Source organism: Lygodium microphyllum, chromosome 27 (genome assembly GCF_053477565.2).
Source record: "Lygodium microphyllum isolate KBCC chromosome 27, Lygodium_microphyllum_v1.1.10, whole genome shotgun sequence".
Classification (NCBI taxonomy): domain Eukaryota; kingdom Viridiplantae; phylum Streptophyta; class Polypodiopsida; order Schizaeales; family Lygodiaceae; genus Lygodium; species Lygodium microphyllum.
In genome coordinates, this window is record NC_141161.1 from 114,189,490 (window position 1) to 114,261,578 (window position 72,089).

Here is a 72,089-nt window from a genome sequence, read left to right on the forward strand (position 1 = left end):
ATTCCCTTATCTGGTAACTTTATAACAAGATGACTACTTATCCTCTTGCGAGTTAAACTAGTGCAAGAATTTGTCAATCTCATTCCGAGGAATGGGCCATTCTCTTGTGACCAAACCACAAGATCATGCGACATTGCAACTTGTTGCATAAGTGTCACATCTAATCCATGGGACTATTTCACCCATCGAACGACGTCTTCTAATCACGAAATCATGATTAGATAAGAAACATGGTTTAGGGTATCTTCATATCCAATCCATTCTCAATTGCACTAGGTCGACATCGTCGGTCCTAGGGGTTCCAACTCAATCCGAGTTTCATCTTTTTAATGAGTGATCTTTAGGGAAGAAACCCTAATTCGTTTCTTGCAAGTACGTCCAATTGTCCCTACATTCCATGAATGTGGGCAGGACTTTAGGGTATGAGAGTTTCGACTTTGCAATAATTGCGGCTAGGTCAAGTCCTTAACGTGCTAAACCCTAGTTAGCACTTGGAGTTTATTGTATCCATTTAACCATCCTAAATGAATCCTTTGCAGTTTAGGTGTTTTGGGTAAACCAATTTACTTGTCTTACGACAAGGACGAACTAATCCTAAAGACGTTGACTTGATCTAAAGGGGAAAAACTAATTGCATTACGATACAATTCTCGTAAGCACACAATTCATTGCCTCTACGTACGATTAGATTTACAAGCCCTAACTTTTCTTGTTAAGATCAAAGCACATGTTAAGTTACGGCATAATTTCCATTGATCCTACTAGGACATGCATTCATGATTCATGCCACTAAGATTTTTGGGTTTTATGTTAAAACGAGCCATGTAGCCTTTCCCTAACTACGTTTTTGAAATGAATTTATTCGACGATGAATGGGCACTACGCAGTTAAATGATATTTATGCCAATTGACTAGAGTTAACCTACTTCATGCAACTTTAGAATCTTTCCATGCTTTGCAGTTTCATATGGTTGATAATAAATTTTTAATGAATCATTACGAAGAAGATTTGTCTAAAATATGCGACATGCGATTTAATCTTTCCATGCATAATCAATGGTGTACTACAGTAATTTTGACTTTGTTATGGTAGTCATTAGTTGTTCTAGATTTGTTACTTTGCAATGCACAAAGGTAACTTGCTAACAATGCATAGACATCTTATGTTCTTTTTCATTCATTCCATTGAAAAATACAAATGACTAATCTTCAATCGTGAGTTACCTCTTTAAAATAGCCAATAAGTTTCAATTGCATTCAAACTATGTGGATTTGACAAGCATAAGTGCATCCTAATTCTATGAATTAAGCATGCATAATTGCAATACTTCGACATAAATCAAAAATAGGAATAAAACCTGGACTTGTGGGTTCGGTGAAATATCCACATGAATATTAGGAGATGATCCTCCTGCGGTTGTGCCTTGTGACTTTTTGGGCCATCATGAATTCAACTTCTGGTTAGCCTTCGTGGATTTTGAACTTCTTGCCTTGGCTCGGAGTATTATGATCTTGGCCCATATCCCTCGTACGCGCAAATCCCTTTGAGGTACAGCTTCTTGACAAAAGTACCGACTTGCGAAATTTGGCTTTGGAAGGCCTTAGGGTTCGGAGCTTGGGCCTTCTTACTTTCGGAAAAGAGGGATTCGTGAGAGGGTTCTTGCGAAAGCCTTGCAGAAACGGAGGCTTGAGAGATTCTTCACCTTGAACATCCGGGCTAGGAATGATTTTATGGGGCCTTGCGGAAAAGGGAACTCCAAATCCCAAGCCTAGGGGCTTGTGGGTGATTGGTGGAAAGGCTTTATACCTATTTTCTTCAAAATCCCGGGGCAAAGATCTTGTGGAAAGGGGGTTTAAGGAAATCCTCCTCTTCTCTAAAATAACTGAGGGAAAAAAAATAAGGATGGCTTATGGGGAAAATCGAGTGGGAAGGGGCTTAGAGAAACCCCTCTTCTTCACTACAACAAACCGGGCCTAGGGGCTTGAGGGATATTTGGTAGGAAGGCCTTATAGGCTTCCTCTTCGAAGCCCAGGGGTGAGAATGGCCTTTTCGAGGATTCAATGGGAAGGGGGGGCTTAAATCCCGTGGCAAATGGACTTTGGTGGGGGATCCAACGGTAAATGGACTTTGTGGGGGGATTCAACGGGAAGGGGGCTTTAAAGCTCGGGGGTAAAAATTGCTTGTGGTGGGTGAGAAAGGGAGCTTAGAGAAGCACCCTTAGAAGATTCCAAGAAGCTTTTGAGATGGGTGCAGCTACGTAGTGGCGTGGAGACGGCGACTTGGAGGGCTCGATGGCAGCTTCTCAGTTGGCAGAGCTGGCAGCCGCTAAACGAGCTACAGGTGGCAGCGTGTAAATTGGCGTCTCCCTCTCCTCCACGGCATAGCACGGCGTCTCGTCCTCCACTCCTCCTTCCTCCACAACATCTATAATGGCAGCCTATCATAGCTCTCTTTCTTTTTTTTCCCACCTTCCCCCTTAGAGGGTATATTTATAAGACAAGGGGGGAGACGGGACCTCCCCCCTAGGTGGCCCCTCGCATGGCTTCTTCCCTTCCACCTCCTCAAGTTGCCCTTAATAGCCCATCCCCTTCCCTCAGCCATGCATCGGCTAGGGAAGGTAAATAAAAAAATTTGCAATAATTCCATCAGTATCCTCTTAACCTCCTCCCAAGAGGATGTTTCCCCGTAGGTGATGCGGTTTTTGATCCTTGGTCCCGGTTGACCAATGCAGAGTACTCCATTTCTCGCATACGGTTATAGATCAACTGTAGGCATTGGAGATAATCTTTTCACAAATTTATGGTGCGCGGGAGGTTGGTCTAGTAATATTTTTACTCAAACGGAAATATTACATTCTCTCCCCCTTGGAGGAATTGAGATGCCCTCATCTCGAGATGAACTGGGGATATTGTTGGTTGAGAGTGCTTTCATCCAGCTAAGTGACATCCTCCTCGGGAAAATCTTTTCATTGGACGAGGCATTTTCTCAAGGTTCTGGATCTCTATTGTCTCTCCCAAACATCTAGGATCTTGTCAGGCCATAGCTCAAGGACTCCTTGGCTAGGCATTACAACTTGTTGGTCATCAAGTACATGGCTAGGATTAGGTACATACTTCTTTAGTAGGGTGATATGGAATACATTATGAACCTTTAGGTTCTCAGGGAGTTGTAGTCTATAAGCATTGGGTCCTAGGCATTTGAGGATCTTGTATAGTCCACAATACCTTGGACTTAGCTTCTTGCAATCTCCTAAGGATAGAGAACTTTTCTTTGGCCGTACGCAAATGAAGACCATGTCTCCTTCTTTGAAGATTCTATCTTGACGCTTCAAATCCGCGTATGCCTTCTGTCTATCCTTAGCGGCTTGGATGTCTTGTCTTCCATCATCTGCCTTGAAGCTTCAATCCTCAAGGTTGGATCTGAGAAGTTTAGGGGACTTCGACAGTCATGACCATACAATGCTTGAAAAGGGGTCATCTGAATGCTTTGTTGGTAAGAAGCATTGTAGGCAAACTCAACCAAGGGCAAGTATTGAATCCACCTTTTTGGTTCACGGCAACAATGTGCCCTAAGCATATCCTTGATGACTTGATTGACTTGCTCCGTTTGGCCATCATTTTGGGGATGGCAGGTTGTACTAAAACAGAGTTGAGTCCCAATGGCTTCAAAGATAGCTCTCCAGAAGTGTGATGTGAAGAGAGAATCACGATCACTAATGATTCTTCTGGGTAACCCATGTAGCTTGAATATATCCTTGATAAACAACCTAGCTATGTCTGAGGCTTTATAGTTTGTCTTAACTAGAATAAGGTGTGCAACCTTAGTAAGCATGTCAACCACAACCATGATGGAATTGTATCCTCCCTGGACTTGGGGTAGGCCAACAAAAAAGTCCATATTGATGAATTCCCATTTCATTTGGAGAATGTCAAGTGGTTGCAACTTTCCATGCATTTTGACATGTTCGGCTTTGATACGTTGACAAGACAAACACTCAGTGACAGTACACGACTTCGGTCAAATTGTCTTTTGAAATGTGTACTATGGCTATTCCTAATATTTTTGCACAAGCTGGTGAGATAAAGGAATGTGTACTGCCACAATCAATCAAGGTTTTGAAACCTTTATCTTGATAGTACAATGGTATCTGAATCACCGAAAACTGGCGATTCGGGCCTTTCTTGTGGAGAGCGGCATGGACTGTTGCCCTTTCAAACTCTGCTTCCATGGTAAGATCTTCTTCTTCGCGTATTTCCCTATTGGCAACACAGACGGTTCTTCCTCTGCCTCGGGTAGCAGCTCCCTGGCCATGACCAGTTCCTTGGAAAGATGCTTGTCGATGTCCTCTGCTACGCTTGGGACATTGCCTTTTGAAATGACCGGGCTCGTTGCAGTGAAAACAACGGAGATTTTGGCCATTGCTTTGGGTAGGGACAAAGTTGTTGACATTATTGGTCCTTTCTTTCTTTCTTTGTCCCTGGTTTTGACCTCAAACTTCTCATTTGAGGCCTATATGCTCCTCTGTTCGGGTCATTATAAGACCAAGTTTTGTTACTTCTTCGCCTAGCCTGCACCTCCTGAATTATGGGTGCAGCTCGAATGAGTGCATCCTATAGATCTGTTGGGCGCATAGATTTGAGGTGGGTATTCACTGGTGGGTTTAAACCAGCACAAAATTTTGACACCTGCTGTGTCATATCCATCTGTGGTGCATACTTAAGAAGTGAGATGAATTTTGAGTAGTATTCGTCAAGAGTGAGTCCTAGTTGTTTCAGCTCATAGAACTCATTCATTTTCTGCGTGTGATACGCAGGTGGTAAGTATCTTCCTTGCACAGTTTTCTTTAGCTTTTCCCGGGTAACGGATCCCTCCGAGATCCCTTGATCTCTGCACCATTGCTTCCACCAAAACCTGGCTTCGTCAGTGAGCTTAAGCTTGGAGAGCATAGCCTGATTGGCGGATACCGAATGCTTCAAAGTAATCTTCCATGGACTCTATCCAAATCTCAGCATCCGCTTGGACAATCCTACCTTTCCCGTCAAATTCTGGCGGCTTGATCTGCTTGAGAAGAAACTTATTCTCTTGGATCACGACAGTCCTTGATGTAGGAGGCTAACTGGGAATCTATACCTGAGGTTGTGCCTTGATAGAGGATTCTTAACGTTATAAATCGATAATTGTTATGATTTATATTTCATACCCAATTCAGCTATCAATCGAGAATCCTAGCCACTTAACTTTTTATCAATTCCCATAGACAAGACAAACATTGATAAAAAGAAGCCTTATTCCATTTATATGGGCATAACCCTTTTGGATTACAATATTTCCTAGGATGATAGAGCAACTGTTATATTTAGTTCGGGGAGAATAATATTGTATTACATCTAGCTACGGGAACTGGATAATAGTATGGTTTCAGGTCATGGATCTTCAGGAATCGGTAAGTCATCGGAAGATTAGGGTATCCTTTCCTTTGGAACCCATTTTTCTCATAGCATCCCAACACCTTGATTCTATTGGCGGGGATTAGGTAGGTCACTTTCTCGTATACATATGAGTTCAGCTCAACCCTCCGACCTTCGATATGTAAAATTGAATTTACATGAGCCTCCACAAAAATGAACAGCTTCACGATCGTCAGGTCCTGATCCTCTTTAGGTTGGTTCAAAGGTACGCAAAGCGGTGGGCAGCTATATAGTAGATTCCTGAGTCACCCGTCCACCTCCATTCCACGTACAAAGGCGATGGATTATAAATATGATCTAGGATGTTCATCATATCGATCCTTTGTCGATAATCTGGGGAATGCATCGTGGTCATAAACATGACTCAGAACACTAAGAACCTGTTCCATGCTTCATAATTCTGCAAGACAGCATCAAAAGTAAGGAAATGTTATGAACAACAACATTTGCTTTACTCCTTATTAAGAATTCTTTTTTAAAAAAATGCTTCGTTGGTTGGCTCTGATACCAACTGTAACGTGTCCACTTGTTCCCTTCAGGACACGTCTTAGTAGTCCATCGGAAAGGAGGTCTAGAAAGCTCTGCCTGGCACTCCCATGGAATGTTATGGGGTTTGCGATCTAGGACTTTCCGCGTCTGCCATGTAGCGGAAGTATTCTGGCCATTCCCACTTAGGACCGACCTGAATCAGGGTTTTCCCTAATGGTCAATTCCTAAATGGCAACTAGTGCCGTACCCCGAGCAGATTACTTTACACAGAAACATCAAGGCCGAAGCGGATTCATGCTACACTTGGTTCAAGGAGAATGGGAAACGAGAGGGATGCAAGGCTCAACCTCTCTGCCATAAGTCATAGTCCTATTTTGTTCCCCTTAAATAGCATAAAGCGGGATTAAATATAGCCTAGACTCTAGGTAAACGCCCTTGCTATTCATTTCCTTTGAGAAGATCTCCTTGTTGTCCTTTATGATTGAGAAAAGTTCTCGACCAACCGGGACCACCCATCCGTAGGACGGACCCATGGCCACATCCGCGGCACTTTCCTCAGGTTGTTTTAGTTGTCTAATTACCTACCACATCTAGTTAGACATGCATCAAGTAGCTTCCTTAATTAGCCCATTAGGCACCGGTTCCTTCACATAATCTTAGCACTTGATATAGAAAAATAGTCTCAAACAAGTTCATTTTCAACAGGTTATCGCATTTATCTTTGGAATAAATTCATAAAGTCCAGCCCGCAGGCTTATCCATCATCCACCCGAAGGCTATCCAACAATCCACAGGGATTACTAATCCAAGATTCCGCCCCCCATGTACTAGTATGCGGCCCTCGAGATCCAATCCCGAGTCACGTTGGCCTCTTGTGCAGGGCCTAGAAGGCAAGGGATTTATGGCCAAAGCCCCCCTGGCACCCAAGCATCCTCTTGCTCCAATTAACGCTCAACGGAGAGACCTCACGCGGTGGGTTGGTCCACATTCTCGGCGCGGCTAACAACCCCCTTAGTTAGGGTCAGGCAGACAGTCGGGGGTAGCTGAGGCTGCCTCTTTCTTGAGGCCTTCAACCTAAAGCATTAGATATCCTTTCATTCTTTAGTTCCTTGAGCAAACAAAGCAAACAATGCTCTCTAAACTCTTACAAGCACAATCATTTCCAGTGGTCGTTATTTGGCCAACTGCTAAGGAGTGAATCCTTCTCTCCGAATGCCTCCAGCATTTGATTCGGGATCAATTGCAACTTGGCAAGATCCCCAAGGGTTTGCTTGTTAATCCCTTATGTCCTTGGGTTAGGTTCGTACCCTATTAACCTAACTTGACCAATACCTTAAGTTCTATTAAGAGTAAATCATGGTGAATACGTTGCCCCAAATTATTGATTGGTCATTTGCTTCCAAGCAAATACCTAATTCCCTTATCTGGTAACTTTATAACGAGATGACTACTCATCCTCTTGCAAGTTAAACTAGCCCAAGAATTTGCCAATCTCATTCTGAGGAATGGGCCATTCTCTTGTGACCAAACCACAAGATCATGCGATGTTGCAACTTGTTGCACAAGTGTCGCTTCTAATCCATGGGACTATTTCACCCATCGAACGACGTCTTCTAATCATGGAATCATGATTAGATAAGAAATAGGGTTTAGGATTTCTTCATATCCAATCCATTCCCGATTGCACTAGGTTGACATCATCAGTCCTAGGGGTTCCAACTCAATCCAAGTTTATCTTTTTAACGAGTGATCTTTAGGGCAGAAACCCTAATTCGTTTCTTGCAAGTACGTCCAATTGTCCCTACATTCCGTGATTGTGGGCAGGACTTTAGGGTATGAGAGTTTCAACTTGGCAATAATTGCGGCTAGATCAAGTCCTTAATGTGCTAAACCCTAGTTAGCACTTGGAGTGTATTGTATCCATTTAACCATCCTAAATGAATCCTTTGTAGTTTAGGTGTTTTGGATAAACCAATTTACTTGTCTTACGACAAGGACGAACCAATCCTAAAGACATTGACTTGATCTAAAGGGGAAAAACTAATTGCATTACGATACAATTCTCGTAAGCACACGATTCATTGCCTCTATGTATGATTAGATTTACAAGCCCTAACTTTTCTTGTTAAGATCAAAGCGCATGTTAAGTTACGGCATAATTTCCATTGATCCTATTAGGACATGCATTCATGATTCATGCCACTAAGCTTTTTGGGTTTTATGTTAAAACAAACCATGCAGCCTTTCCCTAACTACATTTCTGAATGAATTTATTCGTACAACGAATGGGCATTATGCAACCTTTCCTAACTACTATGCAGTTAAATGATATTTATGCCAATTGACTAGAGTTAACCTACTTCATGCAACTTTAGAATCTTTCCATGCTTTGCAGTTTCCTATGGTTGATAATGAATTTTTAATGAATCATTACGAAGAAGATTTGTCTAAAATATGTGACATGCGATTTAATCTTTCCATGCATAATCAATGGTGTGCTACAATAATTTTGACTTTGTTATGGTAGTCATTAGTTGTTCTAGATTTGTTACTTTGCAATGCACAAAGGTAACTTGCTAACAATGCATAGACATCTTATGTTCTTTTTCATTCATTCCATTGAAAAATAAAAATGACTAATCTTCAATCATGAGTTACCTCTTTAAAATAGCCTATGAATTTCAATCACATTCAAACTACGTGGATTTGATAAGCATAAGTGCATCCTAATTCCATGAATTAACCATGCATAATTGCAATATTTCGACGTAAATCAAAAATAGGAAGAAAACCTGGACTTTTGGGTTCAACACAATATTAGTGAGTTTGGGAATCTCCCAAATCCCATTTTTTGAATACTAAAAAGGTGGCACCTGGATAACATACCCATAAGTTTTTCAAAACCATATGATGCGACCTATCATTGAAAAGCGCTTGAAAAATGGAATCTATTGAGCTATAGAGCACTCGATTTGGAGTTATAGTGTTCAAGTTATGACAAATCCAAAGATTTGACCATGTGTCCCAAACTTATGAAAAGTTCCTATATTCCCCAATATGGTGTTGTTCGGTGAAATATCCACATGAATATTAGGAGATGATCCTCATGCGGTTGTGCCTTGTGATTTTTTAGGGGCCATCGTGAATTCGACTTCTGGTTAGGCTTCGTGGATTTCAAACTTCTTGCCTTGGCTTGCAGTCTTATGATCTTGGGCCGTCTCGTTTGTACGCGCAAATCCCTTTGATGTACGACTCCTTGATAGAAGTACCGACTTGTGGAATTTGGCTTTGGAAGGCCTTATGGTTCGGAGCTTGGGTCTTCTTTCTTTCGGAAAAGAGGGATTCGTGAGAGGGTTCTTGCGAAAGCCTTGCGGAAACAGAGGCTTGAGAGATTCTTCTCCTTGAAATTCCAGGCTAGAAATGATTTTATGGGGCCTTGCGGAAAAGGAAACTCCAAATCCCAAGCCTAGGGGCTTGTGGGTGATTGGTGGAAAGACATTATACCTATTTTCTTCAAAATCCCGGCACAAAGATCTTGTGGAAAGGGGTTTAAGGAAATCCTCCTCTTCTCTAAAAGACCCGAGGGGAAAAAATAGGGATGGCTTATGGGGAAAATGGAGTAGGAAGGGGCTTAGAGAAACCCCTGTTCTTCACTACAAGGAACCGGGCCTAGGGGCTTGAGGGATATTTGGTAGGAAGGCCTTATAGGCTTTGTGGTTAGCCTTCGTGGATTTTGAACTTCTTGCCTTGGCTCGCAGTCTTATGATCTTGGTCCATCTCCCTCATACGTGCAAATCCCTTTGAGGTACAACTTCTTGACAGAAGTACCGACTTGCATAATTTGTCTTTGAAAAGGCCTTAGGGTTCGGAGCTTGGGCCTTCTTACTTTCGAAAAAGAGGGATTTGTGACAGGGTTCTTGCAAAATCCTTGCAAAAACGGAGGCTTGAGAGATTCTTCACCTTGAATGTCCGGGCTAGGAATGATTTTATGGGGCCTTGCGGAAAAGGGAACTCCAAATCCCAAGCCTAGGGGCTTGTGGGTGATTGGTGGAAAGGCTTTATACCTATTTTCTTCAAAATCCCAGGGCAAAGATCTTGTGGAAAGGGGGTTTAAAGAAATCCTCCTCTTCTCTAAAAGACCTGAGGGAAAAAAATAGGGATGGCTTATGGGGAAAATCGAGTGGGAAGGGGCTTAGAGAAACCCCTCTTCTTCATTACAACGAACCGGGCCTAGGGGCTTGAGGGATATTTGGTAAGAAGGCCTTATAGGCTTCCTCTTCGAAGCCCGGGGGTGAGAATGGCCTTTTTGAGGATTCAATGGGAAGGGGGGGCTTAAATCCCGCGGTAAATGGACTTTTTGGGGGGATCCAATGGGAAGGGGGCTTTCAAACCCGGGGGTCAAAATTGCTTATGGTGGATGCAATGGGAAAGGGGGCTTAGAGAAGGCCGCTTAGAAGCTTCCAAGAAGCTTCTAAGAAGCTTTTGAGATGGGTGCAGCTACGTGGCAGCATGGAGACGGAAACTTGGAGGGCTGGATGGCAGCTTCTCAGTTGGCGGCTGGTGGAAACAGGGCACTTGGCGGCGGCTAAATGAGCAGGCAGCAGCGTGCCGACTGGCGTCTCCCTCTCCTCCACGGCGCAGCATGGCGTCTCGTCCTCCACTCCTCCTTCCTCCACAACGTCTACAATGGTAGCCTATCATAGCTCTCTTTCTTTTTTTTTTCCCACCTTCCCCCTTAGAGAGTGTATTTATAGGACAAGGGGGGAGGGGGGACCTCCCCCCTACGTGGCCCCTCGCATGGCTTCTTCCCTTCCACCTCCTCAAGTTGCCCATAATAGCCCATCACCTTCCCTCAGCCATGCATCGACTGGGGAAGGTAAATAAATTTTTTTGCAATAATTCCATCATTATCCTCTTAACCTCCTCCCAAGAGGATGTTTCCCTGTAGGTGATGCGATTTTTGATCCTCGGTCCCGGTTGATCAATGAGGAGTATTCCATTTCTCGAGTACAGTTATGGATTCAACTGTCGGCATTGGAGATAAAATTTTCACGAATTTATTGTGTGCGGGAGGTTGGTCTAGTAATATTTTTACTCAAACAAAAATATTACAGCCTGTGTCATTGTTGTCCATACACAAGATTGTGTTTATGAGTTCAAGTCTCAATCTTGAAACCTAATTCACTTGTGTAACAGTTGTCTACATTGTCATGTCAACATGAGGTGTGTCTTTATCTTCCATCCTCCATAACTTCTGCCTTTGCCATGCTCTAGATCCCGCATCTTTGTCATGGTATTAGAGCCTAGTCGGGTATGGCATAACTCCCTTCTCTGCTCTCTCAGTCCCTCTTAACCTTAGGTCAGCTCAAGTTCAGCTCATGGTTTCATTTCTCACCTCCATCTCTACTTGACCTTCCTTGTCAGCCAGAGCTAGCAGCACCCAGTCAACTTGAAGCTCCTGGATCTCTCTCCACAGGTCATATCTAAACTTGCTCTCTTTTGGACATTTGTTCCTTGACTTCCAAGGCTTCTTTGTATCGCTTAAGAGCCTAACATTGGCCACTCCATAGCTTAGCATTGTGAGTCTACACAGTTGCTGCCCTCTGTGTCTGCCATAGCCAGATAGACCCCACCAACTTTGAGGAGTTGGATCTTGCAATAGAGGGCATAATTCTCCCTAATGTTTTCTACAAACTTTTTCCCCAAATTCAGTGAATCATCGTGGCACAACATAGCTCGACATTGGCCACTGTATGCAATGGCATTGCTGAAATTCGTCACTGTTGTCAAGACTGCGCCTACTGACGTTGGAGCTGCTGCCGCCATCACTACAGGCCGCGATTTGGATAAGGATCATAGGGCTTTGATAGGTCTTGAAAAGAGCTACATTGACATTAATTTTTTTTTGAAAATGATCAACCATATCTCCTGCAATTAGCAAAAAACCAGGCCCCTATTATGAAACCCTAAAAATCCACCATAGCCAATTTTCCACTCAAGCTAAAAAATCTCATTATTTTCTCTCTCCTGCCACCTGGAGCAACACACAGCCACTCTGATCTATTGTTCCAGCATCAAATCAAGGAGGGAAGTACTTGGAAAGATTGAAGAAGGATCGACGACCCCGAACAAAGAAGATTCAAGCTCAATATCAACACAGACATAGTCTTCGCATTGTGTGTTCTCACACTGTCATTACTTGTGTCTTTTGACACATTGTAATCTTCTCTTCCACTAATAAATCTCAAATTTCTAAAGTTGATTTGCTACTATTTCCATAAGTCTAACATGGGCAAAGACTCTCCAACTACTCGTTTCAAAGGAATCAGGTTTCACACCTTGCAGACCCGCATCAAACTCATCCTGATGAAGAAGGGCCTCTAGGTCATTACCACTGGAAAAGAAAAGAAGCCTCGTGATGTGGATCTTGCTGTAACTTGGCAAAATAACGATGATAAGGCCCAGGACATTATCAAACCGGAGCTAGACGACAGCTATATCCACCATGTGGATAACTCTGAGACCTCACAAGATACATGGAAGAGACTTGACACCTTGTTCGGTGCACAATCTAAATCATCAAAGTATGGTCTCCTGATTGAGTTTTTCAGGCTTGAAATGAAGTGTAGCACATCACTTGCCACACATCTAAATTACATGGAAGGACTTCTAACCCAACTTGCAGGAATCAACATTAAAATGGAAGAAGATGTTTGCATCGGTGTTCTACTTAAGAGTTTACCTCCTGAATATAATAATGTATGAACAACCTTAATCAAGATGCCAAATCCTAAACTTGTTGATACCCAAGCATCATTGTTAGAAGAGGAAAATAAGCTAAAATCTAAGGAAGAACCAAGTACCTATAGAGATGAGCATGCATTATATGTTGGCAACAGGACAAAGGCAAGAAGGATCAGCTCTCCTGTGACTTCTGCAAAAGGACTGGACACATCAAGAAGTTCTGCCATGCAAGGAAGAGGTCCCAAAAGGCCTATCTAGTTGCAGTCCAAGAAGAAGAAGAAAATGGAGCAAAGGAAGAAGAAGAAGAAGACCACCAGGAGAAGGACAAACCTCATCAGTCCTTCTATTCAGATAGACTTTTTTGGTTTTGTGTTTTCTAGCCCTAATATCTCAAACATAAACTTGTAAAACTTCTCAGTTATCCTTGTACTACAGCCTCTGTACACTTTGTAAGGCCCCTGCAACAGCCTTTGGATGTCCATCCCCAAAGTGATCCCCCTCATTGAAAACTCTGAAAGAGCAAACATGTTGCTATATATTTATTGATGGGTACATTGATAGCGTGTATATGGAGATTAAATAGCCTCTAGTATATGATGCATACCCAAGGCCTTATGACCCTAGAGGGGGTTCTACATATGGCTCAAGAGTTGTGTCAATGCTAGTCATTTTGATCTATGATCCAGGGGGTTGCCTTTTTATATGCATGATCAGTGACAAGTTGGCGTTGTGGGTGTTTGACCCGTGTGGTCAATTGATGGCACATAACAGAGGATAGGCAGGTTCAGAGGGGTCAGATGTCATGTTGCTACACAAACATAGTCTCAAAAACTCTAGAGTGCATTGTCATCCGATTTTCTTATTAATCTAGAGAGTCAATGTCATCATAGTCATTAGTGCTAGTGTCTATAGTACGGTTAGTTTCCAAATTACAAGATTTTTAGATAAGTTTAGCCTATTTTTGATATTTTTGATATTATTCCTTGTAAATATGCTAAAAATCTCTAAAAAAATTCTACAATAGGGTGACATATAAATAGCAAGTTTCTTTTTCAACTAGCTTGGGGGAGAATTCGTGCAAAAAGAGGGGCTTCAGAAATTGTGCGTTGTGCGATTGCAATTTATAGGCAACAAACAACACTTTGAAACTATGTAAGGAGCGGGGAACATGGGAACATGGCATGGGAACACACCAATCATACTGACAGTATATAAGGTGTAAGAGGGTATTGTGAGGCATCACAAAATTATCAAGAATCTCTCTTTTTCACCTTCACAAACTTTCATGGCTTCTTCTTCCCTTTTCTCCCTTTCTCTCTCTTCTCCCTATCTTTGTCTCTCCTCTTCTTCTTCTCCTGCTGTCCTTCTCTCTCTTCTCTTCCTTAGTTAGGCTAGTTAGGTCTCTTTCATTACAAGTGGTATCAGAGCTTTTTCTTTGATCCTTTTCTTTTCCCATAGATTTAGGGTTGTCACAGTTTCTCATAGCTAGAAAACCTCAGTTACATCTCTCTCACAGGTACACACGGAGTACTCAAGCAAGATGTCAGCCCTATTGAAGACTATGGCAACCTTTCTTGAAGCCTTCCCAAGAACCATTGACACATTTGGAGGTGGGAAGATAAATTTGGCAGGTCATCACTAATCTCCATGCAAGTTTCTTGAGGGTTTTTGGCAAAAGGAGTGTAGCAGAGTTAGAGAAGTCCAAAATCACAGTTACTTTTTCAAGAGAACCTTCTCTCCTTCTTCCTTCAAGCTGCCATGGAACCTTTAGCCCTAAGAAGTGCAAAAATCTTGATTCCCCCTCTTCCTTAGCCTGAATGGCTTGTCCCAGAGCCTTCCTCCCATCCTGCTCAGCATCTAGAGCACCCATGAGCCCCATCTGACATGCTTGGAGCCTCTTGAGGATAGCCCAGAAATCACGGTGCATTTTGCGCTAAGTGGCCTGCTCACTCCTCCTACTCCAGCTCAGATCCATCCTTTCCTACTTCATTCTCCATCCTTTGGCACACTTCGGGGCAAGCTTTAGCACGGGTATTGAGGTCCCCCACCAGTTCTTGACAATATCTCAAACCCTATTGTGGGCAGCAGCCATGGCAGCCATGAAACCTTCAACCAAGCTCATGGCACATTGAAGCCCCTTCAATTTTCTTACCCTGGGAGCCTTGGGAGCAGCCACAAGCTTCAACAAGTGAAGATATATGACATTGAAGGCCCCCAATACAACCACATGCTGCTGCAAGAAGAAGGGAAACCACAAATTTCTTGGAGAAGGGCAACCATTAACTCTTTCCCAAGCTTAAATAAGGTATGTCAATTGGTTCTTGCTCTCTATTTTACATCCAATTTTTGAGCTCAGGCCACGATGAGAGAGATGGAAGAATTGCATGCCTTCTTCGAGTTTGAGAGTGCCAATTGGATTCCCATCCCCATTCCACACCCCTGAAATGCATGCATGGCTGGATGCTCTTTAAATTTATTTCCCCATTGATCAAGATTTTACTCTAATCCTTAACCATACTCTTATTTTGATTCCGATTGATAAGAAAGAATTTGCGAGTCACTAATTTGCAAAGGTAACCCCTTTTTCCATCCCATTTTCCTTATTGATCATGCATATCATGAAAGGCCCAATCCTCAATTTGTAAATGCATATCATGCTGGTTGCTTAATAATAAATGTGTGCCATGTATATTTCGGGTGTGGAAAAGCCGGATGCCAAGCAAGGTGGCAAGACAAAAGAGGGGTGACCCCCCTTACCATCAAAGACCTTGAAGGGGTGCACAACCCGGCCCGGGGGGAACTTTGCCCACCTCCCGGTGATCTAAAGCCCAAAGGTTCTTGCAGGTGCAAGTACAGTTGAATGAATAGCTGCAGCCCTGATCATTTATGTCCACAACCTTGTACATGTATTGGTAATGGCATGTATCACTTGGGAATGTATGGTGGATGCATGCAAGAAAGGCAGGGTATGCAGCCATGAAAATGGTCTCAGCAAGAGAACTATGGATGCAAATTATATATGGCTCTATGTGACATTGAGAACCACTATTGAGGCCTTGGATGTCTTGAAATAAGCACCTCAGCATTAGGGTAATGTATGCTCATTGAAGGAGTCCTTGCAGAGTATTGCAGACAACCAGTCCCACACAGTTAGCCTGCAAAAGTCAATTATAGCAAAGCCTTCTTGTGTGACTGAGTGTGGGCCCCATAGCTTGATTCAAAGAGGGAACCCCCCCTTTGATCTAAACCAAAAACCTCCCCATTCCGCCCTACGGTTTGGGAGATACACCCAATTTTGTGCTCAGAGGTACTATGGGATAGTAGGTAGCAATCCTACATAGTCAGCCCACAAAAGTCAATTACAGCAAAGCCTTGATCATTTATTGTCAGAGATATTTTTACATACCCCTGTAGAGAGGATTGAGAGCTTTAATTTGAATAAAAAATTGTGGCTATTGGAGCTTCTAGCTCAAGATATTGCCATTTCTGTAACAAGGGGTCTCGTGGATTGCACTTTGGATGGCAGGCCACAAGGGTAAAGCAAAGGCCCAAGAGGACTTCCACTGTGAAATAAGGGACTCCCATGCCTCAATGACTGATCCTAGCTTAGCCCAAGAGGATTGTGAAGACATGTTTGAAGAGGGTGCCCCCGAGATGGACCGCTTCTCTATGCTTAACTATACTCTATGCCAACATGAGACTCGTCATGCGGAATGACATTGAGAGTTGGAACAACACCATAGGGAGATGGAAACCCGCCAAGATCATCATCATTCCGAGATGATGGCCAAGATGTACTTACTCATCGAGCACATGGGTACCCTCATCCCCGCCATTGCACCCCCCTTGGATCGGCCCAAGGAGCATGTCCCCCCCGTGAGGCCGACCACCCTCCCCCCTTGGAAACCGGGCGTAGGCCACAAGGTTTTGGTGGCACCCATGGCGTTCTCCATAGCACTTATGATACAGGTGAGCCCTCCACTTGAAATGATGAACCCATACTTCCCTCCCCCATTACAAATCCGTCAAGCCCATCCTTGGGAGCACAACTCCCCCGTCATGGAAGCTATATGCACACTCATGGGAATGGCCGGTAAGGGCCTAATGCAAATTTTGGGTAGCATGGACATGACGGCACCATGCATATGGAAATTTTGGGCAGCTAGGCCCTAATGCTCAACCCGGTTCGCATTTAATGCATGGGCAGCATGGTCATTTTGGACAACAAGGTCCTAATGTGCAATTTGGTCCTCATGTAATGCATGGGCAGCATGGCCCACATGGAAATTTTGGACAACCAGGGTTTGGACAGCAAGGCATGTATGGGAAGCACAACATACATGGGCAGCATGTAGCACATGGCATACATGGAGAGCAAGGCTCAAACGAGCTGCATGACAAGATTGTGTTTGCTAAGTTTAATGGGCAATCCTCATCCTCGATTGAATTAGAGAAATGGACCTCTAAATTGGAAGCCTATTTTCTCATTTATCCCCGTACCGATGAGGCAAAGATTATTTTTGCCTCCCTTCATCTATTAGGTTTTGCCCACACATGGTGGAGATTTATTCAAATAGAAAATCAGCAATTTCATGATTGGGAAGATTTCAAGATGCATATGATCCAAGTTTTTGTCTCCCCGGTAGAGAACGAATGTTTGGCTAGGCAATGATATCAGTTTGATCAGCAAAATCTCACCGTGAGGGAGTATACCAACCAGTTTATGAACCTATCCATGTATGTTGAGGCCATCAATGATGAGGCCAAATTGCATAAATACATTTATGGGCTAGATGCGCATCGTTCACCTGATGTAATGGCTCAAAAGCCAACCACCTTGTTTGTAGCCATAGAATTGGCTGAATGATATGGTCGAAAATACCGTCGCAATGAGGGCATGCATCCCATTGCAGGACAACAAAGATACCCTACTAGGAAACCCCCATATGCCAGTAATTATCACAGCAACAATGCAGGGAATGGCAGCCCTAAAATCCCCACCTACCCCACTTTTAATGCTGAAAGGAAAAATGGCAGTTTTGGGAAAGTACCCCCTTTCAAAAGTGACCTAAAGTATGCTGAAAATAAGACACGTAATGGTTTCAAACGTAATGGTAAAAAATTCATTCCTCCTGAGGTTGTCAAGGATCGCAAGGCTAAGGGCTTGTGCTTTAAATGTGGCGATAAGTACACGACTGATCATGCATCCAAATGCCCCTTTAAGAATGCCATTGCCAAGTTTAACAGTGTGTATGTGCTAGAAGATAGTGACAAGTTGGAAGAGGACTCACATGACAACTCTCCCATGATGACACTTGCTGAAAATATTGAATATGAAGAGGATCTTGACACCGATAAGTTTTATGACTCACCAGACGGGTTCCCTTTTGACCCTGGTTGTGCTGCCCCATAGATGGCATGCTTGGGAATGACCCTTTGCACCCCACACTTACCACTATATCAGCTTGGTCGATCTCCATGGATGCATGGACCAGCTCTAGGAGCCCGAAGAACCTACGGATAAATGGTAACATTGATGGCAAGAATGTATACATTCTTATAGATAGTGGCAGCACACACAATTTTGTGAGAAAATCAACTCTTGCCCCAACTCTTGCCCCTTTTGACATGTGTTCCTACTAGATTACAGCAATCTCTTAGGGTTCAAGTGGCCAATGGAAGTGAGGAAATAAGCTCCCATGTATGCACACAAGTCTCTTATGTTGGCCGAAAATTATACAGCAAAGGTGGACTTAATTACCCTTGATATGGGCACTGTGGATGTTATTTTAGGTTGTGATTGGCTAGGAAAAATCTCTATGGACTTCTCTCAGTTGTATATGGAGTTTGTAATGCATGGGCAGCTTGTACATTTGGAGGGCATCAAAGAAATTTCATATTTTCAGCTTATAACAGCAAGACAACTCAAAAAAGAATTCAAAAAACACTCATAGATCTTTGTCTTGCATTTACATAAGGATAATGATGACCAGCGCATGTTGGGGAAGCAAAATGCAGCACTAAAAGCACTTTTGGCTGAATATGAGGACCTATCTCAGCCCCCCACCACTCTCCCACCTCAGAGATCGATGGATCACTCGATTGACTTGGAGCCCCATGCCAAGCCCATCAATAAACCCCCATATCGGCTCTCTAAATGTGAGCGAGAGGAAGTAGCTGAGCAAGTCAAGGAGCTCACTGAAATGGGATTCATAGAGCCTAGCTTTTCCCCTTATGCCTCCCCGATTCTATTGGTTAAGAAAAATGATGGATCCTTCCGGTTGTGCATTGACTACCGTGATCTCAATAAGATCAGTGTAAAAAACAGATACCCCATCCCTCGAATCGATGACTTGCTTGATGAGCTGAAGGGAGCACGCTACTTCACCAAGATTGATTTGCAATCCGGCTACCACCAAATCAGAATGAGAGTGGGTGATGAAGTTAAAGTAGCCTTCTTGACTGACCGTGGCTTGTACCATTTCCTTGTCATGCTGTTTGGGCTCACTAAGGCCCCCGCCACGTTTCAGAGCCTAATAAACAAAATATTGTAGCCATGTCTTTTCCAGTTTGTGTTGGTATTCTTTGATGATATACTCATTTATAGCAAGTCACTATATGAGCATTTGAAGCATGTCAGACAAATTTATGATATACTAAGAGAGCACCGATTATTTTCCAAGGAAAGCAAGTGTATCTTTATGCAAATAGAGGTTGAGTACTTGGGACACATTGTTAGTGAAAAAGGCATCCAAGCTGACCCTAAGAAAGTGTAGTGTGTTCTAGATTGTCCCACACCCACTACCACTACCTCCTTGCGTGGTTTTCTTAGCCTCTCCTCTTTTTATCGAAGATTTATTTGCCATTATGCCACAATTGTAGCACCATTAACTGACAGGTGGATAAAAGAGGCCTTCTTATGGGATGATTTGGCTGATCGCAGTTTTGAAAGAATTTCTCACTTCAACCCCCATCCTCATATGCCCCAACTTTTCAAAGGATTTTACCATCCAGTGTGATGCTAGTGGATGGGGTATTGGTGCAGTCTTGCCGTAAGAACATGGTGTAATAGCATTTGAGATCCAGAAATTGGATGATAAAGAGAGATAGTTGCATGTCTATGATCAAGAGATGTTGACAGTCATTCATGCTATTAAAAAGTAGCATCACTACTTGTATGGCAGTAAATTTAAAGTGAAAAGTGACCATTGTGTGTTCAAATACTTCTTGACTGAGCTCAATCTCACTCCCAAACAACGTAGATGGGTAGCTACCCTGCAGAACTATGACTTTGAGATTACCCACACCTGTGGCAAGGACAATGTAGTGGCTGATGCATTCTCTCGCATGTGGGCATGCAAGGTTTCATGTATCACTGAACTCCACCATGATTGGATTGAAGAGCTCCAAGAGGCCTACTTGCTTGTGATGTTGAATTTAGCCCTCTTTTTCAGAAATTACAGCAAGGTGTTATGGATGAAAACTCTCAATATCAGCTCCACAATAGCCTCATTTGGATCCATGGCCGTATCGTAATTCCCTATGCCTCTCCTTTTACCCAAAGGATACTTGAAGAGATGCATTCTTCACCGATTTCTAGCCACTTAGGGGTGTTCAAAACATATGACCGCATTTCAAAAAGCTTTCATTGGAAAGGCCTATGGTGAGATGTTAAAGACTTTGTGCCTAGATGTGTGCCTTGTGAACAAAATAAAGATAGCACTCTTAAACCGGGTGGATTGTTGCAGCCCTTGCCTATCTCGGAAGGAAAATGGACCCATATTACCATGGATTTCATCACCGGTTTACCTACAACCAAGAAGGGTTGTAATAGCATCTATGTGGTAGTTGACCAGTACACTAAAGAAGCCCATTTCATCCCTACAAAATCTCAGTTTACAGCATCTCAAGTTGCCATTCAGTTTATGGAGCATGTATTTAAGTTGCATGGCTTGCCCCACGTCATAGTACATGATCGGGACACCAAATCTATGAGTCAGTTTTGGCAAACAATTTTTAGCTCCATGGGGACCCAATTGGGAGCGCTCCGTGTATAGCCTATCATCCCCAAATGGATGGGCAGACCAAGTGAGTCAACAAGTGGCTTGAGACGTTGCGACATTTTTGTCATTATGTGCAAAATTCTTGGGATATATGGCTGTATTTGGCTGAATTTTCTTATAACAACTCCACTCATTCAAGCATTGGAGTCTCCCCCTTCGAAACATTGTATGGTTATCGGGTGCCCCTCCCCACCGTGATCTTCAATGAAAAGCTCAACCCCCTTGGAAAATAAGAGTTGGACCGCATGCAAGCTTTACTTCAACAATGCAAGGCAAATCTCAAAAGGGCTCAAGAGCACATGAAGCTCATTGTTGATGCAAAAAGGAGACCCCTTGACTTTCAAGAGGATGAATTGGTACTCCTCAAGGTCCCCAAGTCCCATTATGCTACAATAAAGGACGGTTCTTGCAACAAGTTGGCACACCGTTACTATGTGCCCTACACAATCATTAAGAACATTGGGGAATTGGCCTACCGTCTCCAACTTTCTCCCACTACTAAGATCCATAATGTCTTCCATGTGAGCCAATTGAAACCTTTCATCGTTACTCCTAAAGATCTCGTAGAGGAGCTACCCCCCATAGATGAGGAGGGCTTTATTCAGTATATTCCTGAAGCGGTCATTGCGCAGCGTGAAAAGCAACTCCAGACATGTTCTATTCATGAATACTTGATCAAATGACAAGGCCTACCAACAAAGGAAGCTTCTTGGCGCCCAATATCTATCTTGGACAAATTTTCACACCTCAAGGAGGCCATATTGGCTGGAGCTTAACCACACTTGACCCCTGTTTTGGGCTGCAGTCTACGTTTGGACAGCCCACATCCTGATCCATTTTCAGTCCCATTTTCCATACATAAGCTGAAAGTACACCTCAAGGGCTCCGCGCTGACACCACATTTGCCCCGATCGGGGTTTCCTAGAGGAAGTTATGGCTTTTTTCTCCAACCATACTATCTTGAACAGCACATAGTTACTTCTGGACATCCATCTATTTTGCAACAGTTTTGGTCTTGATGTATTTACAGTGCCCCTCCACCCACATGAGCTGAAAGTACACCTTGTGAGCTCCGTAACGATGCCTCACTTGTTCTGTTGGGAGTATTTTACAAAAAGTTATGGTTGATTTCCTTCAGTAGACCACCTCTATGGGACAACATCCCTTGTTTTTTAGGACAAAACTCTATGAGACGGGATGGTTTGTAATGAGCCAGGAACATGAGAACATGGCATGGAAACATACCAGTCACACTAATGGTATATAAGGTGTAAGAGGGTATTCTAAGGCATCACAGAATTATCAAGAATCTCTCTAATTTCACCTTCACAAGATTTTGTGGCTTCTTCTTCTTCTTCTTCTTCTTCTTTTTCTTCTTCTTCTTCTTCTTCTTCTTCTTCTTCTTCCCTTTTCTACCTTTCTCTCTCTTCTCCCTGTCTTTCTCTCTCCTCTTCTTCTTCTCCTATAGTCCTCTCTATAGCCTGGTCAAGAAGTATTTTCTTTTAGCACATTTCTTCTTTTAGGTTTTTATTTTTCCATACTCTGGCGTGTAAAAAGGATGGAGTTGAGCGTAGTGACCCAAGGAGAACAGGGCATCGGCCTCGGTCCTGTCTTGGTACCCAAGAACCTACCAAGCCCTCGCAAGGCGATACTTAATCCTTTTCTAACGCTCACTTTTATTTTCGCTCCAACCTTCCTTACTTTCTTCTTTTCCAATGAGATGCCACCCCTAGGAAGACAAGGCATTGGTCCCAGGTCTGACTTGTCCCCGGGAACCTACCAGGCCTTCGCACAGCCTGCCATCACGAACTCCTCTATTCGTAATTATGATAGTCAAAATTTAGCATGTTTAGAGAATGAACTGATGGCTCCATCCCACCTTCTTCATTAAACTCAACAGGGATACTTGTCAACATTCATAAGCAGTGATGGCAGAAGACTTTGATCTCCCACACAAAGGTTTCGTCATCTTTCTCAATCACTTTGTCTCCTTTTCTCCACCAAATAAGTTTCCCCTGATGGTATCTCTGCTCCAGATATGGGTGCTTCAAATAAGGAATTAACCACCCCATCAACCAGCTTTAAGCTCTTTTGCAGGTCTCAAATCAGCCACAGCATGGACCTGCAATGCATTTCTCTATGTTAGCATACTTAGAAATAATAAGGTTTAATCTTATTAAGATTAACCTTATTTTCAAATTCTACTCCCTATAGATCAGCTAGTAGAGCTGTAGACCTATTTTTTCCTATCCTGACAATCTTGTAGGGGCCATCCCATCTAGGTTCCACAACTTCCCTGGAAACAGCTCCCTACGCACATCGTAATACAAAACTAATTGCCCTTTTTTAAAGGTATACTTCTTTGCTTTAAGGTCATGCAACTGCTTCATTTGACGTTTAGCTACCTCCTGGTGTAATAAGCTCTGCAATTTCAACTCATCCAGGTGGGCTAAGGTCATGAAACGTTCAAAGAGTGCATCCTCGTCTCCCAAAGAGTGGTTAATTGCAAACTGTATGGTTGGCAACTCGATTTCGAGGGGTAACACACACTCTTCCCCATAAACTAATTTAAATGGAGTATGGCTGGTAGCTCACTTGAATGTTGTATTGTACGCCCATACTGCCACATATAACTTCCTGTCCTAGTCTCGTTTCTTCTTAGAGACTATTTTAGACAAGATACCCACAAGCTGATTATTAGTACTTTCGACTTGTCCGTTTGCTTAAGGATTATAGGGGGTCATTTTATTGTGCTTGATTTACCAAGCTTTAGTTAGGCTTTTGATCACTTTATTCAAAAAGTGGGTTCCATGGTCCTTCAGTGGACCGAAACGGCAAATAATCTACTCTAAGAGGAAACTTGCAGTCTCTTTTGCATTGTCCTGCCTCGTTGCCTATGCTTCTAACCATTTTATAAAATAATTAGTTGCTACTATAATGTACCTCTTCAGAGTAGTAGACGACGGGGTGATAGGACCCACAAAATCAATGCCCCACTTCTCAAATGGAAGGATAGCCATGATAGGCGTAAGTGGGCATTTCTTATTCTCTCTGTTGTCATGTCTTTGACAGGTATCACATCTCTTAACGTACTCAAGGGAATCTTGGAAGATGGACGGCCACCGATATCTAGCTCTTAAAGCATTATGTGCCGTCAACCGTCCAACGAAGTGCCCTCCACACGCAGAGTCATGGCACTCTTCCAAGATGAAAGGAACCTCGTCAGGCATCACACATCGGCGGTAGATATCATCAACACCCTGCCGATATAGTGTTCCTGCGATTAAGGAAAACTTCAAAGACTATTGTCTGATTTTCCTCTTTTCTGATTTTGATAAACTAGCTCTAGTCTCTGCCGTTGATAGATAATGCGTGATAGCAACATACCAAGATGGGATAGAAGCTGTATCGATTTTAAACATTTCTTCGATATCACTTTCTTCAGCCAAAGTCTCTTTCGGCTCCCCAAAATCCACAAGGCATTCCACAATCCCCTACAACCTCGGTGGCTTACTCTTAATCTCATAATCGAATTCCTGCAAAGTGATTAAACACTTTGCCAAACGATCAGGTGGTTGCAGCTTGTTCATAAGCAATCTAAGCCCTTCCGCTTTCGTATAGAAAACTACCTTCTCATAGAGGATGTAGTGCCTGAATTTTTTAGTCGCAAAGACCATCGTAAGGCACAACTTCTCCATGTAGGTATAGTTAATTTCTGATATGCCCAATTTTTGACTAGCAAAAACTATCGGATGATACCATTTTTCCTTCCAGATTTGGGCTAAACAACAGCTGATACTATGCATGGTGGTTACTGAAAATATGTAAAATGCCTCGCCTCTTTTAGGTACTTTTAAAACTTGTGCTTTTACTAGCTCCTATTTCACATCCTCGAAAGCTACCTTACAAGGGTCGCTCCATACAAATAAATAGATTAAGGATAATAAGCTCATTAATGGCAACGTCCTTTCTGCCAAGGCATTTATAAACCTCTGATAGTACCCTATCGATGACAGAAAGCTATGTACCTCTTTGGGAGTGCGTGGTGGACTCATAGTGACTATAACCTTGATCTTTTCAGGGTCAGTTTGCGATCCCTACTGAACTGACCACATGACCTAGCAATAGCCCATAAGGCACTCCAAAGATACACTTCCGTGGGTTAAGAGTGATACAAAATTGTCTGCAGTGCTCAAAGGACTTTCTTAAGATAATCAACATCCTTTCCCTTACAGTGGCTGCCCCCAGGTCATCAATAAATACTTTCAACTCATCTGGGGAGACGTCACCAAAGGTCTTGTTTGCTGTTCATTGCCATGATCCAGGTGCATTGCACAAACCAAAGGCCATCACATGGTATGCAAAAGTGCCAAAAATAGTAATGAAAGTTGTTTTCAACTTGTCCTCTTTTGCAATTGCCATCTGGTTGTATCCTGCAAAGCAATCCATAAACGAATATATTTTCCTACCCCCTTAATTGATCTAAAATCTAGTCAATAAATGGCAACGGGTAGTAATCCTTAACTGTCTGCTTATTCAGCTCTCTAAAATCTACACATAGTCAGATCTGGTTGTTTTTCTTCTTCCTAATAACAATTGGTGAACACCATTCTGTGTGTTGTATAGGGAAGATTAAACCAGCTTTCCGTAACTTCTGTAGCTCCTCAAATAGTCCGTCCCTCAATTCAGAAGGCATATGCCTTACTTTCTGATGCACAGGATGACTACCTTCTTTTACAGGAATTGTATGAATAGCCAGGCTGGGAGGAATGCCTCTCAGCTTGTCATAACTTCAAGCAAAGATATCGCGGAATTCTTGAATCAAGGACACATAGTCCTCCCTTTCTGCTGAACTAAGCATGGAACCTAATCTAATTGGTCATAAATCATTTGGTGTACCAAGGTTCAACTCAATCACATCCGTGTCTCTTATCCTATCTTGCGGCTCTATCGACTCATTTAGAGTTATCTGATAAATATCCTCTGTAGTGGACCTCTCTTTAGATTCATTGCTGGATTATGTCTCACTACCAAATGGATCATCTGTTGTCTCTAATTCAGTGGAGGATAAAGGAGCTCTCTCACTCTGAGGAGACTCAAGGTAAGCATCGACTATTACTCGATTAGCACCTCTACCTAGAACCACTCGACTGGTGGGTATATCAACTTGACAGTTTGCTCGTAAGATCCAAGGCCTACCTAGCAAGACTCGATAGCTAGGACGTTCTACAAATCTTATAACCCTAAAGTCCAAGAAGCATTCTACACTTGCCACTGTAACATGGACTTTAGTAACACAACCTTCTGGTTGCCTTAGACTATCATTAGCCATTCTAAGAAGGGTGAAGCCATCTTTTTGGATGCCTAGACCCAACCTCTCCATCAACTCTGAACTCATGATATTGATGGAGGACCCAGTGTCTATGATAGCATGCTCCACTAATATTCCATCCACGTATCTTGGAACCCTAGCGCAGTTCTTTTCAACATGATCAAACCAATCTTCCCCTATTCGTGCTATGCCCAAAGGTTTTACAATATACCCAATACGCAGGATCTTCTTGAATTCCTTGCATACTCCTGGAGATAATTTAATCAACTATAAGAGGTTTACATCTGGTTTGACTTCGCAAAGAGAACTTACTAAATCAAAATCATGATAGGTAGCCAAAGCTCTCTTTTCTTGCCAAACCATTCTTTCTTTTGGTCTTGGGACCAGCTCTAGTGCTCCTTTTTTAGCTCTTGCCTTCTTTCTTGGCATTTCCTCATCCTTCTTAGGATCGACTTTTCTGTCAACAGGCCTTAGAGATCCACCTTCCATGCCAGGATTCAGGACTTGCATCCCCTTATCCCCTTGCTTAGGGTTTCCCTCGAACGGTTTTGCATTATCTTTATCACCCTCTTTAGCCTTTTGGACTCTTGTCACGGCTCATAGGTTGGAGGTTTCAGCACCATTGATACGTACAGCCTCGATAAGGTTGACTCCATTGGCTTATGGCAACTCCTCTATAGTGGTCTTTCCCCTTTGCAATATTTGTTTTAGTCCATCATTTTGCTGGAGGTTATTACCTTGCACTCTATGATTAACTGGACTTGGCTGTTTAATCCCTTGTTGGAGGGAACTAATCTTCCTCCAACAGGTAGCGGCTAAGTGGCCCGACTTCCCACAAATATCACATTTAACATTTAGACAGTTTCTAGGAAAATGTTGTCCACCACACCACTTATAGCTGAATCTTGAGGGACCACCCTCTTCAGGGCGTCGACTCCCTATCAGATCCTACTGCTTCTTCAGGAAATTGACGTCAACCGCTATTTGCCAATATTGTTCGGAGATCATGTAAGTGTAGTGCTTCATCATATCCTTAACTTCGCCAAGGACATAAGAGGCACTCGACTCATAGCCTTGATCATCTATCCGTTGTTCCATTGGCCTGACAATTTGATTGGGCATTGGTTGTTGACTCACAGGAACCACATTAGGGTTCAAAGCTTGGCTCCCAACATTTGGTGGAGCCAACTGACTAGCCATAGGCATAGTCACACTGGGAGGAGCTGGCAGCAAAGGTACATTTTTTACCATACTTCCTGTCCCATTAGGGTTATTCATAGGCATCCCTTGACTTCCATTTATCAATAGTAAATTGCCTCCAGGTACTAGACCCGCATTAAGATTTATTCGAGAGGAGTAGGCCATTTGTATTCGTGACTCTACTCCTTCTTCCCGCGTGATGGCAGTGTCTATATCAACCAAAGCCACACTGCTCAATTGTACCTAAATATTGAAATCCAATACATGCAAGAAGTATTGCAATTGGGCAGCTGGCGGAATAGGAATGTAAGTTTGTAACTTACGAAATACTTCCTTAAGCTTCTTAGCATAGGCTTTCACATTCTGATGGGGGTCTTGGCGTGCTATATTCAAAACACGCAACCAGTATTGGTCACCTCTTTTAGGGGTATATTTTCCTCAGAAAGTTGCATAAAATTGGTTGATTATAGTTATGGTTCCAGTCTCTATGCTATGATACCATACTGCAGCCCTTCCTTTTAATGTCATGTTACAGAACATCATAAGATGTCCCTCATCTTGAATGCGGTAATTAAACATTAATCTTTGGAATTCACAAATGTGAAACTCCACATCTTCTTCGGCTAATCCATTAAAAATGGGCAAAGACACTCCTAAAGCTGGCAGATCCAGTGTCCCTGCAGGAATTGCAGCTTGGAGTGTGGCTGGTCTTTGCAGCTCCACAAACTTACGGACTTCTGGTTGTAATCCTCTGAGAAACACCCCCTTCTAAATGCCATCATCTAGATTATGGTTAGTCCATCTCTTCAGGATGGATTCCATTCGTGAGACATAAGCTTCTACTCTTTCTCCAGAGGATTGACTTAAATTCATAAATTCCTCTCGCATTCGCTTTTCAAAACCTTCACGTCTGAATTTAGTGAGGAAGGCCAACTTCAAGTCGTCCCATGTGCCAAAAGTTCCTACTGCTTGTCTCTCATACCATTGAAATGCTACGCCCTTAAAATAAATTGATAGTATGTCTCACCTTTGATAAGAAACCTCGTGCGTATTCCCACTCTTCTTGAGATATATTAATTTCCTCTTTTTCCATTCTCTCCATTTCCTCATGTAACCAATCTATATCAATATGACGTGGGAGTGCATTTAGATGATCTGGAAATGAGACATTACGTCTATATCTAGTGCAAAATTCTTGTCTTTCGCTTTTTCTTCTTGCCCTTACTTCATTACATATTGTCAACCATTTGCTCATTACATCACTATTGAGCACACAAAAACTATTTAACTTACGAAGTTCTTCTTTTGTTAGCACTTTACTCATTCCTTTTCCTTGAGGTACTATAGAGGTCATCCTCAAGTCTTCATCATCTTTCCATATTCGTGGTTGAGAGGGATCCACTTCAGCAAGATATTCAGAGATATAAAAAAGGGATGATTGCACTAACCAACCCTCAGCCATGCTTCCCTCAGGCCGTGCTTTTTGCCTCACAAAATCTTTCAAGGTTTTCATGAAGTGCTCAAGAAAAAACATCCACCTTGCATGAACTGCCCCACAAAGTGAGATCTCATCAATCAAATGTATGAGTAAATGTAATTGAGTAGTCAAAATGGATCGAGGAAAAATTTCATCCACCAAACAAACCACCTCAACAGATAATACTCGAGCATCTTGCAATGTGTTTGGATCAATTTCCTTCGAGCTCACGTATCTGTCAGGATGTATTTGAGAATTGTTTATTTTTGTGTAGAAATTCAAAGATATATAATGAAAAATACAATGTATACACACCTCACAAGCTCTCCCATCTTGTAAATGATATCATGTACATCTTTGGATACACAATGGGATATGCTAGTAGGAAGTACGACTTGAATGTAAAAAATATTCATAGATCAAATGATTAGTTGAGAAAAAAGTCATCATATCCCAAAGTTTACACATAGTTACTCCACTAATTACTATATTCATGGTTAGAGATACCCTTACTTGAATCATTTTGTGCCAATCGTGGGACTTCAAACTAGATAGTTACTCCACACCTCTTTTCTTTTTCTTTATGAAGGCTCCCTTGAGACATCTCATACATCCTATGGGTGTTCGAAAGCTATATATTTGTTCCTTCACTATTGTTTCCTCATTCTTTGACAACATCCAAGGTGCATGGGGTAGCTCAAACTTTCCTCTGGGTCCAATGCGTGGCCAGGCTCTTCTCATGCAACCAATGTTACGTAAATCCTCCCTTACATTAACTGAATCACGAGCCCCTATCAAGTGATCCCATAATGTATATACAACATTTTTGAATATGTGCATGGGGTCCAACAGGTGATTGATCTTGAGTTCAGTCCAGTACGGAAGATGAAAAAATATAGAGAACCTAACAAACAAACAATATATTATGTAAACAATTCATCATGCTAAATACTTTAAAGTCAATCGAGAGAAATGCACTTCTTACCGACTCATGCCGAGTGGAGGGTGGCTGTCGGCATTAATCCACCTCTCCTTCCAATCTCTAATGGTTAGAGATTGTGGAGTCATTCCATTAGTAGGGAGAACATATTTGGGATGGTCAATAGGAAGAAATCGATGATGATTGTCGTAGATAACCTTCTTTAAACGTGCCTGCCTAGAGGAAACTAGAGAGGGACCGCAAATAGAACATGCATGATATCCTGATGTGGTTACACCTGAGAAAACAAGTGAATTAATAAAATGCAATTGATTCAATTCTAGAATTTTAAATATAGAGTTATATACATGTACTTGAACACTCTCCGTATCCTGGAAAGTCATGCATGGTCCACAACAACATGGCCTTCAATGTGAAATCTCTAGAGGATGCAGATGCACTTGTATCTTGCACCTCAATACCTTCCCATAACATTTCTAACTCTTCAATCAAAGGCTCTAAGTAAATGTCCATGTTTTTTACCTTGTGCTTTCCAAGAATCAGAAGGGACAACATTACATGTCCCTTTTTAATTGCCATGGATGGAGGAATATTATAGTTCACCAATACCACTGGCCATACACTGTATGATGTGCTTTTGATGCCAAATGGATTGATTCCATCCATACCTAAACCAAATCTCAAATTTCTTGGCTCTTCTTTGAAAACGGGCCACAAATTATCTATATGTTGCCATGTCGGTGTGTTTGCAGGGATCCTCCATTTTCCATCACGCGTCTATATTAGCGTTTATTTGCGCGTCTATATTCACATCTATACTCGCGTCTACATGAACAATAGACACACATATACATGCCAAAATAGACGCGCACGTCAAAATTCAAACCATACTTAAATCATTTCTTTTCAAATTGCGCATTTTCTTTCTTGCGTTTTTTGCAGTTTTGAAGCTTGAGTTTAGTCGACATGCAGTCTCTTCATGCCTCACCTCCTCATGACTCACCTCTTCTTTCATTTCAAACATACAAGAAGGGAAAAAGGAAAGCCAAGGAGAGGAAGAAAGAGAGAACAAGAAGAAGCAGCAAGTAAGCAAGCAAGCATCAAGGGAGGGTAACTTACCAAGGAGAGGAAGAAGGAGAAGGAAGAAGCGCCACCACCTGCCATACCAAACACCCAAGGTGACTCTCTCTCTCTCTCTCTCTCTTTCTCTCTCTCTCTCTCTCTCTCTCTTTCTCTCTCTTTGTCTCTCTGCTCTGTCTGTGTATTAGGTTTTCTGATTCCATTATGTATTGCATTTTGTAAATCATCAATGGCGGTCATCGGACTAAAATCAGCCGACTAAGCGCGTTTGCTAGCGCATCTACATTTGAGTGTAGACGTAGGTATAGACGCGAAAAAATGTTTCCTCTCATTGCGTCTGAGGACGCATCTTAGAGCGCATCTGCTAGCGCGTGTGCTCTGTAGACTACACGCAATGATACAAGCGTGCACATAGCATTGACCTGGAACGCGTCTGAGAGCGCGTCTAACCTGCAATTTAGACGCGCTTATACACATGCCAAATATCCCAGCTCTAATAGAAAACAATATATTTTTGCAATGATGAATGTGACCCATCCCATGTTTGTGTTTATCAGTTTTCTTGTTTATGAGAAGCATTAGCACTTAAGTTTTCTACTCAATGTCTAAAGAAGCTCTTTGAAAATGTAGGTAATATATGATTTTTGGTATGCAAACAAATTTATATTTTTCCTGTGTTTTTTTTACAGATGTCGTATCCTGGTTCATCTAGCAATGACCCGGATTTGGATCACATGAATGATACATTGGCCTCGTTTGGCAAGGGGGTCAATGCATTTTTTGGAGGTTTTCCTAGTAGGGAAGACTTCATGGACGAACGAGGTGTTCAGTGTCATGTCTGGAACGCCTCTGATGTATTTTCCTGGCACTACTTCCCAAACTCCAATTGCAGGTACTCCACATGCAGGTACTCCATATGAAGGTACTCCACGTGCAGCACCTGTATGTGCATCGGCTGAAGCACAAGCGTCAGCTGACGCACGTGCATCTGCAGAAGCATGTGCATCCAGCGGGGCAGAGGGTAATCGACAGAGAGAGAGGAGGGAGAGTCAAGGGGGAGGACGAGGCTTGTGTGGGGGTTGCCTAGGAGGTGGCAAGCGATCACCCACGTAGAGGAGCTTGTATGCCAGTACTATAGAGTTAGAGATACTGGTGGCATCTTCCATGATGATAAAGGAAGGGATGTAATGGCGTACATGAGGAGCGTCGTGCATGCGACGTATAAAGATTGTTTCATTGCCTTCAAAAATCAGAAAAGTAGCTTGTGGCAGGAGGTGTTGAGGCCAGTCCATAGGAGGTATCCAAATCCTGAGGGTCAGCGATTCTCGGATGATTGGGGACGCACAAAAGTGAGGGATTTGCTTCACAACAAAAGATCCCACCTCATGACACATGCCAAGGACTCACTGCGGAGGCAGGAGGAGGGGCGTGGAGCCTATAGCCAACCACCTATGTGCCACCGCATAGAGTGGAAGAAAACCAAGAAGAAAGCAGCAAAGAAAGTGAAGAGTCGCCAGCACGCAGAGGCGCGACGGATCCAAATGGAAGCCATGGGACCGTCGCATTACGGATCGGGTGGCAGAGAGTCGTGGGAGGTAGAGTTTGTAAGTATATTTTGATTTCTAGTTTTTTAAAATTTATATTTCTTTCAATTCTTTATATAATTTGTTCTAATACATTGTGTCTCATAATTGTTTGTATATATCATAATTGTTTTGCAGACTACTATCGTTTGTAGGATACCTACTCCTAGAGAGGTAGGTTACCATCGAGGCCATAATTGCGCAGCCACATGGCTTCACTTCTATGAGGAGGATCTCATCACTGAGGACCAATACAACCGGGCTATGAGGACTCGACAGCCAGAGGAGGTATGTTTTTCTTACTTTCCTATTAAAAGTATAGCTAATTATAACTTTCTCTCTACCATCTCTACGTAAGCAAACTTGATCTTTTGCGTGTGTAGACAAACCCGGATGTGGAGCATAGCGAGGAGGGGGATAGCGAGGCTAGTAGCCATGGTGGTACTAGCGAAGATGTTTCTTCTTCAGATTCCTAGAGGAGCACCATACCTCCTCTATGGCCTTGTTTTCTTGTATATATATGATCCATCTTTGAGCCTACTGCTTGTGGCCACGCTTTAGGTCGCAAGCACTTAAACTTCCCATGTAAATGCTTTTGAGCTATAATGAATACATGGACTTTTATTTTCAATTCTCGTGCTTTTAGATCCATTGTCTTTTTCCCAAATGCACAATCTGATATATGGGAGGTTTTCTCCAGTTCTGTTTTGCGCGTCTATCCGCACGTCTAAATTGCAGAAAATGCGTGTTTATAAGTGCGTCTACAATGCAGAGTACACGCACTTATACACGCGCTGGATAATTCAAATTTAAAAAATAAATTAAATATCTTTTTTAAAAAAATGAGATTTTTTGTTTTTCGTTCGCGTCTATGGGTGCTTGTAAAAGCGCGTCTATAAGCGTGTCTATATGCCCGTCTAATTGCCAAATAGACGCACTAATAGACGCACAAAATGAATTAAATAAATAGCAATTTTGGCTTATTATCCGCGTCTATTCATGCGTCTATATGTGCATCTATCGCACGTCTATTTTTGCGTGTATATTCGTTCATGCATGCGATTATAGACGCGACACAGTAGACGCGCAAATAGACGGGCGCATCGACGCGCCCGTAAGATTTTCTCTATATTCAAAAATCGCGTCTAAAAGTGCATCTATGAGGCCTTTTTGTTGTAGTGGATGAAGATGATGAAGATAACAAATTTGTTCATTATTAAAAAAGAGATTTATGGTTTCTTTTCAGTTTTGAGATTAATGGCAGAGCCATACACTTAGATTTTGTGTGCTTTGTCCCTGGTTTTGTGGTTGATTATGTTTGTGGGAGGGTTGATGTCATTCACCATGCAACATCAAATTATTAACCAGAATTGAAAGACACAATTTGAGCAAGAAAGAAAGAAAAAACAAGAGAGAGAAGAAATTGAGAAACCATACACAACACAAGATTGGATACAATCTCCTCCCATTTATGGGTGAGCACCTCCCCCATGTATGTATGTATAATATTTAATTAAGCTTTGGCGCTCAAAAGACATTGAAAGCATCCATTCATCTAAGTTCTTGCTTTTCCTTTCCTTGCACTACTTGCCTTTGTGCAAACAAATCAAACACACTATTCCAAATATTTTTACAATAAAAAATAGTATTTCATCTCTTCTAATAAATACATTTTTAAAAAAATCTATTGTTGCATGCACACAAAGTCCTTGCTCTTACAAGCATATACAAAACGTAATGTTTTAGATAATATTTTTCCACACTACGAAGTACATAAATTTTACGTATTAAAATGTGCATTTTAAAATAATAATTCTATCTAAATTCACGTTAATATCTACTCACCACAATACAAAACACATTAGTATCCTCATATCTATTTAATAGGCATAATGCAAATCATGCAAGAAATAAGAAAAGTCCATAATAAATAACATCAACTTATTTCCATAGTAAATTTTAGTAAAATACCTTGATAAATATAATTCCCTAATATTCTAACCCATATTAATCAAAATTAGGCTAATTAGTACTAATCAAATTAATATACTAGCAACTATAATTGAATTAATACTAATTGAATAATGAATCAATACTAACTAACTAATCAACTACTAATGGAATTAGCTAACTACTAAATTACTAAATAATCAAAACTTTATCAAATTAATACTAATTTAAATAAGTAAGCGTTTACTATACTTGAGTAATCGGCTAATTGAATTAATTCATGAATTAAATGAATAATCACTCATCATATGAATTAATTCAACTATCCAAACATTGTTTTGATTAATGAATCGAATCAAGCTATTGAATAATCAACTTAGTTAATATACTTAATAATACTCTAATCAAGTAATAGTAGTTACGTCAAGACTACTATAATTAATTGAACTAACTACAATAATTGATATATCTACTTGAAGTAACTAATTGAATTAATAATCGATAACTAACTAACTATAATCAATAATTAAACTCAATATGAACCTAACTAAACATAAGTTGATACTTAAGTATAATGGATAATGTGACTATTAACTTAACTAATACTCGATAAGTAACTATAAACTAGAATGACTTTATACTAATCATCGATAACTCACTATAAACAATCTAACGAACACTAACTCTAATCCATACCAGCTCTAATTGACAATCAAACTAACTATAATCGATGGTGGCCAGATGATTAGACCATCCTTCGTATGTTATTTTCTAGGAAAAATAGTACAAAGAGGGTTGATCATAAATATTATTACTATTAGGCCGCGAAAAACGCGTGGTTCCTATCAGGCTGCCAAGTGGCATCCCGTTAACTCCGTCCGGCGCGCTGAGAGGTTCGTCCGGCGAAGGGCAGCATGGCAGGGGAGGTGCCCTTCGCGTAGTATATATTGTCGATGAAAGAAGATAGTTCTTATCCCTCTCTGCAGCAGGACCTACAGCTGCTGAAAGACATCTTCAGCAAGCAGTAACGATTAGCCGCGCGTCCTGCACGCAGTCAGCATCGCTCATCACACAATTAATATAACAAAGCTAGACTAGACTACTGCTCCGCGGCTGTTATCGCTGTATGCTATGGCCAACTCTAGATTCAGTTTTCTGATGCTCACAATCTGCGTAGCGACAACATGGGTGGGATTGGCGGTAGGCTCCGATCCAGAGGCCACGACGGACTTCATGTTGCCAGCTGGCACCAGCCAATCTGACATAGATGGCAGCTTCTTCACGTTCAAGGGCTTCCAAGGTGGTGCCAACGCGTCGGCGGGCATGTTTAAGCCGGTGAAGGCCTTCCAGGACCAGTTCCCGGCAGTGACGGGGCTGGGCATCTCCGCCGCCTTCTTGGAGTTCCCGGCGGGCTCCCTGAACCCGCTGCATACGCATCCATGCGCCACGGAGCTCCTGTTCGTGCTAGACGGCACCTTGCTGGTGGGCCTGGTGGACACCTCCAACAAGATGTACAACCAGACTTTGCAGAAGGGTGACCTGTTCGTGTTCCCCAAGGGCCTCGTCCACTTCCAGATGAACCCTGCCAGCTACGGCCCCTCCGCCCATGCCCTGGCTTCCTTCAGTTCTGCTAACCCTGGCACCAACTCCCTCCCCGGGATCCTCTTCGGCTCCGGCATTCCGTCCTCCATTCTCGCACAGGCCTTCCAGGTCTCCTACTCCACTGTCTCCATGCTCCAGAGCCCCTTCCACAAGTGACTGATCGATTGGTATGTGCACTTACCGAATTGATTGCTCGGCCCACCGTGCTGAATACGGTTCCTACTGATCATACTCTAAAGCAACAACGATTTTTCAAACCATCAAAACAGTAAACGTACATGAGTGGAATGATCGCCACCTTTTGCTCCATTTAATGCATCCAACTAAGTATTGCAGAAAATGTAAACTATCATGACTGCTTCTCATGCTCTTGTTCAAAAACTGCTCTCTCCTCTAGTGTCCATTGTTTGCACAGTTGAAGTTTTGCTTCTACAACTTGAGTAATGCCATCCAAGCACCCAGTAATGACTATGACATTGACCAGATCTAGTTGGCCACTCTGATCCTTATTGTGTTTTTACTATGACTAAATCATGTTGGTCTCATCACTGCTAAGTATGACGAAGGGATCTCGCTCGTAGTTTCGGGAAAGGACTAAGGTAACTATATCTACACCATCATGAGTTTGTTTGATAACCACGCTCTCTAGTGGCTGCAAAACATGTAGCCATAGCTTAATTTCCCATGGCCCTTGTCCGTGGCCCCCTGTCCCAATAGCATAATCCACACTTTTGCGAGAAGACGCTCATCAAAACTCCGCAACATTCTCATTTCACCATTGTAATTGAATGGTCCACTGAGTGTTATACTAACGAAAATATTAAGCCTTCCTTGGGTCTTAGTGATGCCAGGAGGCATATTATATGGTGGATTCCGTGCCACAGTGGATTTCGTGAGGTTTAACCGTGGATTCCGTAAGATTTTATTACCGGGGCTCATACACAAAGTGGATTCTTTGTGCGAGAAGTCGATGGGGACGCTTATCCTTTTCGGGCATTTTGTTAATTTAGTGTGTACATGGGTGATTCCATAGCGGGTGATTCCGCAAAATACATATTTAAATTAATAAACGTTTATGAGTTTAGAGAGCGCACTCATGATAAACTAAGGTTAGGATTGATTTCTAACCAATTTATTTATGTATAAGTTGAAGACTGCTAGGTATTCACTTTTGTCGGTTTAATTGTAGTATTTTACTAACGATTGTGAATGCTTTAGTTGATGTGTAGAGATAGCAGCGGTGGTAGTGGAAAGCATTGGAGGATAGTGTGTATTCAAATTTATCGTCAATATTTTTATGGGCGCATACCTTAGGCATGGCGCCTATATTTTGTCGTGCTTATTTATCAAAGCGCTTGATATTTATTTATTATTTTTGTATGCACATGGGCGTATGATTTAGATATTTGTATTTGGACATTGTATTTGGGTACGCCTGACTTCTTGGGCACCCATTAGCTTTAATTCTCTATTTGGCACAAAAGCAGACTCAAAAGCTAAAGCGTGCTATTTTGTAATTTGGGCTATTATTTGAGCTTGAAGATGATTAATACATGAAATACAGGCTTTGTGGAGCGCTCGCACAAGGCATGGGGGGGATCGCACCCAATTGGTCTCTTATTCATGTCGTGCAAGCTTTCTACATTGATTTGTGTGCAAAAAGTAGAGTTATTTTGTTCTTAGGGACCTTCTAATGCTCACTACGTGCGCTTACGGCATCCGATCTGCGCAGCAGTGGTATCAAAGCGAAGCTGAGATCGAGAGCTTCCAATCACTTACCATCTGGCGCGAAGGCAGAGCTCCTGGAACAATCGAGCTCTACAGTCAGTTTCTTCGCGAATAGCCGATACCAGTGTATTCCTGGCGGTCAAGAACCCCTATCTGCATCCTTTGATCGCGAAGGACCGGCCTGTGGAAGCGAAGGACCACTTGGACATCTTCTTCTTCAAGTCGTCCACTATCAACAGACAAGAAAACTCCTCTTCCATAGCTAAAAATCTTAAAAGCTTTATATCAAAGGTTTAAAAAACTTTATAGTAAGCTTTAAGGAAGCTTAGCCCCATGAAAATTCTGCGGCGTGAGTATCTTTTTGTCGCCGTCAAATCCGTTGAGAACGTCTTCGCTTACACGAAAATCACGCTTGATCCAAAAGCCTTAAGCTCTCTAATCCACTAAGTCTTCCAAGTTTACTAAGTTTTGCAAGTCAGAGAAGTTATAAAAGACTTACTCCAACCACCCCCATAAAGGCTGTTCATACGCAAAAGCACAAAATCGCGGTATTACTCTCTGGTAGACTCTGTTCACACACACAGACTTGCTGAACCAATTTCAACAAATACAAAAGGTCATACGCAGTCCATACACAGTTTCTACGAAGAAGGTTGTGACAACGAATACCGCATATGCAAAAGACAAAGACTACAAAAGCCAAACAAAAATGTATAAGCCTTGTATATCTGACTTTGAGCTACGCTCATCCCGCTAATCAGATTTTGAGAGTGTGAGGTTTTTTGGATTTTACAGGATAACAGAACAAAATATGGACGATTTTATGGCTGAAGGTGATTTACCCAAACCAATTATGGAACAAAAGTTGGATTTGATTATGATGCAACTTGATGAAGAACAAAGAGCTCGACAAGCTTTGCAAGTTCAATTGGTTAATTTGCAACAATCTACAACCGGCAAAGATGGACCATCGATGCGACACTTGAAGCTCAATCCATCTACAAAGAAACAAAGATAAGTAAAAGAAATTTCAAATTTTGTACTTTAAATGGATCTCGAGATGGAAAGACTGTACTTGCATTTATCAGTTAGTTTGATGATTACTTCCATGAAGAGACGTATGGTGAGAAAGACAAAATTAAATGTGTCACTAATCATTTAGTCGATCGAGCATCTCTATGGTGGACTGTGGTCTGCAAGAGCATTGATTGTCCGACTACCTCGGAGAGTTTCAAAAAGAAGGTTTTGCAGAATTTCCTTCCTCCCCAATTCCATGAAAAAGCCATAAAGCAATGGGATCTTCTACAGCAAAGAGATCGCGAAACTATTTCCCAATACACTGAACGTTTTTGGAATGCCCTACTGCAACTATGCATGCTCGAAGATGTACCTGAAGCGACTCACAAACGCAAGTTTATGTCTGGCCTACTTGGACATTACTATGCTAAAGTCAATATGTTCAAGCCAACAACCCTTGAAGATGCGATTTCGTTGGCTCATGACACTGAAGACAAGATTCGCGGAAGAGACAAGCGACCACAACAATTTCAAACTAATGGTAACTATGGTTCCAAACAATTCAATTCAAATTTTCAAAGATTCAATCAAAGTCGTTTTCTTCCATCTTCATTCCGTAAGTCTTGGACACGACCACTTGCTTTGCCATCAAATACCAATCCAAACCCTAAGCCATTCTCACAGCCAAATCCTAACATTCCTAAACTTCCTGCCATTACAAATAATGTATCTAAAGCCAAACCCATAGTTTGTTACAAATGCCATCAACCTGGACATCTTGCAGCCAATTACCAAACCAAAAAGTAACCTGTCCATATCAATTATCTTGGCGCAATGGAAGATAAAGAACGTGAGGAAATGTCTGACTTTATGGAAGATAATGATGATATTGGTACTACTTCGGATACTTTGCCAGGTATGCCAACTCCACATTCTTTGTTGACAATGAAATATTTTGTGCATGGTAAAGAAAAGACTATTTTATATGATGATGGTAGCACACATGATTTTATTTCTGCAAAGTTAGTGAAAGAATTGAATTTACAAACTGTTTCTACACATTATCGCATTAAAGCTACATTCCTAGGCACAAGATATAATGGAATACAAGAAGTGCATAATTTAGAAATTAAAATTGGAGAATATACTGAACGAAGAAATTTCTTAGTTGTACATTTGCAATCTAGTGATATTATCTTAGGTATGCCTTGGCGTCATAAGTATAATCCTGATATAGATTATTCTACGCATTCAATTAAATTTTATTTTCAAGGAAAACCAATCAAATTGCATGGTATGCACACTTCTAATAATTTTTTACTGCTTACTCATACTCAGGCTAAACGTGCATTACATAAAAGTAGAAAATATTATTTAATATGGGTGAATGAACTTCAAGCTAAAGAAAAACAAATGCATCCTAGGCATACACAATTTCTTGCTCAATTCCAAGATTTTTTTGCTAATGATTTACCACCTGGACTACCACCTTCACGTCCTGAAGATCACAAAATAGATTTAATTCCTGGTACACAACCACCATGTAAAGCACTATATAGGCATAACCAAATTTAACATAAAGAAATTCAAAATCAAATAGAGGAATTGCTTAACAAAGGATTAATTAGACCTAGTAGTTCTTCATTTGGTGCACCTGTTTTATTAGTCAAGAAGAATAATAATACTTATCGCATGTGCATTGATTATCGTGCCCTAAATAAAATTACTATTAAGAATAGATACCTGATTCCTAGGGTAGATGATCTTATGGATAAGCTACAAGGATCTGCCATATTCAGTAAGATAGATCTTAAATCTGGTTATCATCAAGTAAGATTGGATAAAGCTGATATATTCAAAATTGCATTTAGAACACAATTTGGATACTATGAGTTTCTAGTGATGCCTTTTGGTTTAACTAATGCACCAGCCACATTTAGTCGCATGATGAATCGCATATTTCTGAAATATCAGCATTGTGTTATAGTATTCTTTGATGATATATTGGTATTCAGTAAAAATGAGAATGAGCATTATGAACATCTGTCTTTAGTTTTCAAATGGTTAAAAGATAATCAATTGTATGCTAATCCAAAAAAGAGTGAATTCTTTCAAACAGAAATTGAATATCTAGGACATATTGTTTCATCAAAAGGAATTAAGGTTGACCCTAAAAAGATAGAAGCAATTTTAAATTGGCCCATACCCAAAAATGTTCATGAGTTACGTTCTTTTCTAGGTCTTGCTAGCTTTTACAAAAAGTTTGTAAGGAATTTCTCAGTTCTTGCATTACGTTTGACTAAACTTTTAAAGAAGGGTATTGTTTATGACTAGTTTGATAATCAACAAAAATATTTTGATTTATTGAAACATACATTAACCCATGCTCCTCTATAACAACTACTTGATTTCAATAGACCATTCTTTTTAGTAGTTAGTGATGCTAGTGGATCTGGAATAGGAGCTGTCCTTATGCAAGATAATCATCCCATAGCCTACTCTAGCTATAAACTTAAACCATCTAAACTTAAATATTCTACATATGATAAGGAATTGCTAGCTGTAGTACAAGCCTTACGACAATGGAAACATTATTTAATGGGTTCTGAATTTATGATCAAAACTGACCAACAAAGCATTAGACATCTCCTTAGTCAACCACAAATAACTGACCGACATATTAAATGGGCAGCTTTTATTCAAAGTTTTCATCCCCTTATATAATATGAACTAGGAAAAGAGAATGTTGTAGCCGACCATTTGAGTAGAAGACCATCAATCCATAATATTTCTGTGATATCATTTGATTCCCTTATCTCTAAGAAAGATACTTATCATCAAGATCTTACTTTTCAAGTTGATTGGAATAAATTAGTTGCAAATAATTGGATTCCTATTGATTCACTATCTTACAATAATGGATTCATGTTTTATGAAAAGAGATTATGTGTGACAATTCAATTTAGATCTTTTGTTTTGCATGAGATAACATTGTCCTCCATATCAAGGTCATAGAGGTATTATATCTACTTTACGTACATTGACTGAAGATTTTTATTGGCCACATATGGACACTAATGTATCTAACTTTGTTTCTGAATGTTTAGTTTGTCAACGAGTTAAAAGACACCATGGTAAACAATATGGTTTACTAATGCCATTATCTATTCCATCACGACCATGAAAACAAATTTCAATGGACTTTATCACTGGTTTACCTAACACTAAAGCTAACCATGATATGGTTTGAACTATTGTCGACAAATTTAGCAAACAAGCATATTTCATTCCATGCAAGAAAACTCTAACTGCATCTCAAGCTGCTCAAGTGTTTTTGAAAAATGTGTTTACTAATCATGGTTTACCAAAAGTTATTATTTCTGATCGTGATTCTAGATTCGATAATAATTTTTGGATTACTTTGTTTGCTAACTTAGGAACAAAGATTGATTTTTCATCTGCATTTCATCCTGAAACAAATGGTCAAACTGAAGCTACTAACAGTATTATTTTAGATCTTTTATATGCTTATACTATTTCAAAACCACACACATGGGATACATATCTACATTTACTTCAGTTTGCATATAACAATACACCACACACAGCTACAAAGAAAGCACCATTCGAATTTATTTATGGATATAGATTATCTACACCTGTTGCATCATTATCAAATAAAATTCAAATTGCTGATGATATTGCTAACATGCATGCCACTATCTTTAATGAAGTTAAAGATATGATTGCCAAAGCCCAACAATCATATACAGAACAAGCAAATAAGAAAAGACAAGCTATGAATTTTAAAGTTGATGATTATGTTTGGTTACGAATAGAAAAACGTAGATTACAAAGTATAGATAAACACCGAGTTGTGAAATTAGCACCTAGATTTTATGGACCATTCAAGATCATACACAAAATCAATGATAATGCATTTAAACTAGAACTACCACAACATTGGAAAATCCACAACACCTTTCATATTAGTTTATTACAACCCTTTAGAGGCCAATTACCTGTACACCCTGTCTATGAAGACCCACCTTGTTAGATGATGAAACTAAAATCCTTGAGCCTGAAACTATTATAGATATTGACTTTATGACCACTAGAACTGGCCGTAGATATTCTAGATATTTGGTCAAGTTTAAAAACCATCCTATTGAAGAGGCCCAATGGATGCATACTAGAGACTTAAATGCTTTCTCCACTCTGTTAGTTCCACATTGAGCTAATAGCAATTGAGGACAATTGCTATCCTACCCTGGGGATATGATGCCAGGAGGCATATTACACGGTGTATACCGTGGCACGAAGGATTCCGTAAGGTTTTACGGTGGATTCTATAAGATTTTATTACCGGGGCTCATACACAAAGTGGATTCTCTCTGCGAGAAGTCGATGGGGACGCCTATCCTTTTTGGGCATTTTGTTAATTTAGTGTGTACATGCGTGATTCCATAGCGGGTGATTTTGTAAAATACATATTTAAATTAATAAACGTTTATGAGTTAAGAGTGCGCACTCATTATAAATTAAGGTTAGGATTGATTTCTAACCAATTTATTTATGTAGTTGAAGATTGCTAGGTATTCACTTTTGTCGGTTTAATTGTATTATTTTACTAACGATTGTGAATGCTTCAGTTGATGTGTAGAGATAGCAGCGATGGCAGTGGAAAGCATTGGAGGATAGCGTGTATTCAAATTTATCATTAATATTTTGATGGGCACATACCTTAGGCATGGCGCCTATATTTTGTCGCACTTATTTATCAAAGCATTTGATATTTATTTATTATTTTTGTATGCGCATGGGTGCACGATTTAGATATTTGTACTTGGACATTGCAATTGGGTACACCTGACTTCTTGGGCGCCCATTAGCTTTAATTCTCTATTTGGCACAAAAGCAAACTCAAAAACTAAAGCGTGCTATTTTGTAATTTGGGCTATTATTTGAGCTTGAAGATGATTAATACATGAAATACATGCTTTGTGGAGCGCTCACACAAGGCATGGAGGGAGATTGTACCCAATTGGTCTCTTGTTCATGTCGTGCAAGCTTTCTACATTGATTTGTGTGCAAAAAGTAGAGTTCTTTTGTTCTTGGGGACCTTTTGATGCTCACTACGCGCGCTTAGTACGGCATCTGATTTACGCACCACTTAGCACTTGTATAAAAATGTTAGAGCAGCCTAGCAAGGTCCAACAATGCAACAACACCACTTCCATTGTTGTCACTACCTTCTGAAAAAATGTGAAGAGCATGGCCTTGTTGTTCCTCTGCCACTGCTAATACTCTAGTCTTCCATCGCTTAGCTGACTCACCATTGTTTTCTTAAAACTCCCCAACGGGCTGGTCTTTGCTAATTATTCTCATCACCATTGTCATTGTCTTTGTTTTCATCTTCATCATCATATTCTTCTTTCTCTTTCTTGGAATTATAATAATCATCCACATAATCAATGCACACCAAACATTAGTGAAATAGCTTTAACACTAAGTTTAGGGACCCCTACTCTACCTTCCTATTCATTGTTAGTAACGTGATCCCAAGGAATAGACCTCTATTATTTTTGTCCCTCTTCCTTATTCTAGAGAAAACTAGAAAACAACCTCTCAACCTGACACCATGTTCATTGACTAAAGTTTAGTATCATTGCAAGAAAGGTGGTGGAAGAAGCCATCATGACTTTATAACCGCTATTTTACTTAGAAAGGAGAAGTGTTTCCCTTTGTAAGCATCAACCTTGCTCTTAACCTCTGAGATCATCCAGTTTGTGCTTTGCTTCTTCATAGAGATACCAATGCCCAAAAGGGTAGCCTAAGTATATAAATGCTTGTCCCTACTTGATTATCTTGAAGCCAAGATCTAATATCTACTTGGGAGGCTCATCAAAGCTCAAGGGTACTAATTTTATTTTGGCTATGTTGACAAAATACTTGGATAATTCACAAAAATTATCATATAGATTTACAAATTCCTTCATAAGCCAATAGTGATTGTCCTATATGTGGACGACCTTCTTATTACATGTGACTATGAAGATATGATCAACCAAACTTAAAAAGCTTTGAGTTTTCAATTTGAAATGATAGACTTGGGCTTGCTGCACTATTGTTTGGGGATTGAAGTCTTGTAAGAGGGAGTAAAGATCTTCATCTCTAAGAAGAAGTATGCATGGCAGATCTTGAAGGCATTTGGCATGACCGAGTGTAGGGAGATAGCTACACATATGGAGGTGAATGCAAAGTTATACATTGAGGATGCATTAGCACTAGCAAACATTGCGAGGTACAGGAGGCTAGTCAACAGTTATCTACTTGTGTAACACTACACTAGATATCAGTTTTATTAATGGTGTTTTAATCAGGTTCTCAAACAAATCTCATGAGAGTCATTGGAAAGTTGGGATGCGGTTGCTCAGATACTAGAAGGAAACTCTTGACTATGGTATCACATACAGTTTCAGAACTTCTCTTGTGGGGAACTTTAAATCAGATTGGGAAGGAAAATTTGATTCCAGGATGTGAATTTTTGGTTATTGTTTCTCTTTGGGCTCATGAATTTTCTCTTAGATTAGTAAAAAGTAGTCAATAGTGGCATTGTCTTCTATTGAAGTAGTGTACAAGGTAGCTTGTTTTGCTACATGTGAAGCAGTATGGTTTATAAGGATCCTATGGCATATGGGAGTGCAAAATGAAGAACCAACTGTACTGAGATGTGACAATTAAAGTTGCATCGCCATTGCCAAAAATCGAGCATTTCATGCACGCGCCAAACATATAGAGATCCAGTATCACTATGTGTGTGATTTGATTGAGGATGGGATAGTGAAACTGGTCAATAGATATCTTTATCAAAGCACTTACGAAGGATCATCTTCAAAGACTTGACATTGGGCCGAGGAGATAGTTCACTTGCGGTGGGTGGACATTGAGGGGGGGGTTAGATATACTCAATGCCCCGGCCTCATAAGGTGCCACCAATTATCCATGGTGCTCAAAGTTGTAAGGCCCCCATTATGAGGAGAAGCCATATGTGAGCCTAGATATTGGTTGATACCAGACTTGTATGTCAGATGAGGTCTATGTGACCAGATGGAAAAAATGTGACCGTTGTGGGTCTAATCTTTGGGTTAGATAGAGTAGTTAAGCTGGTAGCAACTCGAAGCACATTGCATCAAGTTGCGGGGTAAGGGAGTTATTAGGGGCCGCTTACTGGTCGGCTAGGGAATATTCCCTACAATATTCCCTAGCTGACCAATGGAGGCTCATATGGTAGGTCGGTTAGGTCGGCCTAAGCCTAACCGCCTTCGTGGGCTATAAAAGCTAAAACCCTTCACAACCATCAATCATGTATCTTTCACCCATTCAAAGTTTTCCAACTAGCCCTAAGCTCTTCACCTATCTTCTATCTAGATCGCCATCTAAGCTCTTCACCTATCTTCTGTCTAGATCGCCATCTAAGCTTCATAGTGAAAGCACACGGGTGGACAAAGCCATCTTTGTATTAGTTGTTTGGAGCTAAATAAATTTTTAAAATTCTCATCTTATCTGTTGTGTGCTCTCTATCTCTTTCTCAAATTCTTTTCACTGCACTATGTAATTTTTTTACATTGATGGCATTCCATAGGTTTAATATATGTTTGTCCAGTAAACCTTTGTCCCCAAACAATGCTATCTTCATCATAACCACTACATTAAGGCCTAGAATTGAAATCCACCCTATCACATTCTTTTAGACGACAAAACCTACATTACAAGGTAATGCCAAAGAACATGGAGGATTGACTCCCAAGCTCGATGGCACATGACACACCATGCATGGATTTTTATAAACTTATTGAGCCTCTCCATCTTACTTAGATTTTGCATATACACCTGGTAGACCACACTTTTCTAGTGCATTTCTACCATATCTTCCAATGTTCCCTAGGGAAGATGGATCTCCACTCCATCTACTACTTGAGGAACACATCATTCTTCCTTAATTCCAAATCTTTCATGCGTTTAGTTTAAATCACTTTTTCCCTCTAGCTATGACTTCCCCTTGAATTACTCTTCCTATGAGTTTCAATTTTCTAACCATCTTCTGAGACCTTTCTTTTCCATGGCTTTGGAATTCTCTATCATATTTTCCTGGGCCTACCCAATGCTCCTTTATTTCCTTTTTGAGTCTTATATTGCTTGAATTTATCTTCTTTGAGTCTTAATATCAAGGTGGTCCTAATTTCCAAGCAAGTAGATTATTTTATGGATGCATGAGGGATGGAATGGAATGAAGATAGACATTATAGAAGACAAAGCCTGACAAATTGCTACCATATAAGTAATGTCAAAGTACTACCATAGAACCTAATGTCAAAATACACAAATATTGTTTATCTCAATTAATGTCGAATTCCATAGTAAAACATTTAGGCATCATGATTTCTTAATGTATATCATGATTTTTTAAACTTGTTATGTGTTCGAATGAAAGATGTACAGTGTACCTTTTTAAATGTTCATGCAACATCAAAATGGATTGCCTATAGGGGTTTCAAGTTTAAATCTTGCATCCATGAATAGATAGAGGCTTTGGAAAATTTTGAAAGGACAAATTCCACAAGAGTATACCATCTTGGTAGGGGAGTGCAATAGAAACTTAAGGAAGTGACTTCAGCTTCTAGAAGATGAGTATAGAAAATGTCACTACCCAAGCACTAGTGTTTTTCTTTGAATGTTGATAAAGAAACCCTTTTGCAGGCTTGGATTTAGACACAAAATGGATTAAAATATTAAGAAATAAAGCTATTACAAAAATACTAGGCCTATCTAAGGGCCTTTTCTAGTTTGCAAGACATCCATTGGAGGATTTGTTTGCTCATCATTTGTCATCCAAAGGAGTGCCGTGATGCAACCATTCAAGTGAAGATTTATATCACACCCTTTCATATTCCTAGACTATTAGCACCCAGTATCTTATTTTTTCTTCATGAGGAAGTACTGCCTCTATCTCCTTCTCAAATGATGGCCTATGAAGGAAGGCATTGGCTCAAGAAAGCCATACAACATCTTAGTTATGACTTCATCCTTATTGTGTTGCAACACGTGTATATGAGGTTGAACTCTAGCACACTATATGATATTGAACTCTAGCATGTGAAGTTTTATCATCCTTCTACTTTTGTAAGAACTCTAGCATTTACTATTGTCTCTCTCTAGCTTGGAACATGTGAGGAGTGCATGCAACCATAGATATGGAAACTCCTCTAGTAGGGGTTCCCCCCAAACATCTATAGGTAGTTCCTATCATGCCATAACAACTTGTAAGCAATCAAAGGCCATACCCTTATGTGTTGATTGATCAACCCTTAGAGAGAGAGAGAGAGAGAGAGAGAGAGAGAGAGAGAATCTTGGTAGATTTGACACCTTCACTAACATGGAAATATTAAATTATGTTAGCATCAAGTGTGATTCATAAAATGCAAGATACTCACATAATTTCTCAAAATTTTATCATGCAAGAAACCTATGTGGTGATACCATATTAAAAGGGTATTGCAAAGGTTGTTGCAAGCTACTTACTTTGGCTATAAAAGGGTTGAAATAAAGGACTATTGCATTATATCATACCAATAATCACAAATGCAAGTGAGAACCAAATAGAAAGTGTAGGTTAGATAGGAGAGCATTCTTAGGGGAGGATTTGAAGAAGGACATATGATAAATTCCATTTCTTTAATGTGTAACCTATGTAAGACAATTGTGAAAGACTCCATATCATATCTCTATATTATAAGCATGCCAAAAATATCAAAGAAATTGATCAAACATGAATGAAGAAGATATGCCATTTTCATTTGAGTGATTCAAGCTATTCTTGATGAACCATCAAGCCTTTTCTTGAATTTTCTCCTAGGAGGAAACTTACCAAGGTAGATGCTCATCACACTCAAACAAACATGAAAATGTAGAATCATAGAGAATGTGAGATTTGACAAGGAAACTAGTGATTAAGGCGACCCGGCAATTAGTGCCTTCCCATCAAATAGTTCACATTCACCTTGAGGAATGCTTTTTTATTGGTTCTTCTCAAGTGTGCACATATTGTATTGGATTTCATAAAGTCAATGTATGTTCTTGGGGATAATTTCCGAGTCTAGTTGTTGCTATGATTAATAGCTTGAGGCTTGAATCTTCTTTGATATTATGCGGCCTTTTCAATGCTTGAATTATCGAATGGTCCTCTTGGAGCTTTGAGAAACTACTGCACATTAGTGAGCTACCACATGTAGGGAGTTGTTTTCTTAATCCATGCTTCATAATTGATGAGGCTTCTTTGTGTTGTCTTTGAGGCACATATAGTATATATGCAAGACTTGGGCATTCATGGTTCTAGCATCAATTACTTGTGACTGTAGAATTTATTAAGTATCAAGAGGGGGTGCTAGAAATATCCATGCCAATATATAAATTATATTGTGGTTTTTGTCATGAGGGTCCTCATTTATATTACTTATACTTTACATTTTGTTGGCACCAACTAAGTGCATGATCTTGTGATATTGTAAGCACACACTATCTTCCTCAAGAGAAGAGGTTACTAACCAAGGAAGATAGTAGACTAACTCTCTCTAACCCCAACCAAACATGATTAAAGCCCTTCCCAATAAATTCATATTTGACCCATTATGGAGCCTCCTTCCTGAGAGGGTATTTGCCCATGATAAACATAAAAAACAATAGCCATAGCTTGAAATACTCAAGATTGGCTAGGTGTCTTTGTTGAGGATTAATTCATCACCTCAATTCTCTATTTGATTGAATGTTTTGGGCTTCAAAGAGGATATATTTGTTATTAATGAATATTTTAAATTAGCCTATCAATTCTCAAAAGAATATCAAGTTTTAAAAGACTTGTATGATTACAAGAAATTAACTAGGTATGTTTATAGCTAATTATTTTAAAATACTCCTTAACACGTGTGCCTTGGAAAACCAACCCATTTACCTTATGGATTTGATATTTATTACAATATTTCTAACCTTAATTATGCTTGATCATAGGTAAGATGGGCAATGTGTCCTTAAACTCTACTGTGATTTGGGAGAATCGGAGTAAGTGCAATAAATGTATGTATGTGAGAAAATAAAAAATGCCTAACCTTACCAAGATGGAATGGCACATCATTCTCTATAAGTTCTATATGTTTCTTAGGAGGCTAGTTATGTTGAAGTTTTTTGTATAGGTAGACAAGTATGTTGATGCTTATTTTAGGACATCACACTTATGGAAAAGAGGATCATTTTTATCTCTTTTTGCAATGCACATGCACTAGAAATGTGTGGAAAAAGATGCATAAATGGCACATAAAATAGGTTCCTAATTTCCATAAGTATTGAGCTAGGTCACATGGTGCTCAATATTAAATTGTTGATCCATATAGTTACCTTCACTCGGCTTCCTCCACCACCAAATAATCTTTAGAGTAATTTTCATAAGTATTTACCTAGGCCACATAGTGCTCAATATTAAATTGTTGATCAATATAGTTAATTACCTTCACTTGACTTCCTTCACCACCAAATAACCACTAGAGTAAGTAAAAGAGTTTTATCAAATTTTGTAAAAAGGGATAAGAAGAAATGTTGTATTATAGAGTAACCATTTAATTTAAATCTAATTTATTGGGTGACCACTTTCCACAAATTATATATTGATATGACTATTTGTAATCTCCCACAATGTATATATTCTTGATGTTGATATTTGTAATTCCCTAGTATGAAATGTGGGGAACCAAATTCCTTGGTTGTGGGGCCTACAATTCCCTACTATGCTAGGTGGGAAATGGGATTTCCCATTTACATGACCTGCAAATACCTAGTTTAAGGTGTGGGAAATAAAATTCCCTAGTTATATATAAGGAAATCATAAATGCATGCCTAGGATTCCCTACCATGAGATGTGAGAAATGTAATTCCCTTGTTATGCATAAGGAATCCATGTATACATACCTAGGAAAAATGAGAGAATTTCCTACATTTCATGAGTTTTCCTACATAGGAATTGTTCAAAAGATCCTTGTGTTTCCCTTTGTAAGCATCAACCTTTCTCTTAACCTCTAAGATCATCTAGTTTGGGTTTTGCATCGTAGAGATACCAACCCCCAAAGGGTAGCCTAATTGCCTAAATGGTTGTCCCTACTTGATTATCTTGAAGCTAAGATTCAATATCCAGTTGGGAGGCTCATCAAAGCTCAAGGGCACTATTTCTATTTTGGTAGTGTTGATAAAATACTTGGATAATTCATAGAAAATATCGTATACACATAGGAATTCCTTCATAGACCGATCTTTTGTTTTCACCAAATTAGACTTGTCATGTGCAAAGAATTGAGTGATAAATGATTCCTCCTATGGATACAGAGGCCTTTGATAAGCCCTTGTCTAATCTTCAAGTTCAAAATATTTAAGATCAGTGATAATTGCAAATAAGAGGGGGCCAAGGGGCACCCCTGCCTACTAATAGATCTCCTTATCACAAAGATATTTGAGCAAACCTCTTTCACTTTCAGAACAATAGAAGCATTCACAAATATACATCTCACTATCTTTATGAATCGTAGACCAAATCCCATAGATTCCATTACCTCCGCAATGAACTATCATCTGGTCCTATCATATGCTTTATCAAAGTCCATATCTATCAGGATGAGAACTGCAACTTGAATGATAGTGTAAAATCGATGGATAGCATCAAGTTTAGTACATCATCATGAAACTTGTGACCCTATGCAAAACCATGTTGTTGAGCATGCAACACTGTGCTATTGATCATGCAACACTTTGGAAAGATTGAACTTGATCCTCTTATCAAGATCCTTGGCATCAATCTTATACGCCACATTGAGCATAGTTAGGGATCTTGAGCTATCCAACGTGACTGTGTGAAGTAACTTAGAAATGAGCTTTACAAGTCCCTAATTGAGCTCTGCAAGCAGGAATTCACCAACCCTTCTAACATGATTGAAAATATAGTACATTCCATCTATATATTCATTCCACAGAGCCTGAAAAACTTCAGCTTGTATTTTGAAAATATCGAGTGACTTGGGTTTAGCCATTTTATGTACCGTGAACTTCAACTCCTCCATTCAACATGGACTACTCATAAGAGTAGCTTCAACAATGCTAATTAAATTATCACTTTTCTTCAAACACTCTCTTAGCTTTCCTTGATCAATCTTAGGCTACTCATGCTTTACACCAATAATAGTAAGACTATATCTTGTGAATGATCTTGCAATGTCCATGTCATCTTTTAGCCTTTGTCCTTTACCATCATCAATCCTAGTGGATCTCTCTTTATATTTCTTGACTCTCAAAGCCTTAGGAAATGCACTAGTTGATGCATCCCCAACAATATATGAGGAGACCCTCAGCTAAATCTTGGCAGCCTCTACAAGTGATAGTGGAGGAGGCATTCCAAGAAGGCTTCGACAACTTTAAGTAGCTACTGTAGTATGGTGTCTTAAGGGACCACTTTGAGTGCCTATAGGATTGCATATTTAGATTCTTTTGAAGAATTTAAATTACTCATCATTATTTCTTGTGCTTGAGAGTGGTCAAAGACTTTTGCTACATCAACAATAGCATTCATGCAGTCAAGCCAACACCTAATTGGGTGAAGTGATGCTTTGTTGTAGCTTGGCCATGCCTCCTTCAATATTTAGCATAATCTTTCTTTGCTCAAAAAGGAGAGATTAAATATGAACAAAGGAGAGCCATTCCCAATAGTCAAAACAACATTAAGCCTAAAAGACCAAAGCACATGAACATGGCCAGAGATGGATACTCAAAAAGATGAGTATACCAACTCCTGGGACCCTTCAAACTCATGCTAATTGTATCTCTCCATGAGAAACATCAAGGTAGAACCATGTGATTTATCAAAATTGTAAAGAGTCGTGTTCCAATCACCCATAAATGTATGATTATCTTTTAGTATGAATTTTTGCATTTCCACTTAAAGACTTGCTCTATCTACAGGTGCACTTGGACCATAGATTGAAGCAATGAAGCATTTCTCAGTGGCAATCTCAATAATGACAACAACAAGACTGTCATCACCTTTGCAAAAAATAAAGAAGGTCTCAAAGTTTCTTTAACCACCACCATGGTTCCCCTCTTGCCTTGCCTACACTAATCACTAAATGAGATATGTCCTTTACACTTGATTTATCTATCCTCTTTTGCTCCAAGTTTTACCTCTTAAAGTGCAAATGCATCACGCTTTACATTTCTTAGCAATGAGGGGTATGCTTTCTTTTTAACCAATGCAACCAATCCAAATACATTCTAGGCAATCAATATCAATTACAACATCCCCCAATTAGTTATGATTAGGAGCAGCTACCCCATCTTCACCAGCACTGTGCAAGAAGACAACATAAATGTTATTATCAACAAGTGGTTGATGAGCCAAGTTCTTTAGTGATTCTCTATTATTCTTGGGCTAAGCCCCTTTAGACTTGAGTCTTCTTGTCTTCAGGTTTAGCTTTATCTGGGCACTCTTTTACATGTTGACCAAGACCTCTACAAATAAAGTTTGCATCTAGGAAACAAGCAAACTTGACCTTGAACACTAGTTCCAAGCCATTAGGGTTGTCAACATACAAACACATCATGGATTTTCTTTTGCTTGTCCCAAACTATTGATGCATGCTTCTTGGCCTTCATAGCTCCATTACTAGATGGAAATGATGGAAAATAAAGCATTTTTTAGCGAGCGGTGATTGAAGACAAGCCTCTTTCACAACCCAAAAATGACACATCAAGGAGTGCTACTTAGGGAATTGACTTTGTCAAAAGATGACTCAAAACAATAATTTTCAAAGTTTTTCGAACTCAACACAACCAACACACGAACACAAACCAATAACTATTCCTCTTGCAACCTCAATAAAAAATCATCAACAAGATCAAAACATTTAAACTTAACTCCGAAATAAAAATCACATTCATACATCTTTGAAATTTGTTACACCTCCTTCGACATCCGAGTCTCCAAAAAGTTGATTCAACACAAACAAGTCTCCAAAGATTTTTTTGTGACCCTCCACTCACTTCTCTCACAAGACACAAAGTTGAGTAACAAGGGAAGAGCAAGGGCCCCTCCTTCATCACTCTCATACACTTATATAGGATTTTGCTCAAGCACATCTAATTGTGTTTTAAACATTTTGCTTTCTTATAAAGCTTGAAACACTTTTAATGCTAAGAAAAAATTAATAACTCTATGACTTCTTTAGCCTAAGAGCTTTTCAAAAGCTTTCGTTTTAGCTCTTCATGTTTGGACATCGCCACCTTTCATCCTCATTTCCTTTCATGCTAATGAATCAGCATATCAACTCAAGGTTATCACCTCTCCCATCTCTCTTCTAAACTATGCACACAATTCTCTAATATAGCACCCTATCTCCACATAGATTGTCTTCACTTAAGCTTCTTTCAACTGAGTGTACCTCTTCTTCACATTTGAAGGAACTTGCTATGTATTGCTACCATTTGTGGGAAAAAAGTAGAGATATTGATTTGTGCATACCGAAGATAAAGCTTATGGATTGCAGCATAGTCAAGGCAAGTTACAAGTTGATTGACAATACCCTTGCAAATACTCTCTTCAAAATAGGTCTTATTCCCTTTTTTATTACATCTTTAAGCTCCCTATCTTTAGCACAATCTCAGTATCCATCGACAGTCCTCTCTTTCATTATCCTCACCTCCTCTTGACCATCCATTTGGAAATAATATCTTATCTCACTGGAAAAAACTTGAATCAAATTCAATTGCAATTGTTTAATCCTGGGGAGTAAAAAGCAAGCTGCCATATCTCCTCTTCGTCTCCTTCAAAATATTTGCCACCATGATCCTTAATATCACACTGCATTCACTTCTGATCCTTTGATTTCATCATTTCAAACCATCGCAACGGTTCGTCACCTTTTGCTCCATTTAATGCCTTCGACTAAGCACTACATAAAATGCAAACTATCATGACTACTTCTCATGCTTTCATTCAAAAATTGATCTCTCCTCTAGTGTCCATTGTCTACATGATTGAAGTTTTTCTTCTTCTACTTCCATTTCTACAGCTTGACTAATGCCTCCAAAGCACAAAGTAACAACAATGACATTGACCAAATCTAGTTGGCCACTCTGATCCTTATTGTGTTCTTACTATGACTAAATCGTGTTGGTCCTATCAATGCTAAGTATGACAAAGTGATTTCCCTCATAGTTTTGAGAAAGGACTAAGGTAACTGTATCTGCACCATCATGATTTTGCTTGATAGCCACACTCTCTACTGGATATGAAACATGTAGCCATAGCTTATTTGCCCACGGTCCAATAGCATACTCAATACTTTCACGAAGTTGCTAATCAAAACTCCACAACATCCTCACAACAGGATTGTAATAAAATGCTACACCAACTGTTATACTAAATAAAAGATTAAGCTTTCCTTGGGTCTTAACACTTGTATAAAGCTCAGAGAACAACCTGGCAAGCTCCAACAATGCAACAACACCACTTCCATTGTTGTCACTACCTTTTGAAAGAATTTGAAATGTCAAGAGCATGGCCTTGTTGTTCCTCTCCCAATGCTTATACTCTAGTCTTTCATCGCTCATCAGACTCACCATTGTTTTCTTGAAGATCCCCAAAGACTGGTCCTTTGCTAATTATTCTCATCACCATTGTTGTTGTCATTGTTGTCATCTTCATCATCATATTATTCTTTCTCTTTCTTAGCATTATAATAATCATCCACCTTCAAAAGAGCTTTCCATAAATCACACAAAGTCAACTTTGAATATCGTAGGTAATGTCAGTAGCACCAGCCTTAACTTCAACATCAATAGCTCTAACTCATGGTAATTGCCCCCTTTTGAGTCTTCAAAGACTAATATTTTCTTCAGATGTACTTGATTTTGTACTCACCCAACCACCTTTTCCACTCAACCAGAGATTCCTAACTTGATGATGAACATCCCAACTCTCATGCATGCAAGAAACAATGCGTGCTCAATGAAGGTGCTCTCTCAAGTGCATGTGCACCTAAAGTTTGTTGCATATAGTTGGAGTGAGCCTCATGCCATGCTACAACGATGGTAGAAAACATGCATCAACCCAACCCGTGGCATGGAAGTGTTTGATAAGATCAAGAGATAATCCTCGAGTACACTATAATCGACAATTGCAAGATTAAATATTGGTGAATCCACAATCCTTGTGGTGTGCAAGAGTCTAGGCAAGAAAATATACATGTTTCAATATGTTGCACAGAGCTACTAACAAATTCTAACTCCAATCTATCCACAAAACTCCAATATCGACCAACGCTATCAACTTTCCACACTCAAAAAACCTTTTAAAAATAACAAAAACAATTCCTAAGCTAGACAAACTCAGAATATCTAACTAAAAAAAGATAAAACAAACAACCATGCAAACAATTAAGCTAACGAAAATCTAGCCTATCTATAGTTTTCGTAGGGGTTTTTAGTTTTCGCAAAAGGTGCTTGAAGGCGACTTGCCAAGCATACCCACCAAAGTAATAATCTCACCATCAAGCCATATTAGAAGACCACACTGCATACTAGGCACTCAAACTGGAGAGAACCTTGTCAAAGTTAGACTTTGTCTTCCATGGCATAGAATAAACAAGGTCTCACTTGAAACTAACTACAAAGCCAAAAACAAAGTCCCTCTTGACATTTGAAGAGATGATGGTAAGAAAAAATCCCCAACAAATAATTCTCTACTTCATAAGAGACACCCTAGACAAAAGATAGACTCAAACCACATTGCGAACTCATCTTCCATGAGTGGTTTATCCATGAAATACAAAAAGATCCCACATAGCGCATATTATGCATATCATCGACAAATCTTGTAAATAGAAAAAGATATAGAATCTCGCAACACATTTTTACCTATCTCAATGGATTCCTTCCTCTTCTCATTATGTAATGTGTGATCTTCTCACATCTCATTCTTGATATTTATCTTATCATCACCAAGAGCTATAGCTAGAACATAATCCATGTCCATCCTCTCTTCATGATTTTGTTGCTTGTTAAGGCTTAATTAATGAGAATTAATGCATTTAAATGCATTTAATTCCAAGTTGACCAGTAACTTTTCATCCTATGTAAGAGTATTGTATGTTGGCTATGCTCTTGGGGATGATCTTGCATATGAGTTGGAATTTGCCACCATATTGGTGGTAGGTTCCACATAATTTGTGACATGTGGGATGGATTAGTGTACTACACTTTTAATACCTTTTGCAATGCACCATGCTAGTGTATTGTAGATCCTAAATATTTCTCTTGCACAGGGTTAGTTTAATACACTTTTAATACCTTTTGCAATGCACCATGCTAGGGTATTGCATAATTCTCAAAAGCATAAACCTTTAAATAACTATATGTTGTATGTTCAACTAACTAGATATATAAGATTACCAATAATATGCTCATATGGGGGTTCGAGAAAATCCACAAGTTGGCATAAGTGAGACATAATTGTAGAAGAGTGAAGAGTAACATGGACTACTTTGGCTTGATTGATAAGAGTAGCTGTTGCATGAAAATTACAAGTTGAAGGGCGAGGCAATAATAAAAAAAGTTGTTATCCATGTTGGGAATTGAAGATCAAGTCTAACTTTAGTGGATGAAATGAGATTAAGAATGCTTCGTTTGATCTATGTACTAAATAGTCAAAATGAAAGAGTCATCCTAGTTTTAATATATAAATTTGGAAACATTCAAAAATTTGATAGAGTCCTTTGAAAATGCAAGTAATATTAAGAGGACCCTATTATTTGCTTTAAGTCTAAACTTCCATTGGTGGACAGTACATGTATCTAGCTATAATGAAAGAATATATAGGATTGTTAGAGGTAAAAATATTGGCCAGACCAAGTTGACCTTCTCTCACAGATTTTGAAACATAATTATATCAAATATCAAAATTATTGAACTTTTGACCCAATGTGGGTATTAGAGGAGAGTTGAAAATAAGATGCAGTATCTAACTAGATAAGAAGTTGACGTACCAAAGGAAATACCTAAAGTTGTTGGAGAAGCCTTGAAGACAAATGATTTCCTTGGGTTACCAATGATCATGTCATGTATTAGGCTTCCATAGGAGATAAGGAAAATTTCCTCATGGATCAGTTCTCCTAGCCCAAACATATGTGGCTTGGAGTAAGCCTTATATTCTCCTAGCATAATTGTGTGTGTTTGACACTAAGTCTTCTATTCAATAGCACAATAAGCATATTGGTGCATAGACGGGTTGGTTCAGTCCTTCGTCTTAGTAATGTAACTAAAATTTTGATGTTAATTCTAAATAATGGGATATTGGATGGAATGCTTACTCTTTCAAGATCTCAAACCTTTCATGGCTCATACTCTAGGTTCAAGCCAACCAAGTGCACCTATCTCTATTCTTTGAAAGAAAAGAATAGAAGAATAGCTTTGAAGTGTAGTGGACTCACCTACTTAACTTCCTACAGTTCAATTAAAAATCTTGAAGGCTAAAAGTTGGTCCCACATCCATGGGATATGCTCATTGAGCTACCACCTCAACTTGTTCACATCGAGTTTGAGAAAATCAAGTAGCAAGAGAACAAGATACAAAAAAAGAAGGATAAAAAGAAGGAGAAGACCTTTTTCCCAATTGTTCTCTCATTCTCACTCACAATCAATCTCTCTCACACAAGTCTTCACTCAAGTAAAGCATAGAAATGAGTTTCAGCCTCCCTAGTCCCTCACTCAAGCCTACTCTCACTCTCAAGCTATGATGGTAGAAGATGACAAACAAGAAGCAAGAAGACTGGAACCTCAAAGATTGCATAGATAAATATGAGATGCCCCATTTATGTTTTTCCTTTTATACATTAGGGCTATGATTTTCACATAAAAAATTGGTAACCTACCTAGATTTTTGGATTGTGAAACAAATTCTCTTTCTATTAATGCAAACACCTTAGGTTAATTAAATTTTCTAATTGATATCTTAACATACATAACATGCCACTATATACCCATGTAATACGGATCACTATGTAACATATGAATATAACCCTTGGTTTTATGATTAGTTGCTACCAAAATAGCTATGTCCCATATCACGATCTATATAAATAAGTACACATACACATAGTAAGAAAAAACTCACACATTTTATAATTAAGATATTCATAAATCACTCATTGCAATATTGGAAAGTCTTGCATTTAATCAGATGGGGGAGACTCCTTAGAACAAACTCAAAAAAGAAGACCGAGTGATTCATTAAGTACAATTACTACTATCTACTAGATGTCCTAGTCTAGAAAAAAGTGGATAGAGTTCATATCACTAAGCCTCACATTTCTTTTAGATCATCTAATCTATCTCAAAAATATTAGAAGTCACATAGAGTGAGCCAAGCTCTTACAAAGTACTAAAAATTTCGGTAGTTCAGACCACCACTTGGGGCGACCTCTTTGATAACTCTTTTAAGTTTGGCCATGTTGGAGCAGTCGATTAGTGACTAGCTTCGAACCTTCTATCAGATTATGCTAGGCCTACTCCTTGTGGATTTCATGCCTTGGTTTTGTCAGGGGGTAGGGTGAGTATGGTGTTGTGTTTTAGTATGTATCTATTTTGTATCAGCTTGATGCTTCCTTTGGTTGTTTTGTGCAGATTTGTTGTGGGATTCGACGGGCTAAGTCGCCCCATCCCGTGGTCACCAATGAGAGCGGAGTTTAGAGCCTGGAATGTACCTAAAATTTGCCAAAAAATCCAAAATTTAGGAAAAAAATCTTCAACATTGAAGGCGGCAGCTGCAGCTAGGACGATTTTAAGCACCAAGTGAAAGACGGCTTTTAAAAGGCGCCCAAGCGACACTTGTAGATTTTTGATAATTTTTTCGACTGTCGTATGGGATGTCGGGAGTTGCCACTCAGTGCGGGACGCCAAGACGAACACGCAGGATTTTTCAGAGGTCAAATCGGAGCCCAAATGCGAAAGAGGCAAAAAATGGGCCAAGATTTGAAAAGGTGGACAAAACTTAGGCCAAAAGGGGAGTGCCCTTTGGAACCCCCCCCTCATTTTTTTCACATGGCGTGGAGATATGGCGACGCCTGCAGCAACGACGCGAAAAAATCGGACCCCCCTCCCCCAACTCGATTTTGGGCTACAAGTAAGCCATAGAACAAACATTGCCCAGCAAATGCTCCTTCTTCCCTGATCATATCGCTGGTCTTCGTATGAGATATGGCTAACTGGATGAAGAGATCAGAATCTAGTCTTTCTCTCTCCTCCCTCTCTCTCCTCTCTATGGGCTATTCATGTGCACTATCTTGAAGGAGGAATTGGGAGGGAGATTGAAGAAAATGGTGATGGAGATTGATGGAGATGCTGAAGATTGATGTGCAGCATTGGATTGACAGAAATGGAGGATCTGTCCACTGGTCATGCAGTCATTTAATGCGTCTCGGGTTTCGAAAAACATGGTATGACTATTTTTATAAAGAAAATGAAGGGTTTTTTGGTATTTTATGAGGGTAATGATGTTCTTGTTGGATGAAAATTTGTTTGAGTGCTGGTTGCATTATGATTAATTACTTTTTATCAAAAAAATTTGATTTTGCAATGATTTACATACGCTATTCAATTCCTGTAAAACCCGCATTGCGGTTTTTAAGCGGTAAAATGATAATTTTGTCGTTTCGGGTGGGTGAAATGTGTTCCTATGGGGGGAAATGGAAAATAAATTGAATGTTAGTACGCTGAAGTGATTGAAATAAGAAAAATCAGAAAATATTTATTTTATTGACAAATAAATCAAGAAAATAGGAAAAATAAGAGAAAAAATAGAAAAACGCCTCACAAAAATAAGGAAAAATATAATGATTGTTTGTTGGTCCTAGGGATTCCAACTAAATCTGAGTTTTAGCATTAGGTCGAATGATCCTTAGGGTAGAAACCCTAGATCGTTATTTGCATGAGCGTCCAATTGACCAAACATTCCGTGAATGTGGGTAGGACCTTTGGGTTTGAGGGTTTCAACTTGGGAACAAGTGCGAAACTACGTTGAATCCTTAACGTGCTAAACTCTAGTTAGCACTCAGGGTATTTATTGTATTGACTGAACCATGCCTATACGAATCCCTTGCGGGTTAGGTGATTTAGATAATTCGATCTACTTGTCTTGCGACAAGGACAAGCCGTTCCTAGAGATGATAAACTTGATCTAAAAGAGAAAACTAGTTGCAACTTGTCACAATACACGTAAACACGTGATTCATTGCTTCTACATACCACTAGATTCGCAATAACCCTATCCTTTCTTGTTAAAATCAAAGCACATGATAATTTGGAGATTAACTTACATAAGGCCTATTAGGTTTTTCATCAAAGAATCATGCCTACAACCCTTTGTTCAAGCTTTAGAATTTCATGTTTTAACAAGCCAAGCAATCTTTTCCAAATGCAACTTGATGAAATGAAATTTACGAATATGAACAAGAAACCTTCTCATAGCTACAACATAGTTAATGAAGTTCATGCAAAACTAAAGCTAGTGTTAACTCATTCCATTTTACAAGCACATGCCGCATGCAAGTCCATAGAATCATTTTCGTGGCCTGCTATTTCCTTTCTGACAACATCCTACGGTTGTTAATGACTTTTCCTCATGTATCATTACAAGGAAGATATTGCCTAAAAAGCGACATACGTCTATTCTTTCCATGTCTAGTCAAAAATACACTTAATAATTTCAACCTTATAATGATGGGCAATAGGTGTTTTAGGCTCGTCACTTTGAAATGCATGACACGGCAACATGCTATTAAGGTTGTAAGATGGATAGACAATTTACGTTCATCACATTGAAAATACCAATAACCCAATTTCATGTCATGAATTAATTCTAGTAATCGTTCAAATAGTCAATTTTTTTCCCAATTGCATTTAACTAGGCTAGGTGAATTTGAACATGCATAGGTGCTTCCTATTTCCATGAAAGTTATTGTGCTTAATGCATTACTTTTGCGTGGAATCAAAATCGTAAGACCTGGGCTTGTGGGCTCGGGGAGATCTCCATGTGTAAGCTCGGGGAGGAACCTCCTGCAGGTGTGCCTTGCGACTTCTTGGGAGCCATCGCAAATGTGATTACGGACTCCGCGAATTCCCTCTAGCCTTTACTCCCGCTCTCCGAGACGGCCTGGAGGTCAATACCTTCTCCTCGCATAAGGGTTGGAGTTTTTTTTGAACCCGGTTTTAAATCCGGGAAAGGCTACGTGCGAACAAGGCCTATATCCCTTATCCTTAGAAGCTTCTTAAAGAATCTTCTCACTATAATCAGAATCGACGTGGAAGAGGGAGTCGGGTAATAATAAGGTGGAAAGATGACGAAAAAATGGTAATTGTCTTGATGGTGGCAACGTGGAGCCACAGCGTCAGCACGCTGCAACGGCGACAGCAGCAGGCGCTGCAAGTGGCGATGCCCCTCAGCCCAGCGGCGTCTATTACCTTCTCTGAACGGTCTTCTCCCTTCGATCCTCCAACTTGGCCCCCTCCTTTCCCTCTTATCTCCTCTGGTCATTAGCACAATCTCTCCCTTATCCCTACCTCTAATCATGCATAATACGATCGCAATTCGTCTAATTCCTTCCCTCTCAGGCAGCCTTTCCTCCCCCCTATCCAAGGCTAAGGGGGGAGTTTTATAGCTTTAGGGGGAGGGAAGATGGTAGCCACCACGTGGCCATGCATGGCTCTCCCCCCTAGAAACCACTCATTTGCTTCTATTTGACCATTGTAAGTTCTATTTAGCGGAGGAAACTACGATCTATCAAAAGATTAGAATCTAGCTTTTTTTCTTTTTATCACTATCAACAATAAAGAAAAGTAAAGACTAGTAAAGGCAAGCAATGAAAATTCCACATGTTCTCCAAAGAAGCAGCTCTTCTACATAGTTCTTGTATAGCATGTTTATGTGTGCATCTTTGTTATTACTTTACATTTACAATTTTTTCTTTCAAAAGATAAAAACAACTAGATCTCAAACTTTGATCAAGCCAATTTTTGGTTTCCCATCAATTTATATTTTTCAAGGTACTCTTCATCAACACAAGATTTCAAGTTGTATAACAAGTTTCCAACCAAATAAGGTTGGCTTCTCAAACTTGTAATTATTGTTCATGTAACAGATAGTTTAAAAGAGACGATGTTTCATTTTTTTCAAGCATGTGGGTAAATGTGTCATCCTAGTTAAATATGTGATTTGGTATTTTGTTTGGGCTAAAGTGTTTTGTAGTTAATGTTGAAGACATCGGTAAATATTTATTATTTATTACACCATTTTAATTTATAAGATATTTTGTAATATTTTATGAGTATAGCTATTTATTTTTACTTTTGAGAAAACATAAAAGTAATTGTCTTAAAAGGAATAGCCAATCTTTACATCATGGATATAACTTTCAAGAACAAAATGAACTAGAGCATAGCCCTATTTAAGCAATATTAATTCTTGGTCACAACACTTATTTAGCCTTTTTTATAATCACATATATTATTGTAATTTGTTTTTGGAGAAGGATTAATTTTCGGGCCTCAATGTGTTATATTTGGCCCTATCTATCCATTATATTTCACACAATGCATTAGTAATGTTTTGTAATGCACAATTGAAAGCCACTTCTTATGGATAAGATGAATAAGGATAAGAATAAGATGATGATAATGATGAGCTTTTCATTTATTAGTCTCTTACTCTTACTCATAGTAAGCTATTGTAAGTATATAACTTATGTGAGATATCCCATTGTTGAGTATTGACTCCAATTTTTTAGTTGGACATGCATCAAGCAGCTTCCTTAATTAGCCAATTAGACACTGGTTCCTTCACGTAATCTTAGCACTTGACATAGAAAAACAATTTTAAACAAGTTCCTTTTCAACAGGTTATCTTATTTATCTTTGGAATATCTCCATAAAGTCCAGCCCGCAGGCTAATCTATAATCTGCCCGAAGGCAATCCATAATCCATCCGAAGGCTATCTAGCAATCCATAGGGATTACTAATCCAAGATTCCGCCCATAGACTAGCATGCGGGCCTCGAGATCCAATCCTGAGTTAAGTTGGCCTCTTGTGCAGGGCCCGGAAGGCAAGCGATTTACGGCGGCCAGAGCCCTCCTAGCACCCAAGCATCCTCCTGCTCTAAGTAGTGCTCAACGGAGAGACCTCTCGCAGCGGGTTCGGTCCACGTTCCCGGCGCGGCTAACAACCCCCTTGGTTAGGGTCAGGCAGACAGTCAGGGGTAACTGATGCTGCCTCTCCCTTCAGGCCTTCAACCTAAAGCATTAATTATCTTTCCATCTTTTAGTTCTTTGAGCAAACAGTGCTCCTAAACTGTTACAAGCACAATCAATCTAGTGGTCATTTATTTGGCCAACTACTAAGGAGTGAATGCTTCTCTCTGAATGCATCTAGCATTCGATCCGGGATCAATTGCAACTTGGCAAGATCCCCAAGGGTTTATTTGTTCACCCTTTTGTCCTTGGGTTAGGGCCATACCCTGTTAACCTGACTTAACCAACACCTTAGGTTAACAGTAAATCCTAGCGACCATGTCACTCTAACTTGATTAATCCTTTACTTCCAAGCAAATACATATCTTCTCTTAACTTGGCAATTGTCCCCAAGAAAGGTGATGTAACAGGATGATTATCCATCCTCTTGCAAGTTAAACTTGTGCAAGAACCTGCCAACCTCATTCCAAGGAATGGCAAAACTCTCTTGTGATCAAACCACAAGGCCATGCAATGCTGCAACTTGTTGCACAAGTGTCGCATCTATTTCGTGGGATCATTTCACCCATTGAATGACGTTTTCTGGTCAAGGAATTATATTTAGACAAGAAGCAGGGTTTAGGGTGTCATCCTACCCAACCCAATCCTAATTGCACTAGGCCGACAATGTTCGGTCCTAGGGATTCCAACTCAATCTGAGTTTTAGCATTAGGTTGAATGATCCTTAGGGTAGAAACTCTAGATCATTATTTGCATGAGCGTCCAATTGACCAAACATTCCGTGAATGTGGATAGGACCTTCGGGTTTGAGGGTTTTGACTTGGCAACAAGTGTGAAACTAGGCCAAATCCTTAACATGCTAAACCCAAGTTAGCACTTGGGGTATTTATTGTATCGACTGAACCATGCCTATGCGAATCCCTTGCGGGTTAGGTGATTTAGATAATTCGATCTACTTGTCTTGCGACAAGGACGAGCCATTCCTAGAGATGATAAACTTGATCTAAAAGAGAAAACTAGTTGCAACATGTCACAATACATGTAAACACGCGATTCATTGCTTCTACGTACCACTAGATTCACAATAACCCTATCCTTTCTTGTTAAAATCAAAACGCATGATAATTTGGAGAGTAACTTACATAAGGCCTATTAGGTTTTTCATCAAAGAATCATGCCTACAACCCTTTGTTCAAGCTTTAGAATTTCATGCTTTGACAAGCCAAGAAATCTTTTCCAAATGCAACTTGATGAAATGAAATTTACGAATATGAACAAGCAACCTTCTCATAGCTACAACGTAGTTAATGAAGTTCATGCAAAACTAAAGCTAGTGTTAACTAACTCCATTTTACAAGAAAATGCCACATGCAAGTCCATAGAATCATTTTTGTGCCCTGCTATTTCTTTTCCGACAACATCCTACGATTGTTAACGACTTTTCCTCATGAATCATTACAAGAAAGATATTTCCTAAAATGCGACATACGTCTATTCTTTCCATGTCTAGTCAAAAATGCACTTAATAATTTCAACCTTATAATGATGGATAATAGGCATTTTAGTGTTGAGTGTTGAAATGACTTATTTTTTGGCTGATTTTTGTTGTTTTTGAGAGCTAAATGGTTGATTTTATGAGATGATTGATTGGTTTGGAAGTGGTTTGAGAGTGTTTTGGATAATATTGATTGGGTTTTGGAAGTTCATGATGTTTATTAATGGAGATATGAGGTTCTGTGATGTTTTGATAGGTTCTGATTGGTTCTGTATAGCTTCTATTTTGTTCTATTTTGTTCTGATTGACTTCTGTAAGGAGGGATGAATTGATGATTGATGAAGATTGAGATCTTGTTAAAGCTTATTGAATGGTTTGTGAGAGTTTGGAATGGTTTGAGTATGAGTTATGAGGTTTTGATGACCTTCTGTAACCTTCTATAGGTCTTCTGTAGAGCTTCTGTTTCTGGTCTGTTCTGTACTGTAGCTGTTCTGGTACTGTACTGTGACTGTTATGTATGCTTCTGTATGTGTTCTATAGAATGTATGTGTAGCTTGGGAAAGTTTTCTAGCCTTGGAAAGTGGTGAATACAAGTGCAAAAGAGCTTAAAGAAGTGAAAGAAGTAGCTGCTGAAGACTCAAGTGAAGACTGGAGTGAAGTGACAGTAGTGAGCTATGAAAGGACACTGTAATGGCTCTGGTGACTCTTCATATCAGACATACCTCTTGGGAGGGGTATCCAAGACCTAAGAAGGATTATTGAAAGTGATTATGAGAGATTGTAGTGAGGATATGATGTATTATTGATGGAGAGAGAGAGAGAGAGAGAGTCAGAGATAGTCAATTCTACTGAAACAGAGTGATTGTATATGAGAGATTGAGAGAGAAGACTATGAAGACATTGAAGATGAATACTATGTGATGTATTTCCATTCAAAGATGGTATATTCCTTTGCTTTCTTTGTTCTATTGAAGAATTTTATGAAGATATTGAAGATTATGGTTGATTCTATCAAATCCGTGGGAGATCTACATGATGCTGCATGAAGATTTGTTGTGCCTGGTGTTCTTTTCTTCATTGTGATCATATAAAACCTAATAAACAAGCTTGTTGATGTTACAAGATAGATTTTCTTGCAAGAGAATTCCCTTTTCCTTGGTGTTCCTCTTGGGGCTCCATGTTTTTGGTGCGCAGCCGGGGAAACTTGCCATCAACAAGCACCAGAAGAGGCTGAAAATGAAGGAAATGGCATTGCCAAGAAGAGAAGAATTCAATGGATGTTTGTAAAGCTCATTCTTCCACTGAAGAGTTGTATTTTGTCATAATCAAAGCCACTTTCCACAAGAAGTTCATCCCACAATGGCGGAAACACATCACCATCATGATGCATGCTTATTGAAGAACTTTATGTTGACGAGTGGCTGCAAATTGGACAGTATCTAAGTTCATTGACTCGAAGAGCTGATTGGAAAGATGATGAATTCAAGAAAATTAGAAGGAAGGCTTATGGGTATTTCTTGAAAGATGGTTTTCTTTGGAAGCATCCAAAGAAGAGAGGAGGCTTGCCCTTGAGAGTAGTTTGTGATGTAGCGATGCAGATACAGATTATGCGAGAGTTTCATGAGAGCTCATGGGCTGGATATAGAGGTGTGTGGGCTACCTATGAGAAAATTAAAGAAAGATACTGGTGGAAAGGGATGTATAAATATGTTTCTCATTTTGTGGAGACTTGCAGGGACTGCCAACTTTACTCTTTAGTGCGACATCATGATGAGTTGCATCCGACTTATCCACTATGTATGCATTATAAGTGGGTGGTAGACTTGGTTACTTTGCCAGTGGGACTTTGGCAGATGAGATATCTTGTCTTGGCTAGGGAGGATCTTACAAACTATGTTGAAGGCAGATCTTTGCGGACAAAGACCACCACTACAGTATGTAAATTCTTGTTGGAAGAAATATTTTGCAGGTATGGATGTATAGGCAAGATTACAGCTGATCGTGGAGAGCTAGATGCAGATGAAGCTAGAGAATTCTTCTCACGGCTTGGGATTAAATTGGATCTTACTACTGCCTATACTCCAGAGGAAAATGGCAAGAGTGAAAGAGGACATCCGCCAATAGTTAAAGCATTGGCAAAAGCTTGTAGAGGTCGGATTGGAGATTGGCCAAGATTACTACCTTTTGTGTTGTGGGCTGATCGCTCTACACATAGTGTGACTACTGGATACATGCCTGCAGAGTTGATGTATGGACAAAAACCTGTCATGCCTACAGAAATTTGTGCTCTCACTTGGAGTGTTCTTCCGTGGCATGAGAATTTATCAAGGGAAGAGCTTCTAGCTCTTCGGATTCGTCAACTAGAGAGAAGGACAGAAGATGTGCAGCTAGCAGTTGATCGTTTGAAGGCAGCCCGACTAAGAAACAAGGAAAGGTTTGATTTGAGGCATCGCTTGAGGCCTAGAGCCATAAAAGAAGGAGATTGGGTTCTAGTCTACGATAGTAGTCTAGAAAATCAGCATAGTAGCATGAGAAAAATGGTTCAAAGATGGTTTGGACCGTATGAGGTGAAACAGGTTTTTGAAAATGGTACCTATGAGTTAGCTAAATTAGATGGAACAGTATTGAGGGTGCCCATTGCTGGAAAACGAGTTAAGATTTTCAAGAGAAGAGAAGATGAGGAATATGCACTTGAAGCATTGACAGAAGAAGAGCAGGTAGAAGAAAGGCAAGCAGAAAGAGCAAAGAACATAGATGATGAAGCTGATGGAGAAATAGGTTTACTAGAAACAGAAGATGGACTTGACCTGTTTGTGGACTTGAATGATCCTGGATAGTTGGCACATCCGGAGAATGCGCAGGTTTAGAGGGGGTGGATGTCGTGCTACTGCGCATCCGTCGTATACACTTCCATTTCTTTTGTTGTGCATTTGTGTTATTTTCTGCGTGTGATGCATTTCGATAATCTGCATCCAATGTACATATTCCCTTAGTGCATGTGTATGATATGTTTGGATGCATGATGTGTGTGTGTATTAGAAAAATATGAAAAACTGATGCCAAAGGACATTATCAAGCTGATAATTTTAATAATAAACTCAAAGAAAAGTGCAGGATACCATGGAATCAAAGGAAGCTTTATAGAAGCTGACATTTAAGCTATGAAGACAAAGGTGTAAATTTAGGAATATCATGTGCAATGGGAAAAGCTCAAGGAGTGCTGAACGGGTTCCCTTCTGGTCTCATTTATCTGCGCCTTGAAAGCATGTGCTGACATAGGAGCACTTGCTAAGAGACGACAAGTTCATGAAGCAATTGTCAGACTAGGGAAGTTCCCTTGGCTTGATGTTCCTTGGTATATTCTGGGGCAGTTTGCTGGTGGGATCCTTGGATGTGGCATAGGAACATCACTTTATGGAGTGAGTTTAAAGGTTGCTTTGGTAATACCAAATGTGGGGGGGGGGGAACTTGGCTTTCTGCACCGTCTCAGAGAGAGACAAGGGGATAGAATAGCAAAAGATATTCTTAGATTTGTCCAAGAATATCAAGTGTGGCGGCAAAAACCGAGGGAGGAATCAAAAGATGGTGAGACAGAGAGAGATCGAAAAAAATGACTGCTGTTATGATAGGGAAAGCTAGGTGCTGCGGGGATAGTGATGAAGCACGGCGTAATCTTCTGAATTTGACGATGCAGTAAGAGAAGGATGAGACCACGAAGCAGGTGAAGAAGTGGACGAGTAGGAGGATGGACAAGGAAGTGACGAAGAAACAATGGCGAGAGAAGGACAATGTGCTGAGGAGACCGAGGACGCAGCAAAACTGAAGGATAAGAAGCCAAAGTTGATGAGCTTGGAAGACAAAGCATCGAGGACAAGGAAGGAAATGCCACTCAGAAGATGCCCCAGCAATTCGAAATTTTGCAAAGTCTGCAGGTTGAACCACGATCAAGGGAAAGGCCACAATTAAAGTCATGGATCCGCTGTTGCTTACTTTGGCTGAGCTGCTGGAGTTGCAAGTGAATCTCCGTGTAGAGGGGGACGCTCGATACAGACTCAGGTCACAGCAGAGAGCATGCCCATTAGCGGGAACTGACATGTAGAGACAGTAAGCCATGAGAGGAGGTGCAATCACGCGGCGAGATACAACTGTTATAGGACAGTCATTGACAGAATTAAATCTGCAGTCTCGAGTTTCCGTTACCGTCACATTGACTGATGCAATCTGATGATGTTCAAGTCGAGGTACTGTAGTCGTACGTATGATAGAGCAAAGTAGAAACTACATGCTTATTGCCAGGAATTTGTGGTCGACTCTGCAGGAAGGGCTTGCAAATGAAGACAGGAAACCATGCAAGCAGGTGCATTAACAACAGGAGAAAGCAATTGTTTCGGTACATTCTTTTGCACAGTTGGATCTAAAGATTCAAATGTCCGTAAATATCAAAATGAGTATGCAAATGGATGATGATTCGAGGATATTTTGTCTGGTATGTATGAGCCAGGGATTAATCAATTCATTCTTGTCAGTTGCCTCATCTTCTTAGTAATTTGATTCGACAAACATACCAGCTAATTGCTTTGTGCCACTAAACCCGTCTGATGAGATGGATGATTTAAGCCATGCATAGGTTTTCTCAATAATGTGATTCAATGCATGACAGCAATGATGCACGATATGCTTTCAACACAGAAATGAAAGACATAAGGGTACAGTGAGACAACTGTCAATGCAGTGAGATTGGTAGCAGGAAATACTGAGCCAGATTTGCATGTCTGTTAAAAATGGAGCAGATGTTGACAAAAGGCACTTGTATGTCTTTCGTGGTTGCCTTTGACTTCTCAATGCTTTGATAATCTTCGAAACCTCCCTTCTCAGGCAGTATACATCAGCAGTGATACATCGATGGCTTCATAAGGAACAAGAATGTTGTTTAGACTATGAGGCATTCATTAGTGCAGCCAAGGAGGATTTAAAGACAGAGTTTGTTCACGTATCTTTACAGAAGTCATAAAGGTACTGACAGGAAGAGTACTGAAAGTGGATAAACTTGAAATTTATGTACCTTATGATAGCTAGTTTGACAAACATAGCATTTTCTGGTTTGTTGAAATGTTCAAAGTTCAAAACTGACCATACTACTAGCACACTGAACAGGGATACCCAACAGATTTTAACAAGTCTATGTGCCAAAGGCAAAACTGATCTCAAACACCTAGATGCAAAGCTGGATAAGAGATACTTCAGATTTTTCTAAACATGAACCTCATGTAACTCTCTTGACAAGGAATATAGTGAACTTTGGCATCAAAAATTCGATTTCTTCTTGTTAGTCTCTTCACTTGTTGCAACTTGAACTCCGTGTTCAGCAGCCCTTACACGAAATCTACGACAGCGCTTCACAAAGCATGTATTTTATGTATATTTCCATCTTCATGCTCAATAATAGCCCAATTTACAAAAATATGACAAGCTTTTAGCTTTTGAGTTTGCTTTCTACAAAAATAGGAAATAAAGCTAATGGACGGTGCCCATAGAGTCTGGCACGCCCAATCTCAATGTCCAAATAGAAATAACATATCCGTGCGCATAGGCGCATACAAAATAATAATCAATAATCAATGCTTCAATAGACATAACAAAATATAGGCGTGGCGCCTATCAAAATATAATCCAAAGGTCGAATACTCGCTAGACTCCAATGCTTTCCTCTGCCACTGCTGCTATCTCTACACATCAACTGAAGCATTCATAATCATTAGTAAAATAATACAATTAAACCGACAAAAGTGAATACCTAGCAGTCTTCAGCTACATAAATAAATCAACTGGTTAGAAATAAATCCTAACCTTAATTTATTACGAGTGCGCACTCTAAACTCATAAACATTTATTAATTTAACATGTATTTTGTGGAATCACCCACTATGGAATCACCCATGTACACACTAAATTAATGAAACGCCCGAAAAGGACAGGCATCCCCATCAACTTCTCGCACAAAGAATCCTCTTTGTGTATGAGCCCCGGTCATCTAAGTTTACAGAATCCATCGTAAAACCTCACGGAATCCAGCGTGGAATGTGCCTCCTGGCATCATACCCTCGGGGTGGGATAGCAATTGACCTCAATTGCTATTAGCTCAATGTGGAGCTAACAGAGTGGGGAAAGCATTTAAGTCTCTAGCGTGCATCCATTGTGCTTCCTCTACATGATGGTTCTTAAATTTTACTAGATATCTAGAATACCTTCGGCCAGTTCTAGTGGTCATGTAGTCAGTGTCTATGATGGCTTCTGGTTCAAGTATTTCAGTCTCTTCCTCTAATAAAGGTGGGTTTTCATAAACAGGGTGGATAGGTAATTGGCCTCTAAATGGTCTCAATAAACTAATGTGAAATGTATTGTGAATTTTCCAATTAGATGGTAATTCTAACTTGAATGCATTATCATTAATCTTATGAATAATTCTAAATGGTCCATAGAATCTAGGAGCTAATTTGACAAGTGGATGTCTATCTACACTTTGCAGTTTACGTTTTTCTA

At 39.9% G+C, this 72,089-nt stretch overlaps 1 protein-coding gene across 1 annotated transcript; it reads left to right on the forward strand.

Annotated features, from left to right (window-relative positions):
* The first annotated feature begins 35,458 nt into the window (after window positions 1-35,458).
* On the forward strand, window positions 35,459-36,085 carry LOC148012727 (putative germin-like protein 9-2). The gene has a single exon (XM_087669205.1). The coding sequence runs from the start codon at window positions 35,459-35,461 to the stop codon at window positions 36,083-36,085; it is 627 nt and encodes a 208-aa protein (XP_087525331.1).
* Window positions 36,086-72,089: the final 36,004 nt, after the last annotated feature.

Excerpts from the sequence above, each read along its gene's own strand:
- LOC148012727 (XM_087669205.1), top strand. The coding sequence starts at position 35,459 with ATGGCCAACTCTAGATTCAGTTTTCTGATGCTCACAATCTGCGTAGCG.